Source organism: Panicum virgatum, chromosome 5N (assembly GCF_016808335.1).
Source record: "Panicum virgatum strain AP13 chromosome 5N, P.virgatum_v5, whole genome shotgun sequence".
NCBI lineage: Eukaryota > Viridiplantae > Streptophyta > Magnoliopsida > Poales > Poaceae > Panicum > Panicum virgatum.
In genome coordinates this window covers 15,990,495-16,061,379 of record NC_053149.1, presented here as the reverse complement: position 1 = coordinate 16,061,379, position 70,885 = coordinate 15,990,495, and the positions used below count along the sequence as shown (strand labels likewise).

At 46.7% G+C, this 70,885-nt stretch overlaps 3 protein-coding genes and 3 long non-coding RNA genes across 8 annotated transcripts; 4 read left to right on the top strand and 2 right to left on the bottom strand.

Annotated features, from left to right (window-relative positions):
* Positions 1 to 21,999: 21,999 nt before the first annotated feature.
* On the top strand, positions 22,000 to 22,828 carry LOC120672009. Its single transcript, XM_039952288.1, has 2 exons — positions 22,000 to 22,356; positions 22,451 to 22,828. The coding sequence occupies exons 1-2, from the start codon at positions 22,132 to 22,134 to the stop codon at positions 22,550 to 22,552; spliced, it is 327 nt and encodes a 108-aa protein (XP_039808222.1). The 5' UTR covers positions 22,000 to 22,131; the 3' UTR covers positions 22,553 to 22,828.
* Positions 22,829 to 23,513: 685 nt separating this feature from the next.
* Positions 23,514 to 23,978, bottom strand: LOC120672008. The gene is made up of 3 exons (XR_005673936.1): positions 23,923 to 23,978; positions 23,676 to 23,849; positions 23,514 to 23,568 (listed from the first exon to the last, which is right to left on the bottom strand). It is a non-coding gene; the product is annotated as an uncharacterized LOC120672008 (long non-coding RNA).
* Positions 23,979 to 35,060: 11,082 nt separating this feature from the next.
* LOC120672005 lies at positions 35,061 to 38,259 on the top strand. Its single transcript, XM_039952286.1, has 8 exons — positions 35,061 to 35,370; positions 35,465 to 35,527; positions 35,615 to 35,776; positions 35,862 to 36,044; positions 36,130 to 36,260; positions 36,922 to 37,090; positions 37,200 to 37,329; positions 37,860 to 38,259. Exons 1-8 carry the CDS (start codon positions 35,146 to 35,148, stop codon positions 38,054 to 38,056), a joined length of 1,260 nt encoding a protein of 419 aa, XP_039808220.1. The 5' UTR covers positions 35,061 to 35,145; the 3' UTR covers positions 38,057 to 38,259.
* Positions 38,260 to 38,813: 554 nt separating this feature from the next.
* LOC120672007 lies at positions 38,814 to 41,266 on the top strand. Of its 2 annotated transcripts, XR_005673935.1 has the most exons (3): positions 38,814 to 38,950; positions 39,896 to 40,689; positions 41,145 to 41,266. It is a non-coding gene; the product is annotated as an uncharacterized LOC120672007 (long non-coding RNA). The 2 variants fall into 2 exon arrangements; XR_005673934.1 differs by lacking the exon at positions 38,814 to 38,950 and having other exon boundaries at positions 38,977 to 40,689.
* Positions 41,158 to 44,376, bottom strand: LOC120672004 (transcription factor PHYTOCHROME INTERACTING FACTOR-LIKE 15-like). 2 transcript variants are annotated; one of them, XM_039952285.1, is made up of 7 exons: positions 44,033 to 44,376; positions 42,913 to 43,939; positions 42,736 to 42,828; positions 42,556 to 42,621; positions 42,404 to 42,469; positions 41,840 to 42,319; positions 41,158 to 41,739 (listed from the first exon to the last, which is right to left on the bottom strand). In XM_039952285.1, coding segments are annotated over exons 1-7 (1,848 nt in total). In that variant the 5' UTR covers positions 44,035 to 44,376; the 3' UTR covers positions 41,158 to 41,625. The 2 variants fall into 2 exon arrangements, with proteins under 2 accessions (XP_039808219.1, XP_039808218.1); XM_039952284.1 differs by having other exon boundaries at positions 41,158 to 41,532; positions 41,611 to 41,739; positions 42,913 to 44,077.
* On the top strand, positions 42,464 to 45,484 carry LOC120672006. Its single transcript, XR_005673933.1, has 4 exons — positions 42,464 to 42,864; positions 42,968 to 43,445; positions 43,533 to 44,484; positions 45,018 to 45,484. It is a non-coding gene; the product is annotated as an uncharacterized LOC120672006 (long non-coding RNA).
* Positions 45,485 to 70,885: the final 25,401 nt, after the last annotated feature.

Below are 70,885 nucleotides of genomic sequence, written 5' to 3'. Positions count from 1 at the left end.
TGATCCGAATCACTCGAGGGGCCCAGAGATATCTCTCTCTTGTAGAGAGGGGCAAATCCCATCTTGACCGACTATGTCTCACAGCATGCTTCTTGACAGACCCGAAAGCCACCTTTATGACTATCCTGTTACGGTGCAGCGTTTGATGGCTCATAAGTAAGTCGGTTCACATCTTAAGTACATACAACGATCTCAGGTCTTAGGACACAGCGTACATATTGTGTAATGAGAAATCATCATCTCGTGTTGGGTCAGTTCAATCTCATGTCTCACATGAGCCCACATTATTAGTTTGACACCACCATGTCCATGACTTGTGAAACGTAGTCAATCAACTAATACATGTGCTAGTCTAATATTCATGTGTGTCCTCACATGAACTCCGACTAGGAACACTTTAGAATATTCATACAAGTAAAAAGTTTCACAAATACTTCACATAAGCATTAATCAATGCAAGTTGTCATCCATGAATATTCAAGGAACACTTTATTAACCATGAATACAAGGCCACTGACCCCCCGCTGGCCCGGCTAGCCGTTGGACCCGGGACAAAAGCCACCTATTGTCTCGGGCCCAAAGGCAGCCGGGACAAATGACCTAGAACAAAGGTCTATTCTGTAGTCGTGAAGATGCATATGATGATGAAGCTGTACACACTTAAGATGCAGGAGGGTGATTCGGTGTTGGGTCACCTATCTGTTTTCAAGGAGATCGTTGCTGACCTCGGGTCGATGGAGGTTAAGTATGAAGATGAGGACTTAGATCTTCTCTTATTATGCTCTTTGCCAAGTTCTTATGCAAGTTTTCGTGACACCATACTATTAAGCCGTGATGAACTAATCCTTGCGGAAGTTTGTGAGGCACTCCAGTCCAAGGAGAAGATAAAAGGCATGGTGCAGTCTGATGGGTCGTCCTCAAGGGGCGACGCCTTGCATGTTAGAGGCAGATCAGAGCAAAGATCATCCAACGACAACAACGATCGTAACAAGAGTAATGACGGTAGAGGCCGCTCCCAGTCCAAAGGTCCCAAGAAGAAATTCTGTAAGTACTGCAAGAAGAAATCTCATATGATTGAAGATTGTTGGAAATTGCAGAATAAGGAGAAGAAGAAAAATAAATCTGATGGTAAGGCTTGTGTTGCTTCCGCTGGTGATAACTCTGAGTCAGATTGTTTGTCTTTGCTGGTTGTGTTGCTGGTCATGATGAGTGGATACTTAATTCTGTATGTTCCTTTCATATCTGCACTAACAGAGATTGTTGGCATCGGCTCTGTTCAGATCAAGACCCATGATGGCATGATTCGCACACTAAAGAATGTGAGGCACATACCAGGGATGAAAAAAAATCTGATCTCGTTGAGCACACTTGATAAAGAAGGACTCAAATACAACGGTTCAGGTGGAGTTGTGAAGGTATCTAAAGGTTCTCTTGTGTGTTTGCTGGGTGATCTCAATCCTTCAAATTTATATGTTCTCAGATGTTGTACTTTGCATGGTTCTGTTTCTGCTGCTGCTATTACTAATGTTGAACCTAATAAGACTGACATTTGGCATATGCGTCTTGGACACATGAGTAAACTCGGTATGGCAGAATTGATGAAGAGAAACCTGCTAGATGGCTGCATTCTGAGTGGCAAGAAGTTCTATGAGCATTGTGTATTTGGTAAGCACAAAAGGGTCAAATTCAATACCTCTGTTCATACCACAAAAGGTACACTAGATTATGTTCATGCTGATTTATGGGGTTCTTCTCGTAAGCCTTCATATGATGGTGCTCGTTATATGCTTGCCATTATTGATGATTACTCTAGAAGAGTCTGGCCTTATTTTCTAAAAAATAAAGATGATACTTTTGCTGCTTTTATAGAGTGGAAAGTCATGATAGAAAGGCAAACTGAGAAGAAGATCAAAGTGCTTCGAATTGATAATGGTGGAGAGTTTTGTTCGCATGCTTTTGATGATTACTGTAGAAAAGAAGGCATTGTTAGGCATCACACCATCCTATACACTCCGCAACAGAATGGTGTGGCCGAGCGCATGAACAGGACCATCATCTCGAAGGCTCGTTGCATGCTGTCCAAAGCCCGTATGAACAAGCGTTTTTGGGCTGAGGCTGCTAATACTGCATACTATTTGATCAACATGTCGCCTTCTAATCCACTCAACAAGAAGACTCCTATTGAGGTATGGTCTGGTACACCTACAGATTATTCACACTTGAGAGTTTTTGGCTGCACTGCTTATGCTCATATTGATAATGGGAAATTAGAGCCTAGAGCTATTAAATGTCTGTTTCTTGGTTATGGTTCAGGAGTCAAAGGATATAAATTGTGGAATCCTGAAACTATAAAGACTTTCATGAGCAGAAGTGTTGTTTTCAATGAGTCTGTGATGTTTACTGATAGTTTGTCCACAAATGATGTTTTAGTTGAGAAATTGCAGCCACAAGTTAGTGTGCAGGTGGAGCTTATGGATGACCAGGAAAATGAAGTTGGTGGTAATGATGTTCCAGATAATATTTCTGATACTGTTCAGCACTCACTTCCAGATTCACAGCCTGTTTTGCAACATGAGGAGGATTTAGATATACCTATTGCTCTTCGCAGATCAAAGAGGAGTTGTGGACCTCCAAACCGTTTAATAGAGGAGTATAATATGACTTATTATGCTTTGAGTTGTGCTGAACAGGTGGAGGATGCTAGTGAGCCGGCAACATATTCTGAAGCCGTTGATTCTGTTGATAAGGAGAAGTGGATCTCAGCTATGCAGGAGGAGATGCAGTCTCTTGAGAAGAATGGCATATGAGAAATTGTGAGCTTGCCTAAGCAAAAGAAGTCTGTTCGCTGCAAATGGGTCCTCAAAAGAAAGGAGGATTTATCTCCTAGTGAGTCTCCAAAATTTAAGGTAAAGTTAGTTGCAAAGGGTTTCAGTCAGATTTCTGGTGTTGATTATAATGATGTGTTCTCTCCGGTTGTAAAGCATAGTTCAATTCGGACATTCTTTAGTATTGTTGCTATACATGGTCTTGTGCTTGAGAAGTTAGATGTGAAGACTGCATTTTTGCATGGAGGTCTTGAGGAGGAAATATATATGGATCAGCCAGAAAGATTTATAGTGCCAGGCAAGGAGAATTATGTTTGCAAATTGAAGAAGTCCTTGTATGGTTTGAAATAGTCTCATCGTCAGTGGTATAAAAGGTTTGATTCATTTATGTTGTTACATGGCTTTAAAAGATTTGAATATGTTAGCTGTGTTTACATTAAGATTGTTGATGGATCACCTATATACTTGCTGTTATATGTTGATGACATGCTTATTGCTGCCAAGAGCAGAAAAGAAATCACTACAGTAAAGAAATTGTTGAGTAGTGACTTTGATATAAAGGATCTTGGTGCTGCTAAGAAAATTCTAGGTATGAAGATTACTAGAGACAGAAAATTTGGTTTATTATTTCTTAGTCAGCACAATTACATTAACAAAGTTCTTCATCGTTTCAATATGCATGATTCAAAGCCAGTTAGTACTCCTATTGCACCTCACTTTAAATTGTCAGTCGCTCAATGTCCTAGTTCTGATGAGGATGTTGAATACATGTCAAAGTCCCATATTCTAGTGCTGTTGGTTCTTTTATGTATGCCATGGTTTGCTCTCGTCCAGATTTATCATATGCTATGAGTTTGGTTAGCAGATACATGTCTAATCCTAGTAAAGAACACTGGAAGGTAGTTCAGTGGATTTTCAGGTACCTCAGAGGGACAGCAGATTCTTGCTTGAAGTTTGGGAGAACTGATCAGGGACTTATTGATTATGTGGATTCATATTCTGCTGCTGATTTAAATAAGCGCAGGTCACTCACAGGATATGTGTTCACTATTGACAGTTGTGCTGTGAGTCGGAAGACTACTTTGCAGCTTGTTGTTGCTATATCTACCACAGAAGCAGAATATATGGCTATTGCTGAAGCGTGCAAGGAGTCAGTTTGGCTAAAAGGTTTGTTTGTTGAGCTGTGTGGAGTTGATAAGCATTGATCTATTCTGTGACAGTCAAAGTGCTATATGGCTCACCAAAGATCAGATGTTTCATGAGAGGACAAAGCGTATTGATGTCAAGTACCATTATGTTCGTGATGTTATTTCACAAGATAAACTGAATGTATGCAAGATCAGTACTCATGATAATCCAGCTGATATGATGACTAAACCAGTTCCTGTAGCTAAGTTCGAGCTTTGCTCAAGCTTAGTTGGTTTGACAGGTTAGCCCAAGAGGCTATTTGGCGCCAGAAGTTCTGTTCTTTGTTGTGTTCGGGTGATGATTTGATATATGCTACAAGAAGGAATTTGTCTTAAGATAGAGTATGTTATATTGTGATCCAAATTCTGTACAAGAAAAAGACCAACTTCCGACGGAGCGGAGCGAAGGCCCGTCGCCGGGAGGCATCCCTCCGCGGTACGGTACATATACTTTTGATTAGGGTTTGCTCCACAGTTCATTATTCCTCTTGTAAGCTGCCGCTAGGCGTTGTACACAAACACCCGATATAGTGAAGTTTTTGCTGGCTTACGCCCGTGGTTTTTATCCTTCGTATTGGAGGAGTTTTCCACGTTAAATCCTCGTGTCTCCTGCGGTTTGATCTTTGTTGTTCTTTGTCGTTTTATCGCCATCGCTTCTAACAGGAAGAGGAGGAGGTTGTCGGAGTTGGTTTCCGATTTGTTACTTTTCTTGAACTTGTGAAGTCGTTACTTCCTCTTTGGTTTTCCTTTTGTTCAACAAAGTACAGAGAGAGCTCTTGATTTATCCTAAATTGAGAGGCCTCTCCGTAGCTTATAGGATAATATAGACTTGGACGCTGATATACACGTACGCGCTCTCGCCTCCGTCAATCCACGCTCGCATACTCTATAAAAGCATCTCCTAAGGGACTTGCCAAAAGATCATGGGGTTGACGAATGACTAGCTTCTCGCCGTTGATAGCCACGTCATTGTAAGGAAAATGGTCCTATTTTGCACTAGCTACTAGAAGATCGTTGATCAGTAACTACAGGTTGGTACGTACGGTCTTGCATGCCTTGTCCGTTGGACACAGGACAGTAGGACACCGTGGCTGCCCCTTAATGCTGACACACGCCCATCTGCGGTAGCCAGCAGCTAGAGCTTGTTGGTGCACAGACGACAAGCTGCACGGCGACAAACAACGACCACTACTTGTCACCCGGTCTCGTCGACGCCGCAGAACGGCGCTCGCCAAGCTCGCCGACAGTCAGCGTCGTCGCCAGGTCCACCGGTCGGGTGAGCTTGAGCCTTCACTACTGGCTACGTACTTCGTGCTCTGGATCAGCCGCTGGCTTCCATCGCCCACATACTATACCCCGTGACACTAGCTACTATACTTAGCTACTACTAGTCATATATATAGCGGCATGGGGATGGATCGACGACGTTCGTGTACCGGCCGGCCTTTCCCTGTCGTCATCGTCGCTGATGTTTGGCCCGGCCCGTCCGCTAGCACGCGCGTGCACACTACAGTTTAAGTCGAGATGCTTACGCTCGACCCAACCTACGACAGGACGTCGCCTTAACACAGGCAGCAGAGAGAGGTACGGTCTCTGTCAGCACGTACGTACACGTACGAGTACGTTGCAAGTATTCTCGTACGTGTCGAGGTCACGAGCGCGTACGATCATCAGTCTTAACTTTGGGAAATGCACAAAATTAAGCGATCACGTATACGTACGTCGTCAATAATTAGTCGTGCATTGTAATTTGTACTCCAGAGATCGATCGGGTCATCTCCACGTCAGCAATGCGTTGTACGTTCAAAAAACCTCTCTGCGCGGCCGGAGCGCAGGCGGCGACGAGGACGTGCCGCCGTGCACCGACAGTGGTGGAGCACGCACGCGCATCTGCATGGGGGCCATTCGAAAACGTCCCACGCGCCGGCTCGCGCGCAACCGTCCATCGGTCGGCGCGGCCGCTGTCGCCGCACACAACGCCCGCGAGCGAGCGAGCGAGCGCAACCGGCCGGGAAGAAAGAAAGAGAGCGACCAGTGTGGGGCCGGGGGAAGAAAAAGAAAAGGCAGCGGCGGTGGGCTCCGGCAACCGATCTAGCAACGGCAGGGCGCGGCCGGCCGGGACGCGTCGTCACGCGCCGCCGACGCCGCGCGGAGTGTGACGTAATAACGCATGGCTCCGGCTCCGATCGAGCTAGTAGCTCGAGACAGCCCCCGGCCCCGGCGATCCGGCCCGCCGTCAGCGACGTCCCACCGCACGTAAGGCCGGCGTTGGTCCGACGACGGCCGGCGGCGTCGCTGCCACGCGCGGGGCCGCAGGCAGCCGGCCCGGAGAAAGCGGGGGGCGCGCGGTCCTGTTGCCCGTCGTCGTCCTCGATGGATTCCTAGGCAGGTCCCGAGGAGCCCCATCCCCTTTGTCGTCCGTTGGCCGTTACACCTTGATTGCTGTCCGGATTTGAGGGTTCACCGATCCTGCTGTCAGCTGTCATCAACTTGCCATGGAATTGAACCGCAATCAAGAGGAGGGAGCCACATGATTATTACTCCAATTGGGGTTTTATTTACATTAATTAAGTGCGTGCACACTGCACAGCGCGTTGTGGGAAATGGTGAGGGCGCCCGCTATAAGTACGGCGACAGGGACTACTTGAGGCGCTTGATGGATGGCAATTTTTAAGCAATTGTATGTGAGAGGTTAGAAATGTTGGTAGTTGAAACCTTAGCTCAGTCTCAGTGAAGAGTGTCATCGTACGGTTACTAAGACTGTGAACTAGGTAACTTAGCCAAATAAGTGTCATGGTGATAACACTCCCTAACATACCACGAACTCTACCTCCTCTCTCTTCAGAATAAGGCTGCCATGTTATCAAATATAATATCCATGATACTCAGATGATATTTTCATTGAGACTGGCCTTAGGGGAAATGTAGTGGCACTCGGCTTGTTGTCTTGCTGACGAGTTGGTGATAGAGGGTGTCAATCGTGCCAACATAGAAGAGAAAAGTCCATTTGAAAAGTTGATACAGAGGGAGAGGGCTCTCCCAATAAGAAGAGACAAGGCCCTCTTGCCCCTATATTATAAAAAAAATGCCGCATCCTCTTCCTCCTTGTGTGCCTTCCATCTCCCCGCCACCTTTCTTGTCCTCACCCCGCGCCCACTTCACCCAGCCCTACCCCCACCCCTCCCCTCCCTTCCCCCTTTCCATCCAAAGATGCGTGCGAATACCCCCCCCCCCCCCCGCGCCGACATGCACCTCACCGGCATCTACTCCAATGCTAGCGAGGACCGCCCTCTCCTCCCGCTCCCGCTCCCCTCCCCCATCCCATCTGCCTCCACTTGATTCCCTCACCACTCGGTGGTGCCATCACCATCGGCCTCGCCATCCACAACCTGTTGGAATTGATCTCGGATTGGACTTTTGCCCAACGGCAAAGCCAAGCTCGGATTCCCCCTCGCGCCCTGATCGGGGGCGCCTAGTCTTCCTCTGGATGGTGTGCCCCCGTTGCACAATGCCACAATAAATAGGAGTGAGGGGCCGGGGCACTCGATACGAGGTTCACCGCGCCGCCAACACCCTCACCCACACAAACCCTAAGCCAATCTACTAGGGGGCACTGGAGCAGCGGGAAGTTCCACCGACGCTGTCGTTGTTGCTTATGCGCCGCCGTTGCTGCCACCATCCGCAATTCTGGCGACACGTCCGTGACGACTCTGCACCGCTCATCGCTTCCCTAGAGCGGGTCTTCATCACCGAACCAGAGATTGCCGGATCCAGTTCAAGCTCCTCTGGAGCCGGCGAAGGTCCTCTCTACCCTATCTCTCTGTGTATTTGTCGTAGATCTAGGACTCTTGTACTCATAACAAAGGAAAGATGAAAGAAATCCTCTCGATCTATGCACTGTGTCGATCCTAGAATCTAACAATGGTATCAGTCGCCTACACTAATGGCTTGAGGCTATGAAAGATGAGATGAAATCGATGAGTTCCAACAGTGTTTGGGACTTAGAGGAAATTCCGAAAGGAGCCAAAACAGTAGGCTGTAAATGGGTCTACAAGATTAAACGTGACTCCAGAGGGAATGTAGAAAGGTTTAAAGTATGACTCGTGGCAAAGGGCTTTATGCAAAGAGAAGGGATTGGTTACAATGAGACATTCTCTCCAGTCTCATGTAAAGATTCCTTCAGAATTATAATGGCACTGGTGGCACATTATGATTTAGAGTTACATCAGATGGATGTAAAGACGACATTCCTTAATGGGGATCTAATTGAAAATGTTTACATGGCACAACCGAAAGGTTTTTTCGTGGAAGGAAAAAAACGTATGGGATGCCGCCTAAAGAAATCTATTTATGGATTAAAGCAAACCTTTAGGTAGTGGTTTTTGAAGTTTGATGAAACCATAAGAAAATTTGGATTTAAAGAGAATGATGAGGACAATTGCATTTATGCAAAGTTTAAAGTGGGAAATTTATTTTCCTTATCCTGTGTGTGGAAGACATTTTACTTGCAAGTAAAGATGTCGGTCTGCTACTGGAGACAAAGAAATTTTTGTCCTCAAAATTTCAAAGATCTTGGTGAAACTTCATTTGTTTTGGGAATTGAAATTCACCGAGATAGAAGAAAAAGGGTATTAGGATTGTCACAGAAGGCTTACTTGGTAAAAGTTCTAAAGAAAAATATAGTATGCATGCCTGTAAGCCTTCACCTGCTCCTATAGTCAAGGGCGATAGATTTGGGAAATTTCAATGTCCCAGGAACCAATATGAGATCGGTCAAATGAAAGCGAATCCATATGCTTCAACTGTCGGAAGCATAGTATGCTCAAGTGTGTACACGCCCTGACTTGGCATTTATTACCGGGATACTTGGCAGATATCAAAGTTATCCAGGACAGACACACTGGATAATGGTAAAGAAAGCTTTTGCGCTATGTGCAAGGCACAAAATGCCTCATGTTAACGTATAGAAGATCTGACACCCTAGAGATAGAAGGGTACTCAGATGCAGACTTTGCGGGAGACATAGATGATCGGAAGTCCAAGTTCGGCTATGTTTTTACTCTTGCAGGGGGAGCTATATCGTGAAAAAGCTCCAAACAAAGTGTCACTGCATCATCAACGATGTATGCAGAATTTGTTGCATGTTATGAGGCCTCGGGGCAAATTAAATGGTTAAAGAAATTCATACCCGGTTTAAGAGTGGTAGACAACATTCAAAGACCACTCAGAATGTACTGCGACAATGAACCCACAGTGTTTTATGCTCACAACAATAAGTCAAATGGTGCTGCCAAACACATTGACATAAAATGTTATGTTGTAAAAGAGAAAATCCAGGATCACGTCAACAGTCTTGATCATATAAGCACAACGAAAATTCTTGCGGATCCACTCACAAAAGGCTTACCACCCAGCGTGTTCAGTGAACACGTAGCCGGCATGGGTTTAAGGGAAAGCTTGTTATTCCTGGACAATATAGGGCCCAACAGTTAAAGAGTTGTTTCAAAACAGTGAAGTGTATGGTAGCTGTTGAATCTATTGGCAATTGACTGTGACGATGAAGCATGCCCTATGCGCTAATTCGTGATGGAATGAGTAAAGTTAAAAGTGTTAAAGATAAAGTATAAAGTTGAAAAGTATAAAGTGAAATCAAGGGGGAGAATGTTGAAATTGATCTCGGATTGGGCTTTTGCCCAACGGCAAAGCCTAGCTCGGACTCCCCCTCGCGCCTTGATCGGGGGCACCCAGCCTTCCTTTGGCTGGTGGGCCCCCATTGCACAGTGCCACAATAAATAGGGGTGAGGGGTTGGGTGGCTCGGTACGAGGTTCACCGCGCCGCCAACACCCTCACCCACAGAAACCCTAAGCTGATCTACTAGGGGGCGCTGGAGCAGCGGGAAGTTCCGCCGCCACCGCCGTCGCTTCTGCATCGCCGTCACTGCCACCGTCTACAACTCCGGTGACACGTCCACGACGACTCTTCACCGCTCATCGCCGCCCTAGAGTGGGTCTTCATCACCGAACCAGAGATGGCCGGATCCAGTTCAAGCTCCTCTGGAGGCGGCGAAGGTCTTCTCTACCCTATCTCTCTGTGTATTTGTTGTAGATCTAGGACTCTTGTACTCAGAACAAAGGAAAGAAGAAAGAAATCCTCTCGATCTATGCGCTGTGTCGATCCTAGAGTCTAACACAACCCACCACCACCGCCAGTCTAGCGGCCTCCTTGGCGTTACCCTAGACTCTGCAAGCATAGACGTACACCCCTCTCCTCCAGCCCCCTCCTCCCCCCAAACCATGAACCGTATCCCGAAATATTGGAGCTCACTGGAGTTGGTGTCCTCACTGGAGAAGATGAGGTCCTCATCACAGGTGGAAGAGATCATGTTGAAGGTGTTTCAACTTGTTACTTCTCGTTTCTGGGAGTTACTTCGTGCTATGTACTCAAGAAAGTAATAAAGGGAATCTCAAGACATCCTTATATGGAGAGCCCTCTCCATGTAGCTTGTAGGTTTCTATTTTGTTATAAGCGCTTTTAGGAAAGTACTTAAACAATGGATTGCATGCAGTGACATGGCGCACCTTGAGGGTAGGTACATTGCTACATGTTAGCGGTCTCAATAGGTCGTCTCATGCAATGCCACATAGGATTTTTGGTGATGTGGAGGAGAGAAAGAGAGTGAGGTGAGAGAAAGAGGTGGTTGCTGTCAGTGTTTACCGCCAAGCCTGCTCAGGGATACCCTTAGCAGTAAGGTTCGTAGGTAAGGATCGACTGCTCTGGAACTCGATGGTACAAGGAACACTCGATGGTACAAGGAACACAAAGATTTAGACAGATTCGGGACGCGAGTTGCGTAATACCCTACGTTCTATATGGTTGTTTGTATTGCCTTAGGTGTTGATGATGTTTTGAGGGGATCACTGTCCGCCCTTATATATCCGGGGGGACAGGGTTACATGGAATGTCCTAGCCGAGTACATTTGGAGTCCTACTACAACACAATCGGGTAGTTTCCTTTGTACTGCAGCTAGTTCTACACCTATTCGGGTAGTTACAATAGAAGTAAGGTACATCCATGTGCTATCCCTTATTCTAGAACGTTCTATGCCTATAAGAAGTCCTGCTGCCCCGGGTCTGACAGTTGTCACGCGAAACAACCGCCTCATAGGCTAAAATTTAGGAGTATGAGACTACTTTCTACCATTATATGAGTTGTTGTTGCCATGCAACTTAAAATATTTATTTATTTCGTCCATAAATCAAGGGATGTGGTACGTATAACTATGAGACAACTAAAAAGATAAGTCATTGTAAAAGTTGTCTGGTAGGTCGTCTCAATATTATGTGTCATTGCATAAGAGCGTCTTTAAGATGACACTAATGTACTTGCCCTAATTACATTTATATAGGGCTCCTGTTTCTGCAAGAATGGGAAACTGGGTTGGTCCTAGAGAAGCACATCCTACAGAGTGTACTAAAAAGTAATCTGGAAAGTTTGTGCACCTCCAAAGTGCTTCATCGTATATTCGTATTTGCAGTCCAATCTGCCTCTGAATTGCTGTAACATGGTCCGCGCCCCCTCTGTCCAGTGGCATTGGAGAAGCATCTCCTTGTAAAGTGCAGCACCCAGATATGCATCCGCAACAATGGCCACCATGCGACACAATACATTAGTCGTTATCTACATGTTACTAAAACTTAGAACTTTAGTCCCTACAAGAAAGGCATTATACAGTCCCTCGTCATCGTGCCATGCTAGGAGGTATGGATGGCATAAAATGCCCACATATTTTACCATAAGCACGCAACCGGCAAACCCCTCCACCCCGCTCTTCACCTCGTCTGTCGTCTCCACCACCTCGCTGCGCCGCCCACCATCCACCACCACTCCTCAACCCCACATTGCCCTAAAAATCTTTAGATGAGACACCCGTATGCCCTGCACCCACAACTCTCCGACCGCTCGCAGCGCTGGTAGCGATATAGCTGCTTCGCTGCACCGCCGTGCCACGGTCCACACTCTGTATTGACCGTCTCAAAGCTTCTTGTAGGACCATCGATGATCTCTTACTCCAGCAACCCCGATTCCCTAATCTAGTGGCATTTCGCAGTGGCAGCACGACGATAATGAGCCACGCACTGTACAAGCACGAGATGGATCGCACGATAGACTTAACGCATGGAAAAGCGAGTGTATTTGTAAGATCCAAGAGGAGGTGTGGACATGGATTACCATGGGAGCGAAGCACCTAGGGCGCTTTATATACATGGGAGTAGCAGGGCCGGCTCATAGTTTTGAAGGGCCCCAGAGCGAGCACATACTATGGCCCTTTAGCCCAACTATTTTTTAATTATGATGGTAATTAAAAATAAAATAAAAATTAATAAATAATAATATCAATATTAGAAATTAAAATAGCAGAATATAAAACTAGAAATACCTACAACCTGCTAGAGCGTTATTGATAGCGGTGCCGCAACATTAGCAGGTCTGTGCGTGAGTGCGTTGGGCTCCGGTCTCCATTGTCGGTGTCTGGTGGAGAAGGAGAACACCTGGTGCCGGCCCCGAGCAAAAGCAGATGAAAACGAAATGGCCAACTTCGAGTTGCGATCGCGGTGCGGAAGGGCGGAAGTTCGGAAGACCGAGTGCTACTCGGACCCCGAGTGGATGTTAGGCAAGATGAGCCGAAAGTAAGAAGTTAGGTTGGTCTAATATATCAATTCATGGTAAATATAAAAAATTGAAATATATTTTTTTAACATGGAACAATTTTTATATTGCAAGAACAACAAATTATTACAGCATAAAAAATTGTTCTGTTATGTGTGATAGTTTGACTGCCAGTCACATGTGTGACTCCTAATATTTACTAGAAAATCCACATGCCTAGCTACGTTCCTGGATGCTTGCTCGTATATTTCGAGTTGGACTAAATAATACTATCTACGATATACTAGATGTTAGGCCCCCCTTCTCCGTGGGCCCGGTCGTCGCCCCGGCTGCCCTCCCCCTTGAGCCGGCCCTGCGGAGTAGCTAGCCTTGTATCTCACAGAGAACACATATTTGTTTGTTTTTTTGAGAAATTTTCCTTTGCCCATAAAACTTTTTATTCTGTATTTTGTCTCATTAGGATATTTGATATTATTATATTGATAGTGTTGTTTCCAAACCAAACATGGATAAGAGGATTAAAGAAAAGAGGAAATAACTCAGTACAATGTTCCTTTTTTTGTCTCGATCAATCAAAATCAAATGAACAGGAATGTCCCTCTGCTATTTGTCCTTTGCACGAAAGAATATATATGTACAAAATGATTTTGTCATCCGCACTCACTTGCAGTGATACCTTCGGATCCCAAAGCGTCCTTCGATGACCTCTATCCTCTTTCGTCCCGAATCCATCCCTCCGAAAGTCCCGTCGCACTACCTGCATATGGAATATATCATTTTCAAATACTCTCGAGTTATCATTCGTAACCATTGCTAACCAAGCGGAACTGAATTCACCGCCATGACTTTTGATTCGAAACTTTTCGGCTCGTTGCATTGCTTTTGTCGAAAGGCATCCCCAAGAGACAACTTTCTTTCCAGTTCGTTGTTTTCTGAAAAAGAAAAAACAATGTAATGTAAGTTTTCCTAATTAGAAGAACCGCGAGCGATGCTTGTTTCGTTCAAGTTTAATTTTGAAGACCATACATAATGCGAAGTAACATCATGTCCTGTAAAATTAATGCGCCAACAACTAGCCATCATATACGATGCGATATGCGCTGGGCATGTATCTTCCTGTGTGCGTATATAAAGCATTCACTATATCACAACCCAAAAATAGCGACTGCATTGTGATCAATATAAGTTATTATAGAGATCAATCATCAGTTGGCATAAAGTTATGTTGACCCGGTAAAAGTGGCGTCAATATAAATCTATTTATAATTTCAGATGTCTGACACTAATATTATGTTGTGGTATAGTGATTATAGTAGCTACTTATGCATCAAAATGTGCCCACGATCAACTTTTTTCGCAAACATGCCTGAGCACGTATTTCATTAAGATGAAGAGATTTACGCCGATGCAACTATTGAAGATTTCCAAAGTGCAAATTACAACCTGCCACACAAACACAGTGCAGCAAAAGTAGAAACACAAGAATGGAAACCCCCAACGCACAACCACCAACCAAACAACTAGAGATAGCGGGTGCCCTCCAAAAAAAGAGATATTTCAAGCCTACACCTGAGATACCCAAATTGACCGACCGAATGATGAGAGGCCAACCAAGGTTACGAAAGGTAAAAACAAAGATGACGCCTCCAAAAAAGTAGCAAGAGCAAGTATACTGATGGGCAACATATCGGTGAAATCCGACATGGAAGGGAGAGAAACGGAGAGAGAGAGAGAGGGAGCCGGGCGGGCGACTTGCGTCTATTAGTTTACACAATCTCACTATCCGTCTATTTAGTTCATACAATCATAAGAAAATGAGACATAAAATTTGTGAATGATATATATAAGTTCACTAGATTATTTTTTGTATTTCGGGTACCCGATGGGTACCCGTAGGTAAAAATTTCATACCCATACCCTCACCCGTTGGGTCGGGTGTACCTGCGGGTACCCACACCCGCGGGTAAAATTGCCATCCCTAGTCGCGCCCACTCTCAGCCGGTGGAGATGCTTGCGCGCGCTGCTATTGGCTAGCTGAGCAGTGTTGCATTAAATAACATCAGGCCCATCCCACGGTGCGCTGGCACTCTCCCAGCTGGCTGGGACTATTATCCTTGCTCTAACACCATGAATACCACTGTCATCTATCCGACAAAGTGGACCGAGCTTTCACTATGCTAAAATAGAGGTCTAGTATACGTGGCTGTAACAACACCTCCAACAAGGTAAACTACGCCAGTGGATGTAGCTATTGTTAGCGTCGGCAAACACCGCCGCATAGCTTTCGCTCAAGCCATCGCAGACCTCAACTCCCATGTGTTGGCGCTAATCTAGGGCAAACATACGAATGCGCTTGATCGCGCGGTGAACGACGGCACAATTGCAGCGCCGATGCTCAGACCGGTCAGACCGGTCGGGGTAACCGGTCAGACCGGTTCGCCGGTGCAGAACGGCGAAGTCTGACGAACGCTCGCCCGGGAGGGACCCCGTCTGGGCAGGCGCGCATAGGGTCAGTGGCGGATGTACACCCCGGGCCACCCGTGCCATGGCCCGGGGTTCGGCCCAAAAAATTGTTGAAAAAGCCCAAAAAATTGCTGAAGAAGAATAAATATACTATTTCGCGATGACACTTGTTGTATGTTTTCTATCTTTCCATTATGATTTCGTGTATCTTTTGAACTTCCATTATGTTCTTGTGTATCTTTTGAACTATGAGTTTGTCGACGTCTGGTTTTTGTCACAACTATATTTAAAACTCGGCCCGGGGTTCAACTCAATCCTGGTTCCGCCACTGCATAGGGTTGCTCTAGGATCGGCAAGCCACTTAGAACGCCTTCAGACGTCGCGGAGACGCAAAAAGAACAACAGATGGAGATTGGAAGAGCTAGGATTTGAGGAAGACAAAAAGTAATGCAAAATAATGAAAAGTAATGTATTGATATGTTTTTGATCAATTGGATATCTCAATCGTCCGTAGCACTTTATATTTATAGGGCGGGTGGACTTGTCCCACAAGGAATCCTTTTTACACATCTGAATCTATAAAAAAACCTAATTCTACTCGGACTCCTCTTGGACTGGTCAGACCCACCGGTCAGACCGGTCGGTCTCCTGCCGGACAGGCTACAGCGCCGACCGGTCAGACCGGTCGATGCCAATTTTGGCTGTCAACACCATGCTACACCACGACGACCTAGCACGCAACCCAGAGACAAGGAGGCATTGACGTCAGGCGAGCCCTCCCACGAGTAGCACACAAAGAAGATGATGGGTTAATGACATTCCAAAGAGCAGCGATAGGACGACCGGTGCATCGGCGGCTCCCAGGCAGCAGGCAATCTTGTTTGTGCGGCGGGGGCAACCCAGGCAACCGACAGAGCAGGCCTAGATCCCGGCCAGCAGGGGCAGCTGGAGGTGACCGAAGCGATGGTGCGGCTGGTAACAAGGCACAGCGGCCCAAATGGGCGGCAGCGGGCAGCCGCAAGCAACAACAAGAGATGGCGCAAACCCCGGTATCCGGCCAGGAGAGTAGATCTAGGCCTCGGGTGGGCAAATTTAATCGAAAACCGAGAACCGAATCGAAATAATCGAGAACCGAAACCGAAAGAACCAAAACCGAGAAGTTCGGTTCCCTGTTCGGTTCTTGTTTCTTAGAAACCGAATTTACTCGGTTAATTCGGTTCAGTTCCCCGGTTAACCGAAGAACCGAGTCGTTCATCCCAATAGCCCATTAAAGGCCCGGCTGACCCACAAAGTCACAAACCCTAGATCATCCTCCATCCTCCCACTCCCGCTCCCAGCTCCAACTTGCCAGCCGCCAGCCCCCCAGCCCCTGCCCCCCTCTAGCCGCCGGCTGTCCTGGCTTGCCCAGGCGCCCGCCGCGCCGTGCCCGCCTCCCCAGGCCTCGCCGCCATGCGCGCCCACCCACAGTGCCCGCTGCCGCCGCCGCCACCATCCCCACCTCCCCGGCCGCCGCCGCACGCCCACACCCGCCCCCCTCGGCAGCGGTCAGTGCCTCCCTCCCGGCGTGGCAGCGCCTCTGGCCTCCCTACCTCCCTCCCTTCCTCCCCGGCGGAGCGGCGACGGCAACGCGCGACCGCAGGAGGGCGCGGCGGCAGTGGATTGACGGTGCACGGCGGCGGCAGGTCGACGGTGCGTGAGCTAGCAGCAGCGAGCTAGCGAGGCGCGGAGGCAGCCCCTCCTCTCGCGCCTCCATTTTTTTCATTCTTTCTCTTTTTTAGTGGCTTGGTAAAAGTTTGGTTATTTCGGTTATAACCGGAACCGAACCGAATTTCTTTGGTTCCTATTTCTGAGAAGAACCGATCAGTCCCTAATTTTTTAGAACCAAATTTGTGCAAGAACCGAACCGATCGGTTTGGTTAGAACCGAATGCCCAATGCCCAGGCCTATCTAGGCCCGCGGAGGGCGGATCCGGCAGTGAGCACTGAGCAGGCACGAGTAGCTCCCGCCAGCAAAGGTAGACGAGAAGACGACCGAGGGGAGAGCCGGGGAGGTCGGGATGTAACAGCCCAGCCCGTGCCCCCCCCCGGATCAAAGAACCTGCCAACAAGAAACGTGTGAACGGTCCTGGGAATAAGATGATGAACCAACCAACGAGAAGTTCGTCGCAGTACTTAGGTCGACTGTCGTCGGTCGAAACGAAGGAAACCTCACGGCCCAATAAACAGGTAAAGCAGGAACGAAACGATGTGTGCCGTCGGTCGCCTAGGCCCTACGTACGCGCGCCATTCCTGAGAAGAATCATCGGGAGGAAGCGCTCAAACACAAGCTAACACCGGCAAAAGTACGTAGTAGTTGTAGTACACGGCTACACGCACCCTTCCGCTCGATGTCGATGTTGGCATGCAGCCACCGTCGCGCGTCGTCGTGTTCTGCTCATCACGTACGTACACTCCCCACGACATGCACCTTTCCAGCTCACTCGCTTGTCCATATTCGTTCTGTTCACATAGGCACATAGCCATCATCGATCGTCTGATATCTGTGACAATAGAAGAATAATCTAGCTACAAGAGTTGAGTTAGTTGCTGCATGCATGTACAGTGCGCTATGCGTGTGTATAGGTGTGGTAATAGACCAAAGCTCTAATGCTCTCTTCATGGTCCTATTTGGCCTTTAATTTTTTAAGCTCAAAATTGTATAAGATTGGAGCCCGACCCTTTTAGAATCCAGCTCTTAAATTACCTAGGCTAAAAATTAAAGCCATTTACCATCCCTACAAGTGTGCTACTCCAGCTATCCTTTATCAGCCTAAGATAGATTCGTATGCGATCTGTAATAAGGCTCCGTTTGGATTCGAGAGTTAAACATTAGGCATGTTATTTGGAGATCGAAACGAAAGAATTATACGTGAACTAATTGCTAGACTAATTGTACAAATAATGGCTGATTGTAGCTAGCTAATTGATAGTTTTTTCACATAAAGGATAGAACGGGCTACTATATATCCACATGCATGCAGGGGCGGATACAGGAGGGGGGCTAGGGGGGCTCAAGCCCTCCCCTAAGCTCCCCTAATTACACATAAAACACTGTAGCAAGACCTCCAAATCACCATTAAATCTTCACACAAATCAACATCTCTATTGTTTCAGCCCTCCTTGCCTCCAATCATGCATCCGCCACTGCATGCATGGTGGATATATATTGAGCCAAGAAGTATAAGATTTCGTACACTTGAAACCTCAAATGAGGAGCTCAAAAACACAAGAAAGAAATCTCTAAAATAAAGAAAGAAAACTAAAAGACTAAGTTTTATTCTTCTTCTTCATTCACATTTTAAACTCGCAAAGTCTTCACGCAGCACTAATACATCACATCTCTTGTCTGTTTAAAATATGATGTTCAAATCGTGTGATGCCGCCGGGGTAACAATGCTAGATCGTAGAGCCTCCAAGGCAACTTTACAAGAAGAACATGGCAACGAAGATGCGGTCACCATCCCCCATCTGGCAAGATATAATTGGGTTTTCACCCGGAGTTCTACCGACACTTATAGGAGACACCATGACAACGCCTCAAATAGGGGCAAACAACTCTAAAAAAAACACCATCGTTGTCAATGCTGACACAAAGTTGGGTAGAGCTTTCACTCGGAGCACCTGCCTACCAGAACCACCGCCTCAGCGTGAAGAACAACCACAATGGAGGAAGTGGAGGCGCAGTTAGGATAAGCCGCGACGACATGGCTTATGCCACCCCATTAAGAGCCGTTGCCCCAAAAGACCTGCCCGGAAGAGCATGAGTTTCCCAAGGCACCCGTGACCGCAGCCCCCACCACCGGCACCTACGATGCGAGGAGATACCATCAGCCAGTTACTGGCCGCCGTGGCCAGGCCTCTTTTGGCAACCACCAGAACTGGATGAACCTCTTGCCGAAGCCATCATCTTTCGTGCGGATGTGAAGCACGCTACCAACAACAACTCCAGAGATGAGCGTGTAGCATCAGGTCGCCGACAGATCACACACTCACACAGTACTAAACCTCGAGCGGCGAGCTCCCGCTTAAATCCGGCTATGTAGATACCAAGGCCCTGTTTAGTTCGTTTTACATGTTTTTGCAAAAAAAAATTTGCGTGGGAATTTTGCCAATTTGAAGTACTAAATGAAGTCTATTTACAAATTTTTTTGCATAGATGGGTTGTAAATCGCGAGACGAATCTAATGATGCTAATTAATCCATGATTAATCAATAATTAGCGGATGGTTACTGTAGCATCACTGTTGCAAATCATGAATTAAGTATGCTCATTAGATTCGTCTCGCGATTTACAGCCCAACCATGCAAAAAGTTTTGTAAATAGACTTCATTTAGTACTTCAAATTAGCAAGATTCCTTTACACTTTTTTGCGTTTACGGCTTTTTTGCATTTACAGGGTAGAAACTAAACATGGCCCAAATCTGGCCACGGAGAAGACTACGGCTGCCACCGGCCCGCCACCAAGAAAGCCTGCAGTAGCAGCCGGAAATGGAGAAGACGAAGAAAGGAGGCCTGGCCGTCGCCATCCCTGTAGCCGAGCGGGCTTCTGCCGGTCTTCTTTTGCTGAGTTGGACTCAAGAACTGCTTGTCTACTGCTTTGATTGTGAAATGTTTATGTTTAGACTAATTGATAGTTAGAACCCATTAGCCCCTTGATATATCACCGATTCTCTTATGTTTAGACTATTAACACAAGTTGGGCTAAACTTTATTAGCCCTCCTGTTTTATCCCATCCAAACGGGACCGCGGCTATTAACATGACACGGTAGTCCTCGTTACGGAGTAAGCGGCATATGCGTGGATTATTGATGGATATCTACGTACGTGCAGAAGGTCTGGCAGCAAAGTACGCACGTTTCACGCGTGCTCCATTACCTGTCGACGTCACACGTGACGCGCGACGCGGTGTCGCGGTCGGTACTGCCCCACGTCTCTCGTTGTGCGCTGCGCTCCGAAGCGGCCGCGCCGCACGCCAACAAACACTCAGCTGGAGCCGGTGGTTGGTGCTAGAGTGATATGAGAGAAAAACACTGTTGGCTGGCTGGTGGCTAGAGACTAGTGTTGGAGCGGTGTCAGAGAAAAATACTATTGAGCTGGAGGCTGGTGGAGCTGCCGAACATAGTGAAATTAGAACCAGTTGTTAGCGGCCGGCAGCAGAGCCTTTAGCAGCGACGTCGCGGCCGCTGGCCGGGCCAGACGTGGCGAGATGATGATGGACCGTCGCTGCTGGCCGCCCGGCCCCGGCGCGAGGGATCAACTGACGGCCGCCATGCGCCGACGCCGCCGAGCACGTACGGCCGCTTGGAAAACGTTCCTTCACAAAGGTCAGAAATCTTTTTAGGAGGCCAGAGAGATTCTCGCTGATAAACCGGTTGGGAAAAGGGTGATTCTTTGATCGTTAGTTGGGCGTTCACTGTTGCCTGGGTGTCATCAGCCATCACTACTCGACTACTCGTCGGACAAACGATAGAGGGCTGTGGGCTACTGCCCCAGCGGGCCGCCAGTGCCGTCCCCAGGACGTCGTCGTTGTCGTCCATCCGGACAGCGACGGCTCCAGGCTGCCGCACTAGCGCAGCAGCCGCGATTGGTGCCGTGCTGCTTGCTGGCGATGACGACCAGACGGTCCTGCCCGTCCCTCCCGACTATACATCACGCGTGCAGCGTGCTGCAAATTATGATTCCATTATCTGAAGTGGTACGTGGTCCGTTGAATTTTCTAACTGGGCCGTTTCTATTTCTCGCTCCAGACGGCAGACGCAAGCCCATGCGCTAGGGACTAGGGTGCATGTGATCTGTGCTCCTTTTCTTATTTCCTCTATATGTTATTTTGCATGTGCTTTGTGGTTCGTGCTCCTGCAGCATGCGCATGCATAGTTAATGCAGCACTACGGTTGGCACATGCAGTCACTCCTCTCATGTTTTGTTTCCTTTTTCTTCCTTTAGCTGCTTCTCTTTTATTTATTTTCCTTCTTATTCATATTTATATCTATTTATCTGTGTATAATTAATTTGTTCGCAATGTTAAATTATTTGTTCGCTTTTGTAGATTAAATTGTTTCATGATGTTAACTTATTTATTTGTGATATTCATTTTTCATTATTTATCCTATACAATTAAATGTTCGCGATATGTAATATTTTGTTAATTGTACATTATTATTTATTCGATATGTTAAATTTTTTTGTTTGTGAAAATAATCATTTTTCGTGTTGTTAAAATATTTGTTCCTAGTAGCCAAAATTAATTACTGAAAAATTATAAAAAATATGTTTTCAAAATATCGTGCAAACATAGGCAAGTGTGATCTTATTTTGAAGATCTTGTCCTAAAAAAATAATGATATAATCCAAATTTAATTTTGAAGCATGTCCGGTTTAATGCTTATGCCTTTTTAATTTGGAAATCTGCATGCATGTGTCACGTCACCCTCCTTTATTCTTATTTGCATGCACAAAACCTTTTAGAAATAGTTCGTCTAGATAATTAGGTCTAATTACAGCCCAAATTGCTGTATGCACGAACAATTGTATGCCTCAGTTGATGGTTCACGTAACCATACCCTTTTTTTTTTTGAAGCCTCTCATCTGGGTATAACTGTAGAGAGTTCAAAAAAAAAATGGCGCCCATGCCCGTCTCTCCTCCAGAGTCTGTTGCCCTGCGTGCTCTCAAAGCTTGTCCACGCCACGAGCCCACGAGTACAGACCTGGTCAGAGGTTTCATAGGCCTGGTGGCCTGATTGAAACTGGACCGAAAGTGGCCTAGCTCTCTAACGCAAACGAACCAAACCGACCGCCACAGGCCTCGACCCAATTCCCCATTTCCCTACTCTCTTCTCTTCTCCCTGTCTCCTCAACGCGGTTCTCGAACGAACGAAACCCACCCGCTGCCGCAATTCGTATCTCGCTTCCAGGCGAGCCCGCCGCCGCGGCAGCAGCGTGCCCCGCCTATGGTTCCCGGCGAGGGGGAACGGGAGGAGTGGGAGGCGGCGGTGCGGGCGGAGGTGGGCGCGGCCGGCTGGTGGGACGACCCCGACAGTGCCGACCTCCGCGCCAGGTTCAAGGCCTTCACGGGGCAGCGCCGCGACTGGCCCCACCCCACGCTCCTCTTCTGGAAGGACCTCCTGCTTCGCGTCGCGCGCCGGCTCCGCCGCTGCTCCGCCCCCGCCCACCTCGTAAGCAACCCGATTCCTCCCTAACTCACTTGGGTTCGCTCCCTCCCTCCCTCCCTCCATCCCACTCTGACGCGACGACGGCGACAAATTGCAGGTGACGAATGCTTGGTTCGCGCGTCCCGGGGCGCTCACACCGCTCTGCTTATTAGTGCCGGTCACAGGACGTGTTAGTGCCGGTTCCTGTGGCCAGCACTAAATGGCCGGCACTAACGTGACAGACGTTAGTGCCGGCTACTCTGACCGGCACTAATGTGCGTATGTTAGTGCCGGTCCGTAATACTAGCCGGCACTAACGTGCCCGAACCCACCTGAGTCCTGACAGCAAGTTAGTGCCGGCTGGTATAACTAGCCGGCACTAAATGTTTTTTCTTCTTTATGTTTCTTTTCTTTTCGTTTTTATACGTATGGCTATGCGTATTTCTACCGTATGTGACTACATAGTCGTACTATTTGCATTGCACAGTATTATTAGAACAACATATTACACTAATATTATATATATATATATATTTGTCATGTATGGAACACTTAGGAGTTCAAAAGTACATGAGATATTACAAATTATTGCGCACATCAACTATAATAACGTATCAGCTTCCTCGTCGTCGGATCTTCTTGGGCGACGCTTAGACGGAGATCGCCATGAAATTCGCCCTTAGGATTTATGACTTCATCGAGTAGAAATCCGCATATAGCTTCTTGAATTGCCCTGATCCGAGCGATTTCAATGAGTTCTTCTTTCATCCGCCAACGCTGTCACATTTTTCGATAAAAACATGAGAATAAAAAATAATGAATTAAAATAATGAGCAGATGTGATTGTGCTCACGTACATTGAATGCCTCCACTGTCATTTGCCCTTTTTCACTTGCAAAAGAGTTGATCCACTCGCATACGTAGTATCCACATAAGTTGTTTCCTTGGCCCTGTCTCCAACACTATGGACAAATGTAAGTTACGATATAGAATTTCTCTGATGTTTATTGCGAATGACATTAGTAGCGAGAGTATATTCATACCGGAAAATCAGTCACCCAATGAAGAGGTTCGATTTCACCTATGGGCAAGCCTATGTGTTTGTGGAGGTAACGACTCCATGCAGTATTTATCACCTCGATGATATCTTGGTACTTTGATTTATCTTGCCTTAACGAGTCATACACCAAGACCTTGTGCTCCTCAATCCGAATACAAAGCAATATCCAATGAAAGCTGTGCATATACATACGCATAACCAATTAATGTTGATTATAATAGTTATTAAACAGTATTATTAATACGAAGGGATTGAAAAAAAAGGCTAACAAAGAACGACTCACTGATGGTTGTATGGCAAGAGAATGAAGGGACACATGCTATTCTTACGCAACCCCCTGTATATAACATTGACTATGTCTCCAGGATTTAGCGCTAGCGATTTCTCGTGTATAATATCGGGGTCGAAGAACCCGACGTTATGGAAGTTCTTCTTTCGGCAAATTTGAATTTTTGACCTACGGGACACAAGAAAAACGGGGATCAGTCAACACACAAGGCTAAAATAATGAAACGAGAGACAATACTTACATGCACCATACACTGACGAGGGACTTGTGAAGGGCATCTTGATGGTATAAATCGTAGAGTGATGCAAACTCGATATATACATCATCTGCCCCCCGCCAGAAATGCTCATCTTTAATCCGAGCCGGGAACATCTCTAATTTACTAGCTTTAGATTGCACGGCATACCATTTGTGTGACTCGGCCATTCTCGTTGGTAGGAATGGTAGCAACTCTGGCCATATCAAAGGTTCACCAAGTACAAACTTTTTCCTGCCGCGGGCATTCTGTAGGGCCTCCCCAAGCAATTGAGCCCTTGTTAGATCAGTTTGCAATATCATCCCAGCCATAGTCAACGGATCTCTTGATTCATCGGGACAGTCTTCATGTGGCACTATCAACGGAGGGATCGATTGTTTGGACTGCTCTCCGAGCTGGGGAACGGTCTTTGCATTAATCAGCCGATTCTTGGGGTTGCTGTAGCACTTTCTGATCTGCCGATCATAATCCGACTCTCTTTCTTTCTCCTTGGTGGGATCTTTAATGAAGTGTTTAACAAAGTGTGCCTTTGCAACCGGATCTATTTCTGGCTTCTTGTTCGCAGCCTCCCTCAGTAGCTTGCGCTTCAACAAGAAGGTTTGAAACGATTCTTCTGCCTCTTCCTCTTCTGGAGCCTTCTTTTTCTTCTTTCTTTGCTGCTTTTGAGATGGCTGGACCGAAGGTACCGTGTAAGCCTTCTGTCGCTGACTCTGATTCTGTTGTGCGGCTGGTGATGATGCCGGAATTGGCTCGCTTTGTGCGGCTGATGATGGCGGATCCATGCTGGGGTCCCGTGCAGGCGGTGGAGAAGGTGGGCCAACACTAGGATTCCTGTCAGCTGGCGTTGGTGATCTTTGCCTTGAGCACCGAGCGGAATCTGTGTCTGCTTGCACCAATCTTATATCGCACTTTGGCCACGCGATCCATGTGTGTACGGCATGTTGTAGTTCTGTTTCTTCAGAACTTATAGGGATCGGGAGGTCCATGTCTTCCCAGCGTTCTTCAGTAATTCGGTCAACAAAGACTCTGGCGAATCCTTCAGGAATCGGCTGGCAATGTATTGTCCCGCCCTCTTTTTGGACTTCCGCATAACCCTCAGCACAAACTTTGAGCTTTTTCCCATAAAGAACCAGAAGCTCACATTGGGTCCTAACGGTGATGTTGTCAATGGGGTCCCTCGGCCTGTCGGCACCCAAATTAGGGTGCTCCGTGGAAGCAACACTGCTACGACGCTGAGAAGGGGGGCTGATCTCCACATTGGCAGCTGGTTGGTCCGAGCGTTGCCCAACTGCTGCCTCAAGTGACATTATCCGGTTTTCTAGGCTATGGATCTTCTCAGCCACTACTGCCTTGCTTCTGCATCGGCTTCGGTAGGTTTCGAGATCTCCGGAAAAGCCATATTTCCATGGAACTACGCCCACGCCTCGGGTCCGTCCAGTGTGTTCCGCATTCCCAAGAGCGTAAGTCAGCTCGTCATTCTCTCTATTGGGCTGGAAGGTTCCTTCTTCGGTACGCCTCATTGCGTCCTCGAGTCTTTGGGCAGCCTCTCTTAGTACGTCGCTAGTCACAAACATTCCAGTGTCGGGGTCTAGTGTGCCTCCATGAGCATAGAAGTAATACCTTGCTCGTTTGGGCCAACTCAAGGTTTGCGATACGATTCCTTTTACAATTAAATCATTTTCCATCTTTTCCCATTTCGGAATGGCAACCTTATAACCTCCGGGCCCAAGTCTATGGAAGTTTTTCTTTTTGCTAGCATTCATTTTGCCTTGAATCGAGGCTGCCATGCTGTCAGCATTGTGCTTGTAATTCACGAATTCATTCCACCACTCTCGTTGCTTCTTCCAGACTTTATCAAAATCTGGTGTGAGGCCCTTGTTGACAAAGTTTGCCACCAATTTTTTCTTGAACGAGGCGAACTGAATTGCCATCTTCTTAAATGCCCATCCCTTTATTTTGTCAGCTTTGCCTGGGGGAAAGTTGAAGTGCAACGACACCTCTTTCCATAATAAATCTTTCTCTGAATCTGGCACGATATCTTCAGGTCGATCAGAGACTTTATTTCTCTTCCAAAGCTTATACTTTATGGGGACGGATTCCCTAACAAGATATCCCAATTGATTTACAAATGTCGTCTTAATTTGACCAGGGGCTAGTGGCTCGCCGGTTGCTTCGTTGATCTCCGTGATGGTCGTACATCCTACCATCTTCCTCTTGGAGCCACGTTTCCGTTTAGGCTTCGTCGATCCTGATGCCTGAAAGAATCGCAAATTTATCAAGCGGGTTGCTAGCAACTAGTGGACGTCGCGGCAGGTATGCGTAACCTTCATAACCCGCAAGCAAGGGTTCCAGATCGAAAATTATCATGATATTAGGTAACTTATTGACTGAAACATTCATAAGAATTTTTAGCTGGAGCACGACTCCTTACACAAGGACTGAAATCATCAACAAAGCTAGCAACATAACACAAATAGTTCGCAGCTGGGCCGCATGTGTCACAAATAATATCTTGCTCCTAACATATATATTGACAAAACATTTATCCTGATGCCTGAAAGAATCACTAAACTTTTATACCTCGGCTTCCTCGACATTTCCTTCTTCCTCCCCACTAATATCTTGCTCCTCGTCGCCATGATAATGCAAGTTTAAAAATTGGCTGCCATCGTTCTCGTCCTCATCAAACTCTGGAGCTTCGTACGCAGTACTATCACGAATGAGGTCGTGCATTAACTCGTCTTGGTTGTCCGTAGGATCCATTTCCAGTAACTGAAACAATAAAAAAACAGCAAGTAAATAATATAATGAATCAAAGGTTATCCTGTTTCTTCCTTTTGATTCCTATTTTAGTAAACTAAGCATAAAGCAAGTAAATAATATAATGAATAGTCGTGTTGTATTATAGAAGAGATAAGAGAGAAAACACTCAGATAGTTAGATTCAATTCAGTCAAGCAGTATTTGTATATTTGCACATCTTAATTTTCAAGGTTCAGGTCATGAATTTTTCCTCTTGTTTTTTTTGTCCTTTAGGTTTGCAAATGTGAAAGCATCTTATTCCATACCGTACAAAGCTACCAACAGATCTGAGCTTCATTTCAAGTTTAAATTAAAATAACAACTAGAAATAGGTATGTTTTTTTCGACAGACGTCGCACACCATGTAATCAACTAATAATAGTTTAGGTGATTTTGAATAACTAGTGCCTGCAAGCCAGTGCTAGCGTGGAGCATATATAGCAGCCAGGCCACGTTTGTCGATTGGTCGGACTCAACTAGTACTAGTACTCTTTGATACCTGTGATAAATATTATTTTGCACATAGCTATAAGCCATAAACTAAAATGACAGAGTCTGTAATTTCGGAGAAAAAAATATCACAAGGCCTCCTGCACAATTAAACTACCATTCTTTAATGTTATAGTGTGGCTTATGTGCAAGATATTGTTTGCTGACCAGAAAAAAAATCATCTAAAACATTTCTCAGTCCTTCAGTAAAACACTGACCATAGTTTCTCAGCAACACTTGCAAGATATTGTCAAGGAGCTACTATAGAGTACTACATAAACACAGAACCTCTAATCAAAGCCCATGGCTGCCTAAAACATTGGTAATGTGGTCTCCCTGTGCCAATTGATGGGCACCACACCAACAAATTTCCATACTGCTATGACTTGCAAGCACCGCTGCTAAAGAAGTTTCTCTACACAAATCAATGAGTAGGCGTCATCATGACATTGTGCTAAGAAAATATCAGCTTATGCTCATACATTTAGCAATTGTTGACAATATGTTTGCAAACTGGTTTTGGACCGAACCATTCCCAGGTTGAAGTCTGAGTGAGCTGATATGCACCATAGTTTCCACAATCAGTGAGTGTACTTCAATAACAAAGACAGCATTCCGGTACACAGCAGTAAGGTAGATACTTTGAACTATTGGAAAGAGAGAAGTACAGCTCTGCATACCTCTGCTAGAAGATGCTAAATTGAACATATGGATTTAATTTCACACAAGTTTCAGTTAAAACTACACGTGTGATCATGCAAGTATAAATATGTGAATTGACTATTTTCCCTAAATATTTAGTGGACACAATAGTTATGCTCCCCAACCACAAACCCGGTAAGAAGAAAGGATCAGTACCAGGGCAAAAATTTAACTTGTGTTAGCGTTAATTGTTCAGTGCTTTGGGATCGAAAGGATCAGAATTTAGGATCGGACTATTATTCAGATGAGGAGGGGACCTTGGCCGGGACGTCGATGGGGACGAGGAGGGGCAGCAGCGCGGACTGGACGAGGTCGAGGAGGCGCGTAGCCGCAGGGCCTGGACGACGACGAGGTGCGCGGCGGCACGGGGGCAGCTGGGCTGCCGGGCACGGTGGCGACGAGGCCGGGGTGCCGGCGCGGAGGGGGGGCGCGAGGACGACCTCGCGGAGCCGGGGCGGCGGGGGCAGGCGTCGGGTCGGGGAGGCCGCCGGGGATGAGGTGCCGGGGCGGCGCAGGCGCGCAAGGACGACGGCACGCGAGGTCGGGGAAGCGGCCGGGGCGGCGGCGAGGACGAGCCGAGGGCGGCGGCGGCGCTCCACGTCGATCTGAAGAAATAACTAAGTGTGGGTGGCGGACCTCTGTTTTGGGGGCAGAGCAGCACGTTAGTGCCGGCTGACATTTCCAGCCGGCACTAACCTGACCCCGTGACGTCAGATGGTGTAGTTTAGTGCCGGCTGGAAATATCAGCCGGCACTAACGTGCTGAAGTTAGTGCCGGCTAGATTTACCAGCCGGCACTAACATGTTCCAATCTGCCGCCAAACCAAAATTGCCTGCGCCGATTCCATTTTACCCTAATTTTTTAATATTTACAATAATATAACAAAAACCTATTCATAATAGGCTTAATAATTACAATAATATAACAAAAATTGATATCTTTAATTTTTTTAGCATATTGTTAATTATATCTACACACTAATAATAGTAATCGAAGTAATTTAACGAATATGCAACCATTATCAATTATGTGTAGCTTATAGGTTTATATGTGAATATGTTTCTTTAATTCGTAATAAATCGAAAAAATTTCATTTTGATCCATGCAAAAATATTCAAAAAGCTTTTCAATAGTACCCTATACAATGATTTAATCAATTCGCATATTACTTGATTATTTGTTTGTAATTTAATGTTTCAATTTTTCTAGTAATGCAAAATTAGGTAGCGTAAAAAATATTTCTACCATGCAAAAATATAATATTATATGAACATGATATTGTGTCATAATTGGACAAATAGTATCGAGAATTGAGATAAATACGATGCGGTGCGTTACATTACATCACTGATTCAGAGAATTCAATTAATATATAACTTATATAAAACTACTACTCATTATCATTATCTACTGGTACATTGATAATCTTCTTTTTGACGAAAGTGCCTTGAGCGTGATCACGGCGTAAATAAGGTGTGTCCTCTTTGGATAAGAGGATGCTAGGGTCAATGTCAACTGAGAATGGAGGAAGGTCATCAATCTGGTCATAATCTTCCGAATTGTCCGAAATATCATCAACTCCAACAACTTTTCTTTTTCCTGGAAGAACTATGTGCCGTTTCGGCTCATTTCCAGCCTTGTCTGCTTCAGGTGTCTTATCCGACTTCTTCTTCGGTTTGCTCGACATGTCCTTGACATAGAATACTTGTGTAACATCTTTGGCTAGAACGAATGGTTCATCTTTATATCCAATCTTTTTAAAATCGACTGTGGTCATCCCATATCGGTCCTTCGTTACGCTTCCTCCAGCCACCCATTCGCAACGAAACAGAGGGACAACTATGGGTCCATATTCAAGTTCACATATCTCCTCTATGACACCATAGTAGTTGTTCTTTTCTCCATTACTGTTTACTATACACATACGGACACCACTGTTTTGGTTGGTGCTTTTTTTGTCTTGAGCTCTCGTGTAAAATGTATACCCATTGATTTCGTAACCTTGGTATTGCTGGACGGTGATTGATGGTCCCCTAGCCAGCCATTGAAGTTCCTGATCAACTGTGTTGTTGCCCAATAATTTTCGTCTGAACCAGCCGTCAAAATTTTTTATATGTTGGCGTGTAATCCAAGCAAGATTCTTCTGTGGATTTTCGGACCGTATAATATTCATGTGCTCGTCAATATATGGAGCCACCTTGGATGAATTCTGAAGAACCGTGAAGTTCGCTTGGCTGAATTCACTACAAGAGATGTTCACATTACATTTCTTTCCTAGTGTGCCTTTTCCCTTTAGTCGCCCCTCATGGTGTGACACGGGGAGCCCAATCGGATTGAGATCAGGAAGATAGTTAACGCAAAACTCAATGACCTCCTCTGTTCCATAGCCCTTAGCAATGCATCCTTTTGGACGAGAACATTTACGCACGTACTTCTTCAATACTGCCATGAACCTCTCGAAAGGGAACATATTGTGTAGAAAAACAGGACCCAGGATAGTTATTTCTGTCACAATATGAACTAGAAGGTGTGTCATAATGTTGAAGAAGGAAGGTGGGAAGACCATCTCGAAGCTGACAAGACATTCGACAATATCTTTCTGCAGCTTTATTAGATTATTTGGGTTAATTGCTTTCTGCGAAATTTCATTCATGAACGCACAAAGTTTTACAACTGCTAATCTCACATTTTCTGGTAGAACACCCCTCAGTATAACCGGAAGTAATTGTGTCATCAGGACGTGGCAGTCATGGGACTTCAAGTTTTGGATTTTCTTTTCTTTCACATTTATTATGCCCTGTATATTTGAGGAGTACCCAGACGGGACCTTGATACTGTTCAAGCAATCGAATATACTTTCCTTCTCCTCTTTGCTCAGATTATAGCTGGCAGGTTTTAAATAGTGGCCTCCTTTGTCTCTCTTCTCAGGTTGCAAGCCTTGTCGCCCAGCTAGCTGCTGCATGTCGCGCCTTGCTTCCAATGTGTCTTTTGACTTACCATACACTCCCAGAAAGCCTAGTAGGTTCACGCAAAGATTCTTCGACAGATGCATCACATCAATTGCATTGCGAACTTGTAAGACTTGCCAATAAGGTAGGTTCCACAATATAGACTTCTTCTTCCACATTGGAACATGTCCCTGGTCATCCTTGGGAACAGGTTGGCTACCGGGACCCTTTCCAAATACTACCTTCACATTCTTGATCATCGAGAACACACGCTTTCCGTTACGGAACAGAGGCTTAGGACGAGTTTCGGGTTCTCCTTTGAAATGCTTCCCTTCGGTTCTTAGGGGGTGATCGGTAGGAAAGAATCGGCGATGGCCCATGTATACGCACTTCTTACAGTGTTTCAAATAAATGCTATCGGTCTCATCATAACAGTGGGTGCAGGCCATGTATCCCATGTTCGACTGTCCCGAAAGTTTTGCAAGTGCAGGCCAATCATTGATGCATACAAAAAGCAAAGCTCGGAGGTTGAAAGACTCCTGTTTATACTCATCCCACACATGTACACCTTCTTCTTTCCAAAGCAGTAAGAGATCATCCATCAAGGGTTGCAGGAACACATCAATATCGTTGCCAGGTTCTTTTGGCCCTTCTATAAGCACCGGCATCATGATGAACTTACGCTTCAGGCACAACCAAGGAGGAAGGTTGAACATACATAGGGTCACGGGCCATGTACTATGAGCGCTGCCAAACTCACCGTACGGATTCATTCCATCCGCACTTAGAGCAAATCTTATATTCCTTGGGTCGTTGTCAAATTGAGGATACTCTCGGTTAAGGTTTCTCCACTGGGACCCATCTGCTGGGTGTCTGATCATGTGATCCTCCTTACGGTCTTCTTTGTGCCACCGTATCAACTTAGAGTTATCCTTGTTTTTGAAAAAGCGCTTCAGACGTGGTATTATAGGGAAGTACCACACCAACTTTGCGGGAACTCTCTTCTTTACCGGCTGCCCATCAACATCACCTGGATCATCTCGCCTGATCTTATACCGCAATGCGCTACAAACAGGACAAGCTTCCAAGTTCTCGTATTCGCCGCGATACAGGATGCAGTCGTTAGGACATGCGTGAATCTTCTGCACGTCCAATCCAAGAGGGCAAACCATCTTTTTAGCTTCGTATGTTGTTAACGGCAGTTCATTACCCTCAGGAAGCATGTTCTTTACAATCTTTAATAGCTCACCAAATCCCTTATCGGTGACACCATTAGTTGCCTTCCATTTCAGCATTTCTAGCGTGGTACCCAACTTCTTCTGCTCCGGTTTGCAACTAGGGAACAACGGCCTTTTGTGATCCTCCAACATCTTCTCGAACTTTAATGCCTCCTTCACAGTTTCACTGTCTTTCTGTGCATCAAGCAACGCCTGACCTAGCTCGTCAGGTGGCTCCTCTTGTGCAACATTTGCTTCACCCTCGTCAATTGGTTCATCTTGAAAGCCACCTGCTTCATGAACCCATGCCCAATCTGGAAGGTTGTTATCATCATCGCCATTTTCTTCATTATCTTCCATCATAACTCCAACTTCGCCGTGCTTGGTCCAAAGGGTATAGTTACTCATGAATCCATTCAAGGCCAGGTGATTCCATAGAGTATCTCTTTTCCGGAATTCCTTTTTATTTTCGCAAATACTGCATGGACAACACATTAAACCCTTTGGCGACCTATTTGCCATTGCCGCTTTGAGAAAAGAATCTAAACCCTGAATCCACGCCGAGGTGCTCCGGCTGCCGTGCATCCATTGCCGGTCCATCTGTAATTAATTACCGTATAAAAATAAAAATCAATTCTACATATATCAAAACAAGTTACTATGAAGTATTTCGAAAACAAATTGTAAATGTGTCATAGGCCACCTATCTAGTAAACCTAAAGTAAATAGCAAAATAAATTGACACAATAACATATACACATGTCACCATGAAATAATTCGAAAAAATCATTCTAAATATGTGATAGTCAAACTATATAGTTAACTTTCTCTAAAAAACAACAAATAATTCTACCTTGCTCAAATTAATGAATAAATTGATAAATCATGTTCATTTTCCCTCATCCTTAAAATTTTGCATAATAACATATAGACATGTCCCCATGAAATAATTCAAAAAAAAATCTAAATGTGTCATACTCAAACTATATAGTAATCCTTCTCTAAAACACAATAAATCAATTCTATTTTGTTCAAATTAATGAACAAATTGAAAAATTATGCTCATTGTTCCTCAACCTTAAAATCACTATTTTCTTTACCTAGAAAGCATGAAACAAAAGAATAAACACTGTGAAAGAAGAGTGGAAGAAGCTGCTAACCTTTAATGCACTTGGATGGACGAAATCCTCATAAATTTTGGAGAAAATGGGCAGCACCTCCCCTCTAACACGCCATGGTTGAGAGGAGAAGCTCGGCCAAATGGATGGGTCGGGCTGGGGAAGAAAGGAGGGGTCAGTATATACGGGGCAACTTAGTGCCGGCCAGTGAATTCAGCCGGCACAAACTGTAGACAGTTAGTGCCGGCTGGACCCTTCAGCCGGCACTAACCTGCACCGTGCCAAGTTAGTGCCGGCTGGAGGCTCCAGCCGGCACTAAATTGGCTCTGACCGTTAGGGCGCAGGCTGCTGACCGTTGGGGGTGACACTTTAGTGCCGGCTGTAGAGAATAGCCGGTACTAAAGTGACTGTGGTGTACTGTAGATACACGTTAGTGCCGGCTCCCATGTGACCGGCACTAACGTGCTGGTACCGATAAGCGTTTCTTCAACAGTGAGGCTGGTGGAGCTGCCAAACATAGTGAAATTAGAACCAGTTGTTAGCGGCCGGCAGCAGAGCCTTTAGCAGCGACGTCGCGGCCGCTGGCCGGGCCAGACGTGGCGAGATGATGATGGACCGTCGCTGCTGGCCGCCCGGCCCCGGCGCGAGGGATCAACTGACGGCCGCCATGCGCCGACGCCGCCGAGCACGTACGGCCGCTTGGAAAACGTTCCTTCACAAAGGTCAGAAATCTTTTTAGGAGGCCAGAGAGATTCTCGCTGATAAACCGGTTGGGAAAAGGGTGATTCTTTGATCGTTAGTTGGGCGTTCACTGTTGCCTGGGTGTCATCAGCCATCACTACTCGACTACTCGTCGGACAAACGATAGAGGGCTGTGGGCTACTGCCCCAGCGGGCCGCCAGTGCCGTCCCCAGGACGTCGTCGTTGTCGTCCATCCGGACAGCGACGGCTCCAGGCTGCCGCACTAGCGCAGCAGCCGCGATTGGTGCCGTGCTGCTTGCTGGCGATGACGACCAGACGGTCCTGCCCGTCCCTCCCGACTATACATCACGCGTGCAGCGTGCTGCAAATTATGATTCCATTATCTGAAGTGGTACGTGGTCCGTTGAATTTTCTAACTGGGCCGTTTCTATTTCTCGCTCCAGACGGCAGACGCAAGCCCATGCGCTAGGGACTAGGGTGCATGTGATCTGTGCTCCTTTTCTTATTTCCTCTATATGTTATTTTGCATGTGCTTTGTGGTTCGTGCTCCTGCAGCATAAAAAAAATAATGATATAATCCAAATTTAATTTTGAAGCATGTCCGGTTTAATGCTTATGCCTTTTTAATTTTGAAATCTGCATGCATGTGTCACGTCACCCTCCTTTATTCTTATCTGCATGCACAAAACCTTTTAGAAATAGTTCGTCTAGATAATTAGGTCTAATTACAACCCAAATTGCTGTATGCACGAACAATTGTATGCCTCAGTTGATGGTTCGCGTAACCATACTTTTTTTTTTGAAGCCTCTCATCTAGGTAGAGCTGTAGAGGCTTCAAAAAAAAAAAATGGCGCCCATGCCCGTCTCCTCCAGAGTCTGTTGCCCTGCGTGCTGTCAAAGCTTGTCCACGCCACGAGCCCACGAGTGAACCGTGTGGGCTCGGCTCGCCGGCCCTGAAAATGGCCTGAAAGTGCTTGGGCTGTGTACAGACCTGGTCAGAGGCTTCATAGGCCTGGTGGCCTGATTGAAACTGGGCCGAAAGTGGCCTAGCTCTCTAACGCAAACGAACCAAACCGACCGCCACAGGCCTCGACCCAATTCCCCATTTCCCTACTCTCTTCTCTTCTCCCTGTCTTCTCAACGCGGTTCTCGAACGAAACCCACCCGCTGCCGCAATTCGTATCTCGCTTCCAGGCGAGCCCGCCGCCGCGGCAGCAGCGTACCCCGCCTATGGTTCCCGGCGAGGGGGAACGGGAGGAGTGGGAGGCGGCGGTGCGGGCGGAGGTGGGCGCGGCCGGCTGGTGGGACGACCCCGACAGTGCCGACCTCCGCGCCAGGTTCAAGGCCTTCACGGGGCAGCGCCGCGACTGGCCCCACCCCACGCTCCTCTTCTGGAAGGACCTCCTGCTTCGCGTCGCGCGCCGGCTCCGCCGCTGCTCCGCCCCCGCCCACCTCGTAAGCAACCCGATTCCTCCCTAACTCACTTGGGTTCGCTCCCTCCCTCCCTCCCTCCATCCCACTCTGACGCGACGACGGCGACAAATTGCAGGTGACGAATGCTTGGTTCGCGCGTCCCGGGGGGCTCACACCGCTCTGCTTGCCGCAAGTTCTGGTCTGTCCTTCCCACCTCAATTTCAGATTATGTTGTTACTACGGTGATCGGGGAAACTGGATTTTAAATTTACTGCTCATTTTGCAGGAAGAGATGCGTGCAGATGGGGACATACTGCTCAAATCCGAGCTGATCGATCCGTCCACAGGGAGCCTGTACCAGCTGGTCAGGAGGGTGAGCCAGATGGCCATCAGCTCGAGGCGGCCTGTTTCGCAGGAGGACATCCTCGTGTTCAAATCGTTGGTCGAGGTATGTCAAAATGATGGACCCAAGTGTAGTTGTTGCTAGGTAGAATGCTGGAATTCTTATTTGTTTCTCTGCTAGTCCACTGCAGGAAAGGGCTGCAGATATTGCTAGGCAATTGAGTGACTCTCACTGGACATCGGCATGTGTTGTTACGATTAGCAGATTCAATAGCTTCTTCTGCGATCAGGAGGATGCACATGCCGCGTTATGCATTTTGACGCAATCTGGGAAAGCTCGGTACCTTGTAGCCAGGAAGCAGGATCCTATTGAGGTATGCTCCTTTTTGTTCTGCATTCTATTGTTTCTGCTGAAGCAAGTAACTTGCTGTATTTATTCAGTTGGATGCATGCCTGCAGGGTGTCAAGTTTGCACTCAACTCGGCACAAGTTCCTGCTGTATCCAAGTTTGACCATGACACCTTGCACTTAGTTTGGACAGAAGAGAGGCTGCAGCAGCAGCTTGATGTGCTTCATCGCAGATGCGAGATGTTAGTATATTTCACAATTTGAGTCTACGATTTGCATGTAGCAGTCAAGTGTTTCGACTTCCGAAAGGACATCCTTGCAATTGTTGCTTTCTATAGATTGCTGACTTGGACTACTCATTCTAGCATATGACACTTCTTTGGCCAGTTTTATACATAGAAGTTCAACACAAGATTAATTATTTCTGGTTGCTTAACATGATCCATCTAGTTTCAACACAATAACACGAGCACATAAGTAGCTGGCTATTATGATTTTCCCTGTCTGACATTGTGCATTGCGAAGGGGCCAGACCATTGCTTCCTGCTACCGGATTTGACAAGTTTATGCTTTTGTGTTTTCCATCACGTTCTCATCCCTTTGTCAAGCATTTCACATTTTCATGACAAGTTCATCATTTGACAAGTTATTTCTCTTAGGGTTTCAACTTCCTATGTTTGGCTGCTGGATGAATAGTTTGTTACATTCGCAATGTTGAAAATTAGGTCATACAATCATGGGTATGTTAACATAACATTAGGCGGCTCTAGATTAAATGATGAACTGAAGAATGCTGTGCACTATGGATTAATTCTGAATTCCATAGACTTAGTGTGATTATAGTGGATTTTGAAAAATGCTGATGCTGAAATTGTTCTTTGCAAAAAAAATATCTTATCATAGTTCAAGAAGAAGGGCATTGGCATCCTTCAAGTCTGGGGACAAACAGGGTGCTTATCATTATGTGAGGCAGTCTAAGGTATTCTCACAAAGCCGGAACAGATGCACGCAGTTGTTAGAAAGAGTTGAAGAAGTTATCAGCCTGATTGCTAGTGCTGAATCAACTAAGAAGGTGCGATTTTTTACAAATGTATATATTCTAGTAGTTAAATTATTTGTTTGTATATATATTACAATGGACACTTTGTTGCATAAAAAATTAACTCTGTACATGCTACTAGGTCTATGAGGCAATAGAAATTGGTATCCAGGCAATGAAGGAGAACAATGTCAGCATTGAGGAGGTTAATGTCCATCTGAAGGAGGTTGATGAGCTTGTTGCTGCACAAAGAGAAGTTGATGCTGCCCTGGGTAAGTTGTTTGTGGTTCTTTTACTCGGAATTCAAGAGTTTATAATCAAGTTAATTCATCTAAAACTAGTGTTACTTGCATACAAAGTTCTCTCTAATTACTGAAATACAGTAACATGATCGTGATGTTACCATTGCAAACTTACACACGTATGTTTTCGGCTAATCTTTATGCGCCCCATTTACTTCTATATATTGGCCCTCGTTTACACTTATACTCCCTCCATCCAGTTTTGATTGATATATTTCCATATGGCACAATGACCAATGGCACCAAGTGTGCTTATCAATCTAATAAATGTAACATAGACTTTTTGTTGGTCCTCCAATGTTTTAACTGGGAACTCCTCGTTTCTAGTGCTATTTATTGCCACAACCCATGCCAATAGCAAATATAGCTATCATTTTTGAACATTTGAGATTTTGAAATATAGCTATCAAAAGTGGATGGAGGGAGTATCTTGAAAGGACTAATGAATTTTCTATGTAGTTTATGTTTTTCTGTTACATTCTGACCAAGTTATTTTGCAGAATCAGTACCACTCCATTCGATAGATGATGAAGGCGATATTGAGGAAGAGTTCAGGAAGCTTGAAGCAGAATTGCAGGATGAGATCCCTCATATTCAAGTTCAAGAACCAATGCCACATCCAAACGAGGAATCACCTGATGAAGTCGTTGAATCATTGAGCAATAACTTGTCAAGCATTAAACTCGAGGCCATCTAAATGCTCGTTTTTTCACTTAAATCAATTTGATCTGTACATAGTGTGACCTAGTTGAATCATCTTGTCCCCGCAGTATGTGTTGTGTTTGTTCTGAAACATCCTTATAAAAGGTTAACACTGTTGCAAATATATTACTGACAAGGGCGTGCAACTATGCTTGCTATTTTATTGATCCTCAACAGTTTGCCTCTTACTTTTTGAAACTTGTGGTTTCAATACCTTAATTCATATACCATTCAGTTTTACTCGCATTTACTTTCCTATGCTGACATTCCCTGCTCTCTCTTATGCCGCCTACATTTTTGGTTGCTTTCTGTGCATTGAACCTATGGTTCACATTTTTATTTGGCATCTATAAAAAAAATCAAAGATCACATCTCACTATAGGATAATGCTGTGTGGGTGGTATTGGACTTGTCGGAAATAAATCATATGTATCACTATATTTGTGATGCTGCTTTATGATGTGTCAGGCTGTAAGTTCATCCTTTCATAAAGTTAACTTCTTATTATACCAACTATCTTTGTTGAATTGTGAGCCCTTTTTATCATTGCTGCCTGAAGGATGACGGAGAATGGATGGATCATCTACAGGTGGATCTTAAATATTAGCAATGGAAGTGATTGATCTGCTCTGTTCTTTCTTCATGATGCTGACATTTTGAGACCAGTCTTACTCCTTATGAGAAAGGTCGGCAATACTAAATGTAGAAGTACTGAAGAATCTGTTTAATTGGTGAGTCTATGGGGTTTCCAAATTAAGAAGTTTTCTTATTATAAAGCTTTTTCGTCTCCTTACAGATGATGCTAGTGCTAACAGTTTATCAAAGGCTCATAACAGGAACATAAAGCCTGGAACTGACACATGCTTATCTGAGCCTCTTTTTTAATGATGTGAGTACTAAAAGAGACTAGCAGTTGTAAACTATTGTGCTGGGCCATAACCTTACCTTTCTCACCAATTAGCTAGTTAGCTAGGCACCGTGTGCTTAACCTAATATCACGCTAGGAGATTATAGCTAACAGTAGTGGGGTTCTTAGAACTGTTTAAGCATCGCCATTATTTTGCAGCTTCTAGGCAGTGCCTGTGGCTAAACTGCTAGTAGATTATACTTTATTGAAAGGGGCAAATTTCTGCTGGCCTCACTTGATTTGTATGCAAAGTTTAACTCCTACTGGGGTTGAGTGTGACAAAAAGATAATATAGTTTGCCTACCTTGCTTAAACAAATTTTAATTATCTATTAAACCACCGACATGCTACTATTGCATCTATTAATTCTAGTAAAAAAATATCAGATGTCAAGTACCAGAGTTTGAAATGTTATCAGTCACAACATATCAACATGTGGGAAGATACAGCTATTGAATAATTGCAATTATGGACAGCTCCAAAAGAAATTAGGGCAGATCCAATATGAGTGCTTATTTCAACATATCAAGAACATTTGAAGGACATGCTGAGTTGGTATAGTAGCAAACAGAAATGATCCATTGGCTTTAGTCATTGTTATGAACCTAGTTGACACTGACACTATTTGGTTGGAAACCAGTCCTTGCTTTGATTTCTGTGGTGCAAAATGAGAATCTCAGCAGCATCTCAGTAAGATTAACTGGGTGACTTGATTGTGATTGTTGAGACTATCATAGTACAAATCCGGGTTCGCTGGAATAATATATGTAGAATAAAGACAATAGAGTTACCTTGTCATGTCCATGTTCGTGGCCAACTAACACCACATGTAATGTTTTCATTGCTGTACCCACTTCAGTCCTTGAATATATAAACATCAGTGTTTCCTTTCTCAGATATCGTTGTCTGTGATTTTCCTTACTGTAGATGATCAGGGCATGGATAGGTGCTGACCAAAAGTTACAGCTCGGGATGGAGCTAGTAAAATATTGGTAATGAAAAAGGAGAGGAGGAAAAGAAAAGAAAAGAAAAGAGAAGAGAAGCATAGGATAAGCTGGCAAAGGTCTATCTTGCAAGGCGCACAGTATTTCCTCGTTTTGAGGGGAGCAAGGTCCATCAATGGACGATCTGAGGATAGGCCTGAAAACTGACGACACCACCTAGGCCAGAATGATAAGACCTGAATTATTGGAGAGGACTTCGCTTGTGCTTGCTCCACATGCATAGATGCATGAATCCATCCGATGCCTGTCCACACCAGTCTTCAAAGTTATGTCAAATCAGGAATAAAATAGGTAGGGAAAAGCAATCCTGTACCTCCATTAAGTAGTACAATAATGCTAGATACCATAACTAGCTTATCCTCTTACACAGTTTACTGTAGACTGATGTTGCAGGGCAATTAAAAACATAAGATTGAAAATACCAGGGCAAATGAGCTAGTAGTAAACTGAGGTGCCGGGTGCGCGAAAGCTTCTTCTAGTCGAAAGATGTACATACTTTAAGACTCTTCATTCATGAGCAGCATTTCTGATTAAATTTTGCGCCATCTTTTCGTTCTTACATTGTACCTGCCTACATGCTGGGTCCGGAACTTATTTTATTATTGTTAATAGCATAACAATTATATTGTCACTAATAATTTAATGTCTGCTTCCTGATGGGCAAACAAAGGTGACACTTGAAGTCGACATGCTGAGCTATCATGAGATCAAGTGTAGGTAAAATATATTCATGATTGAGCATTTTGCATGCTCCTCAGAAGCTTCCTTTTTTATGGACATCTCTCCCATAGCTTGTGTCCTTATATCCGAACAATATACCTTTTAAAGAAATAAATGGATCAAGCAGCATGTAGATTGCATCTTTTGCTCCTTTTTTTTTTCTTTTGGGGCAAAATAAGTAGTCAAGAACATGTGGCACAAGATATATTGAAATGTACACATCATCTGCGTGATAAACATGCTCAATAGTTCGTACCATTTAGAATCAAGTAAATTGCTTCTATCTGCTTCTTGATGTTCAAATGATATTTAGCTGTAGGGTCATTAATGGCTACTGCTAGAACTTTCATAATAGTTATCTTTGGGCCTCACGTACATAGTTGCGGAAGAATGTTGTTACATATATACGAATATGGCTCAGAATAGTTGTTAGCTCATTGTTATCTGCGCAGGAAGAGATATACATAAAGCAGACCCAGTATATGGAGACCGAGATCCTTTGCATATGATCGCAGAATATGTTTGGAAAATAAGACATATTGGTCCAAGAAGACTTTAGTGAAGCAAGAAAAAATACTCAAGGAAAACTGCACTGGCTGTCAAGACTTGCAGCTTGTAACTAGTTTGCACCTACCATCTATATTTTACACAAAACTTTTGAGCATCTTAGCTCACTAAAGCTTGACTCGTGCCAACAATTCATTCCATCTCGATTGATTGGGCTCTCTTGTCAAGTCATAGATCAGCTTTCGTGGATCTTGAAACACGGTAAGTTGTTCCAGGATGACTTGCTAATTTTCACATCTGGAGCTTGTTAGTTGGGACCTGAAAAATCATGAGCTGTGTACTTTCCGATATGAGTTTTGTGCAAAATCCAGTAATTTCTCTCAACTTTAGCACTGGAGTCAAATCACACACACTTCCATGCCGGTGTTATGTTTCAGGCCCATTTCTCTCTGCAGTATCAGTCCTGTTGCTGCCACTATCCAAGAACTGACCGCTTTCTGTTTGTGCTGAAGAGGGTACACTAAAATGCCGGTTCTCAACCTGGAAGAATTGTGCAGATCGGATGTATATATGAGAGATCCAGATAAAAATTGGAGAAATTCTTTTCAAACTATTTTTGTATTATTTGTGGAAGTGCTACCTGCAGGATGGTCTGTAATTCTGGATCTCCTGTATTTGCTCCCCGTCGAGCTTCATTATTCATGTTCTGCTGTTGTTGAGTTGCTACGTCTTGCTGCTGCACCATGTTAGCCATGGCTGCTGAGACTTGAGGGGGCAGGTTTGGCCTAACAGGAAGCCCAGCCAAATATGGAAATGGTTGTACACTAGATGCTGGTGGATGTATTGCTTGACCGGGAAGTCCAAACATTGGTACCGTGTTTCTGCCAGGCATTCCAAGACCTTGTGGTGGTGGGCCTGGGATCATTGGGCAAGGAAAGTGAGCACCAGGCATAGACGGAAATGGAACCGCTGGGGTGCTGTTCATGTCGAAGACACCCATCCTATACCCCAAACCCATGCCAAGATGAGGGAAATGAGCCATTGGGGGGATTTGCAAGTGCTGCATGGTTGGTGGCAGCAGCATTGGAGGAATGCACAGCCCACTTCCCATGGACATCATCTGTGTGCCAAACAGAACCACACAACTTGTCAGTGCTTCTGTATTTGCATTTATCTGAAAGAATCATGTTACATTTGGAATTACCTGAACTTGAAGCTGAAGGGTTTTGAGGTACTCAATCGCTTCGTCGAGCATTGAAGCTTTGTCAATCTGCAAAACACGATACATCTGTTGCTACCAAATGCCTCGGGACCAAGAGATGGATGAGGAAACAATGATAGATTGGCTAGCTGTACCTTGTTGCAGTTGGGGATGAGTTCTTGCAAGGCGCGCATTTTCTCGTTGATCCGGTCTCTTCTCCTCTGCAGGTTTGTTGCATTGCAATGCGATCAGCTCAATTGTAGCGCGCGTTTTGAAGGCCAGGAAATTAGCCTGTATCTTGATGAATGCGTTATATTGTGAAGTGGCCTGCTTACCCTTTCTGACAAATTGTGCACCTCGGCGGTGCGACTGCGCTTCGTGCCTCTGCTGCCAGATCTTCTCATGCCACCGGACTCATCTTCAAGGTCCTGAAGAGAACCAATCCTTTTAATTAGCACTGCAAGGTATGTTGTTAGATCAAAGACATTGCATATACCATAGTATCTACTCACATCATCTTGGCTAGCAGAGCACTCGGCTTGACTCTTCCTCTTGTGTTGGCGCCAGGACTCGTCATTTCCTGTTCCAGCGCCATTGCCGGAGCAGACCGACGAAGTTGCGACTGCGGCCTCGGGCGCCTTCCTGGTCTCAACCTTTTTCTGCAGAGCCATGCTGGCAAGTCTGTCCGGGGGCATCTCTTGCTGCAGGTTACCAGCTGTCGGTGCTGCCGTGCAGGAGAACCGCACCTCCTTGGGCTGTTGTGGCCACGCCGTCCTCTGCTCCGTGAACCCAGGGGCAGCTCTTGCCCCCCTGGCCGACTGGAGGACCGTCGACTCCACACGGGTGCTCGTGGTGACATTGGAAGCCTTGTCCGTGCCTGTTTGTGGCGGCCTCTGCGCGTTCTGCAGGCTTGCTCGCGCCATGGCGGCCGGCCTAGAGAAGAGGGAGAAGTTCATCAAGCCCTCTCCGCTGCCGCCCAGCCGAGGCTGCTTGGTGGCCGCGAACTCGGCTTGTGGTTCAGGCCAGGTGGCTGGACCTGGAATCGGTAAGCGGTGGCTTTCCTTTGAGGGTTCTGGTTCTCTGCTGGTGGTGACGACCGGGTTACTCCTGTTGGTGTTGGTGTGCTGGACAGGTGGTGGCAGGGAGCCGAGGTTCGTCGCCGCCGCCGCCGCTGCATGGAGCTCCGAGAAGAAATCCGGGCTGTAGCTGCCCGCAAGGGCAGGCTCGGCGGTGTCTTCCTCGATGATGGGGTAGTGGATCCAGGGCACGGTGTCATCAAGATCACCGTTATCACGGGTGGCGTCTAGGCCGGAGGAGAAGTCGTGAAGCGACGGGGCCAAGCCGCCGGCACCGAAGACACCTCCTGTCTTCAACAGCGCCACGGGGTCACCGCCCGGCTGCTTTTCTTGAGCCCGGCTGCTGCTGGCAGCGCCGCAGGTGAAGGGCGGGAACGAGGTCTGGGGCGGCTGCTTCCTCCGCCCGTGCACCACTGCATGCCCGTTCTCCCACAGAAGCTCTGCAAACTCGTTGCCGTCGGACCTGCATCCCACGTACATGCACGAGGACCGTAAGCAAGCAAGAACCGATTGGAACAGAAGCATGGTCAGCTGGGAGGGAAAAAGGATCGCTCACATCTGGGCCTGGAGCTCGGTGGACGACACAGGGGCTCGCGGCGAGCAGGCGCAGGGGGAGGGGACAGCAGGCAAGGCACGCTTGGTGGAGGTGAGCGCACTGGGAACAGAGATCGCGGCGGCGGCGCAACAGCGGACTGGCTGTTGATCGAACGCGACGGCTAACCGGTTGGTTCTGCCTCTGCTGCTGCTGGTGCTGCTTGCTTCTTGTTGCTCAGGAGCCGAGCTTGGCTACAGGAGGGGGGCTGGGAGCTCTCGGCCTCAGCTCGGTGGGAAATGGCAGTTAACAGCGAGCGGGAGGGCAAGCTGCGGGCACTGTTGCCCTGCGGGAGATAAGACGTGGGGACCCCGGCAGGCGGTGGATGGAAATGGACAAGCAGATAAGATGGGCAAAAATGTGCAAGGCAACGCCGTCGGCCTAGGCGGTGCTCTGTACCCGCCCGCCCCCCCAAGGTATGGGTGTGTGTATCCGCCCACTGTGCTAGCCACAGTATCTTCCTTGTACTCTTCCTCTCTTTGGATTGATGCTCCGCTCCGCTCCTCTCCTCCTAGTTAGGAGTTGGGTACAGCGGCAATTATTTTCTAGGCGCAGTTGGCTGCCTGCCGTACTATTACAATACTAGGTGCTGATCCCATGCTCCGTAGCTACTACCTACTAACAATAATCCTTTGTTACTTGCATGTTAATCAGGGCCTGGCCTACCATAAGAATCAGATCACACACGCGTATATACTACTAGTAGTAGTAACCTTGACATGCATGGATCCTATAACTTCAGTACAATATTAGTTAGCTTGCATTGGTTATCTACTCCAGATGATTACTGTCGCATAGGCTGTATTGTAAGAAAGATCTACTACCTGGTGTAGCATGAAGCCACTTATTTATACAGATACAAACCTGCAATCGTTCTCTACAGTCCACCTTGGTAAGTGGAATTGCTGCTGCTGCTACTACTAACTCGCTAGCACTATTTCTTGCACAGCTAGATCTAAATGATTGGGTGATCGCCGGGTCGGGGGACCGAAATCCCCATCGCATGAATGATGAGCAGCGGGGAACACTGCTGCGCCTCGTGCAGTGCAGCAGTTAGACAGCCTGCCGCGAGCAGCTGCGCCACCAAGTGTACATGTACTTGCGACCGATCGATCTATGGGCAGGGCATCCACCTCAACAACTGCAGCAGAGTCCGTCGTCCCAGCGAGGACGACTCCGTCCGGCCGGCCTCTGGCATCTGCAAAGCCAAAAAGCGGCATCGCTGGCTGCCAAAGCAGAAAAGAAAAAGGGAGCTGAAGGAGAAGGGTGGAAGGCAAAGCCACTTTGGCTGTGTTCACTTCCTTCAAAATTTTCAAACTTTTCGTCACATTGAAATCACATCGAAATATTAAATATAACAAATGACTCATATATGGAGTATTAAATGTAGATAAATAAAAAAACTAATTGCATAGTTTTGATGTATGTTGCGAGACGAATCTTTTGAGTCTAGTTAGCCTATGGTAGAATAATATTTACCACAAATAAACGAAAAGTGCTACAATATACTACAGTATCCGATGCAATCCTTTTTACCAGCTTTTCGCAAATCTAAACGCACTCTTTGGGCAGCGCGGCGGATCCAGGCATCCAGCCCAGACGTGTGCGCTGCCCGTGCGGGGGGGCGTATGGGGCGAGTCGGTGGCCGCCGCAGCGGCTCATGATGACGAGGTCGAGGTGTACTCGCCGAGGACACTCCGGAGAGCCTGCCTCCACCTCCGCCGCTAAAGAAAAGGCGCGGGGTGGGCGACGGTGGCGCGTGCGCGAAGGCTGCCCCCCTCGCGTCACACAAGTACCACTACTAATCATTTTTTTTGCGGGTACCACTACTAATCATTGATCCAGCTGCTGAGACTGAGGCAGAAAGAGGAGAAGCGCGCGCGCGCGTGGTTTGACTTGCTCTAGCCTTAATTAGTGGCGCTAACGACGACTAGTGAGGCTAACTAATATCCTAGTACTACCTCCTTTTGGAGGTCGTCGCGGGGAGCTAGCGGCCATCCCCTCGGGGGGCCGTGGAGTGTTTGGCGCATTAAAAACATCCGGCATGTTGAGCTACGGGGAGTATGGGCGTGCCCTGTCGGCTAGCCCGTTTCCAAGTTGGGGACGGAACCAACGGCGCGTCAGAACTCGGGCAATCAGGTACGCGTGACGCATGAGAGAGCGTATGTTATGGGCTATGGCTTTATAATATTGGGGGAGAGCTAGTACTATGTACTACGCGGCCGCAGTATTTAACTGAGACAGTTGTAGGCATCTGCTGATGAGTCGGTAGCTGTAGGCGTCAGAGAAGATTTTTCACACGACTGCACCAATTATTTTGAGAAAATTCTCTATCTAGCATCAGTAGAACTTGCTCTTCCCTCTATAGCATCCAAACTTCAAATCTTCCCTATCTAGCCTATCTTGGAATTTTTGTTTCCAGAATAGCACTTCCGTTAGATTGGGCAGATAACGGTGTTAACTCAATCGCAAAAGGTCGATTTTGCCCCTACTTCACTTTCGTGTGGCGTGTCTTTGTTGCTGGTACATATCTGTTTCGGCGCCAATATTTTTTTTTGTATCATAGCTGTTTTGGCGCCAATATTTTGTTGTATCACGTATCAAAATTGATTCTAGTTTTACTGTAGATTTTTGAATTAAATTTGTTGGTAGCTGTGGCTGCCGAACAGGTATGTTGTGTTATCGCCATAAATTAACAGGATTAATTTATAGACCGAAAGCAAGATGGGCTTGAAGCAGGAGATTGAAGAAGGCTTGTAAATCGGCTCCTGCGTGAGCGTTTGGGCCACATGGGCCATGTATCTTTAGATTTAGTTTAAGATTAGAGATAGAGTCCGATCGGGACAAGATTAGTTTAGATTGTTTCCCAAGTCTCCGGACTATAAATATATACCCTATATTATTCATAAAAAAAAACGTCATCACGTCTCGCAAACAACAACTCTCGGCGCATCGCCACCCCTAATTCTAGGGTTTCATCCAAGTAAGCGTCATGCTGCCCTGATCGCTTCTTGCGATCAGGGCAGCGTTGTACTTGCTTTTACCTTGGTGTTACTCGTACTGAAGGGTTTTTTATGGCGAGTAATGCTAGTTATCTTGATGGTCGTAGCATGGCTTTTAATAGATCTGTTGTGCTTCGTTGCTTATCATCTACGAATATCATGTTGTTTCCGTGCAGTCATGTTTCAATCTTATGCTAGTTCTTGTTGCATAGAATTAGTTACACGGAGACAACACCCTGCTTTTTTCCGTCTAGTAGATCTAATCTGTTATGGTTTGCTCTTATTCTTAAGAGTTGTCGTAATATCTGCTAGGTTAGGCCTTACAAACGGATTGAATGATCCAGTGATGTATTAGATGCTTTGCTCTAGTCTTAACAGGGAATTGATCCGGGAATCGGCTCTTGCTTGTTCTTAGGCCTCTGTTTTGGGTTATGATTTAGTTATCTGTTACGTTTATTAGGCCCAATCACGTGTAGGATGTTCCGATTTAGCGGTGAAGCTTTTACCATCGTGTATTAGATTAGTTAGGTTTAATTGAAGCAGCTTTACAGTCATTTGCTTTATTTATCAATATCCGGATAGGTACAGATCCAATCTGACACCGGGACTCGATCGGCTCTTTAAAGCCGATGCAAGAGTCATCCTAGGGAGCCGACCACGGCTCAGACTTATGTTTCCACGTGTTTGTGTATGCAGGCAAATCATTGCAAGCACGTTCGCACCTTCCTGATCGGGTATAGGTCAGGTGGCACGCCCGACATTCTCCGGAAACTCCGGGCGCGTGACGGAATTGCGGGCCGTCGACGAGGGAGCAGTGCCTGCCAGCGCTCCGGTGACTTCCTGGCTCTTCGTGTTGCCTGTCGCTGCTCGCCGGTGGGTTTCGACCGACAACACATTCTGGCACGCCCAGTGGGACCTTCATCAACAATAACGCCCACCGCAGAGATGACAGGAGCTCAGGACCAAGCATCGGTTCTGCCGGTCACCAAACCTGTCACGTATGAAGAGCTGACTCCAGAACACAAGCTCAGTTCGAAGCCGATCTCATCGGCTCTTTTGAGAGGACCCGCAACCATGGCATCAGGTGGAAGGGGTTCTCACCAGAGGGCGCCCTCGACAACGTTGATCTGTCCGTGCCTTTAGAGGAACGTACCAGGGCCCTACGCCAGGAGATGAACTACATGGTGGCTCACACGCTCCATCGGCACTCAGAAAGCCTGGTGAACGAGCTTGAGCGCGTGGCACATCGCGTTGTCCAGGAGGTAATCAAGAGCCAGTACTCCCCGTCGGGACCAACTCTGGGGAGTCACAGGGGGAAGCTGCATTGCAAACCAAGCCGCCAGTGTCCTACTCGCATTATTCGCCGATCTACGTCGTCCACAAGATCGGCGGTGATCTTGGAGAAGGCCAGTTCCTCACCGAGCCACCCAAGGAAATCCCGCACGGCTACACGTGCACATACATTCCTGACAGCGTCAGTCCAACACGCTCGGTGCAGTTGGTAAACCCAGGAGCTTCTGGAGCAGACGCGGAGAAACAAGCGTGGTTGGCAAAGTACGCTACTGGGCCGACTGCTGAGCCATCGGCCCCAGGAGTTCTTAGTGTGGAGCAGGTCAGTGCAATACTGAGAGACCAGTTCGGCATCCTGCCCAAGAGAAAAGCGATCGGCTATTCCAAGCCGTATCCGAGTGACTACGACTTGATCCCATTGCCACCCAAGTATCGGCTCCCTGAGTTCACCAAGTTCAACGGGTCAGAAGGAGCCAGCTCCATTGAGCATGTGAGCCGATACTTAATGTAGCTTGGGATGATCTCAGTATCGGATCCGCTGAGGGTCCGGTTCTTCGGTCAATCCCTCACAGGCCCAGCTTTTGGATGGTACGTGTCATTGGCTCCAGATTCTATTCGAACTTGGAGGCAGCTGGAGGATCAGTTCCATACTCAGTATCACTCAGAGGCTGCTGAAGCTGGGATTGCCGACCTCGCCCAAGTCAGGCAGAAGCGAGGAGAGACTGTCTCAGAGTACGTACAACGCTTCAGAGAAGTCAAGAATCGGTGCTACTCATCACGCATTACGGAGAAGGAGGCAATCGATCTGGCGGTTCTGGGACTCGCTAAGCCGATCAAGGATATGGCTTTCCAGTTGGAGTTCACATCTCTGGCGCACCTGGTGCAGAAGCTTACGGCATATGAGCTCTACCATCCTGAGCTGTACCAGGACAAGTTCAAGCGCCATGTGAACATGGCCCAAGCAGATGAATCTGATGACTCTGGCGAGGAACAAGAAGTGGCCGTGGCAAAGTGGACTCGGGGGCAAACCCCGTCCCATGCAAATGGATCAAACAGTAGGGGCTTGTGAAGGGCTTCGACTTCGACGTAGCCAAAGCAGAGCAGATATTTGATCTGCTGCTCAAAGAAAAACAGCTGAAGCTCCCAAAGAATCACAAGCTGCCAACCGCACAAGAGCTGCAGGGGAGGCTATACTGTAAATGGCATCATTCGTTCACTCATGCCACGGGTGAATGCAAGAAGCTCCGTCGTCAGATCCAATCGGCTATCGAGCAAGGCCGATTAATTCTGGCTCAACACACGATGAAGGTTGACACGAAGCCCTTCCCGCAAGCTAACGTGGTAGAGTTGTCGGACTTCACTCCTACGGGCTAGAATTTTTCATTCCAGATCAACATGGCGGGGTCTGTACGTCGTTGTGACGAGCAAAGGAGAGAGGCCGTTTCTGGCAAACGGCCCCAGGATCAAAATGAGCCAGGGCGACAGCATATTACTGAAGAGCAAGTGCGTCACATCCGTAATCAGCTTTCTGCTTCCGATCGGCTTCTGGAAAAGTATGAATATCAGCACAAGCTGTGTCGCCGATATCAATCGGAAGAAGAGGAATTTGAGTATCGCACAGGGAGGACGCTGGGAAGGCGCTAGGCTGTACGTGACCACTGGCATTGCCCGTTCTTCAGGTACTGCTGGAATTCCGGCATGAGCCGATTGCCCACTATAGATGATTGTCTGGAGTGCAGGCCTTGGACACGCCAGCCAGGCGAGACATCGGTGTTCCGGTGCTTGGGTCCCAAAGTGCGTCACGACGATCATGTTGAGCGGCCGACCAAGGGTGATTCCGAGCCAGAAGAAGAAGACAGGTACCATCGCCCACGGTGGTGCCCTGACGGGCTTAATCGCTCGCAGAAGCGCAGAGTGCAGCGCTTGCGCAATCTAGAAGAGGCAGAAGCAAGGTATCTCGACGTGCTGAGGAAGGCACGTCCGGATCTCACGGAATAGGTCAGGCACCCGCGAAGGGTGGAAAGGCGCCCTCCAAGGAAAGAGTGGTGCCTCAAGCAAGCAAAAGCCGATGAGAAGCCATCGGCTAATGTGAACATGGTGTTCGTGCTCCCATCAGAGTTCCGGGCACCCCAGCCGGAGGATTTGCCTATTGCACAGTTGGATCTTGGCCCCCAGCCGATCATCTTTGAGAAGCCAAAGGAAAAAAGCTACAAACATTTGAAGGGGCTGTATCTCAAGGGCTTCATCAACGGTAAACCCGTCAACAGGATGTTGGTTGACGCCGGTGCTGCAGTCAACCTGATGCCATATTCAGTGCTGCGCCGGTTGGGGCGTTCTTCTGCCGACCTCATTAAGACCAACGTGACGCTCAATGACTTCAATGGGCAGCCATCAGAAGCAATGGGGGTTCTTAATGTGGAGTTGACAGTGGGCCGCAAGACGATTCCGACTTCATTCTTCATCGTCAACAGCAAGAGCACGTACACGGTGTTGCTTGGGAGAGATTGGATTCACACCAACTGTTGTATCCCTTCCACAATGCATCAGTATCTGGTCCAATGGGATGGCGATGAAGTAGAAGTGGTCCCTGTAGATGATTCCAGCGAAGTCTCGCTTGCAGATATGAATGCCTGGGATGCAGAAGGTGTAACATCCCAAAATCCGCTAAGTCAAATCGTAAGCTAATTAGTTTCAAAATCGAGTTTCCGTCGTTGAGCTCAAGTTTTTCCCTAAAACCCTAACCCTAATTTTTCGGGAACTTTCACTGTTCTGCCCGATCTCCCGATACCCCGAGGAACCGAACCTGATATCTAAATCTCCCGCTGCTCCCACCCTTGCAGGCCCCTTCTCTGAAATTGGAAAAGGGAATCGAGCCTCCAGGGCCCCATTACCCTTTCCCCCATGGTCCCGGCCGCCCTCGAGCCCTCGGACCGCCGACCCAGGGCCGCCGATGGCGTACCCCGCCTCCCCTGCTTTCCAGCACGAGGGGGAGGATGAAGACATGGTGTTTTTGCCCTTAACCCCCTCCATTCCTTTCTATTTATTTAAGAGCCCTCCCACCCTTGGTTTTCTTTCAAATAAAACCCTGTCCTTTATGGTAATCACAAACAAAGCCTCCACTACATAAATTTGATTAGAAATAAGACCCTATCCTTTTCCCAAATAACCCAAACCTTTCCAAAAATTCTAATTAAGCTCTTTCATTAATTACAACTAAGTCCCTGGACCCTGATTTAACCCCTAACCCTTTATGTAACCTATCATTTCATGCGCCAAACGACCTCGGATCAACCTAAAACTTTACCACGCCTCTCATAACATAGTTTTGACCATGACATTAGGAATCCACCCAAAAATATTACTCCATACCCCATATCTTATGTGTTCCCGATTCGAGCTCAACGATAGATCTTTCTTTTTCTGTGTATTGATTGTGTGCTTGTTTGTGTGCGATGTAGACCACGGAGTGAACGAAGAAGAGCCCGTCAGTGAGCAGTACTGTGAGCAAGTGAACGAGGACCCGTTCCGCGACCCCGAGCCCGAAGGACAGGACCTCCCCGAAGGCTACGAAGACGGCAAGTTCAATCCCGCCCTTTGATGCATGTTTCAGTCCTAGTTTTTATAAACATAGCCCATGGCCTGCTTTATAAAATTGCATATGTTTTGCTTGCATAAAAACACGGTTGGATAGCCACCCCTTGATTTGTGATGACCATTCCTTGACCACCTAGATTAATGTCTGATTTTGCTTGGATGTTAATCGATATTAGATTGCTTAGGACTTTACTCATAATACGGTTTATTCTTATAAAGAAAAATGTGTGTGTACGTGGGATGGGATAAATGTGGTGTTTTTGTAAAGAAAGTTTAGAACGGATGTATGGCATTCCTACGGATTTGTCATTTGGTGTGCTCGTGCCTGTGTGGCAGGGCAAGAAAGGGAGATATCCATCTTGTCACAACTAAGGACCGAGTTGGTGTGTCATCTCACCTAACTCCACTATCGTGCAAACCACTCGACCGTTGAATGGGCAACGGCTTAGCATAAACCCCACTAGTTGATGTGATAGCCATCAGGAGGGCTGAGAGCAACGGGTGACCAAGGAGAAGGGATAGGCTCAGTGTGACTTATACCCCGGTTATACCTCAGAGTTGGGTCGATGACCCCTTGGTAAATCCCTTGATGGCGAATCAGGTCTAGCTAAGGTGGGTAATGGCTATGTCGGGATCTACACCGACACTTCGGTGCTCGTGTTGTGGTACCCGCTTGTGGGTAAAGTTGCACACCTCTGCAGAGTTAAGAATCTATTCGAATAGTTCGTGCCCACGGTACTGGGTGAGTTACGGTGTGGTCACATAACTAGTGTTTACCTTGGGTTGGGCTAGCGTGAGTTGTTTTGGATTTGTGTCCGGCAGTTGTTCCATGTGCTACGACGGACGGGGAGTCCGGTAGCAGTTTAAAACTTAAACCCCGTGTTATTCATTACAAAAACTGTTTTCCGAAATGTTTTTGGTTAAACGAACCCTTGCATAAAATTTAGCTTTCCGCATATTAAAGCCATAACCTTATCCTTGTTTTACCTGTGCATGTTATTCTGATATAACCCCCTCCGTGGGTGTGGTTGGACTTGCTGAGTACGTTTGTACTCACCCCATTCTTACTTTTTACAGAAGAAGACCCAGACTTCGTACCAGACGACGCCGAGTAGGGTTATCGTTCTACACCCAACCTTGCCTGTGGAACCGGCCCTGTTCGAGATGTTTTCGCTGACGCAGTACTCTGAGCCCGAGCTAGACCCCATGTGGGTTGCGGTCTGGTGTTATGTCGTAGCTTGGCTACTTATTATTATTATCTGTATCGAGTGTCCTCCTCGGAGGTTTGTACGATAATGAACCATCTAATATAATAAATGTGGCATCAGCCTCCTGGGACTGATGTTTGTATCACATTTAAGTTCTCTCATATGAGGGGACGCTTCAGGTGGTATCAGAGCCGTAGGTTGGCCGTAGGACGTGACCCTAGGAGCGAAACCCTTTTTCTGACCCTTTTTCACTAGGACTTTTCTTTCCTTAATCCTTCTTTCACCCAAACACTCACCACTGGTTCTTGCCCTGTTCCAGATGGCTGACAATGAATGGATTGGCGGAATCTGTCACGCAGAGCCCAGCCTTCCTAAGTTGCCGATACTCAGCCTGGAACGCATCGGAGTTGTGGACCCACCAGAGTTTCTCTACCGGGAGTACGACTCCAAGGGCACTCTTCGGTGCGACCTGATGATCTTCGTGGCAAGGAGCACCCGCTACCCAGATGTGGACCCTTGGTTCATCTCCACCACTGGTTTTCGCTTCCCGGACACCTATCGAAAAGCCGCCCGCAAAGCCCTGCGACGTCTACGCGTGATCTACAGGCATCACCTTCAGCGAACTCCTATGGTATTTTTTCCGCCGATTGAAGGAAGAGGATGCACATGGATCGCACAGATGAGAGGACTTGGAAGAGAAGAAGAAGACCTAGAAGACACGGTCTCTCACCTATCCATCTATCTCATCGGCCTGGATGAACTCTACCGCGAACAAGCGGCGCAACTGAAGCAACAAGTCCACAGAGCAGAAAAGGCAACCCCAAGAGCTGGACGAACAACGGACAAGAACCGTACACGCCGAATATTCCCTAGCTGCTCTCCAAGTCCAGATGCAAGAAAAAGAGGCAGAACTGGAAGAACAACAGGCAAGAGTCACACGCGCCGAGAATTCCCTAGCCGCCCTCCAAGCCCGTATGCGAGAGTACGAGACCCGCAGAGGAATAGGTGGATGGATAGGGGAAGAAGAAGAAGAGGAAGAACCCATGGAAACCCATTGGGATGTAGGTACTCAGACAGAAGAAGAAGAACCCGAAGAACCCCCCCTGGGATAAAGGTACTCAAACCGAAGATGACGCGATGGATCGGTATCTTCCACTGAAGAAGCCCCATGATAAGAGTAGCCCTTAAGCTAGGACCTCTACTCTAATAATCGTGTATCCATAAAGTCTGTATCCCATCATGTTGCAATAATAAATATCATCTACTCCCTTTGTGTACCTCAAATATTTGTGCAAATTCTTCACCCTATCTTTGTTTTCAGATGGCTGAGGAAGGATGGACCCAGGGCGACTGCCAAGCTGCACCTGGCTTCCCCAGCCTCTTGATCAACGCCCTGGAAAGCCTTGGCATCACGGAACGCCCAAGGTACTACAGCAGAGAGTACGAGCATCATGGCACTCTCCGCTGCAGGGTGATCCTAGTCATCGCCAGAAGTGACTGCTACCCCGACATCCAGTCATGGCGAGTAACCGCTACAGGGTTTAGGCACCAGGACACCTATCCCTTAGCCGTCAGGAAAGCGCTCCGTTACCTGTGCCGGATTTTCGAAAGACACCTCGCCCCCACACCAATGAGGTTCTTTCCGCCGGCCATCAGAACCCCAGTTTGGGAAGCCAGAATGAGAAGCCTACAACGGCGCCGCCATGAAGAAGGCCTCCTGTACCAAGTGGCTACCTACCTAGCCTCCTTGGATCAGCTCTTTGACGAGCAAGCCAACTTGCTGAGGGAACAGACCCATCGAGCCGAGCAAGCAGTGCTCGCGGTAAGACTGCAACAGATCCGAGCAGTCCAAGCCGAGGCAAGAGCCGCAGCCGCGGTCAGCAGTGAAGCAGTTGCTCAGGAGAGCCTTAGGCAAGCACCGGATCGGCGTATGTAGGAATGAACTAGAAGTGGAACCCCAATCCCAGCAATTGGAGAAGACCATGTTCTGCTCGGAACGCCCGTCATAGGATGGGGACCACTCTTTGGACACCCACAAGCCCCACCCGAGAACCCTGGAAGGTCTACGGCCGCCACCGCAAGAGAAGCCACTACACAACCTCGAGAAAATGGAGATCTAGTGGATGGCGAGCAAGGACCGCTCATTCCCCTAGAAGACCTGAGTTCTCTTCCGAGGGAGGAACCCACTCAAGCCGATGAGTTTGCCTAAAAGTGCTAGCGACCGTCAAGGGATGAAGCCGTGTGGTCCGAAGAAGATCTGTGCCCCCTTTTCTTTTGAAGTTGTGTACCTGGACGTGTAGTACGCGTTTGGTCTTGCCCCGTGTTGTACCCTCCCTTGCAGTAATAAAGTTGTTGTGCTTGTTGTTTGGTATGTTGTGTGCTTGTTAGTTGTGTGCTTATCGGCAGTAGATAAATATTGCCTTTTCAAAAATATGAATTAAACAACTTAAACATCACCTAATCTTAGTCCCAATCCACTCGATCTGCATATGGTATCCCGGAGTGTCACGAGAGCCTCCCGCAACCGGATCCCTCCAGTCGCTGATGTGGGAGTACAGCCGAATGGACAGAGCCCTCCTCAGGATGAACAAGAAGTGAGCCAGAACCGAGGAGAAAACCAAGAAATGCCACTGCCACCACCACCACCCCTCGGGGACCTGGCACAAATAATCCACAATCAGACCCTCATCCTCGAAACACTGGCCAATGCCCTTGTCAATAGGCAGCCACGAGGACAAACTATGAATGACAAGCTGACAGCATTCCTGAGGACCAAGCCGCCCACCTATGCTGGATCCAGCAACCCTTTGGATGCAGATGACTGGCTGCGTGTGATCTAGAGGAAGCTCGAGCCGTTCGAGTGACAGGATCGAGATAAAGTTCTGCTGACAGCACATCAACTCACCGGGTCTGCCTTAGCCTAGTGGGAGAATTACTGCGCCGCTGCCAATGATGCCTCCACCATCACTTGGAATGAATTCATGAAGGAGTTCCGCCGTTATCACATCCCCTCGGCCACCATGAAGCACAAGGCAGATGAATTCCGCGCACTTCAGCAGGGGAGTATGTCGGTAGAAGAGTATACTCACCAATTTATGGAGCTGGCTCGCTATGCGCCAGAAGAAGTGAACGACGACGAGAAAAAGCAGGATATGTTCAAGAAGGGACTAAACCCAGAACTCAGGACCCTGCTCACTCCTCAGATCTATCCTGATTTCAACACCTTGATGAACAAGGCAATCCTCACAGAGAAGGCCAAGATTGATGAAAGAAAGGATAACAAGCGCAAGTTTCTGGAGTGCAAGTCACGCCAGCAGGATCGTTTCCAGAAGCCCAGGAGCTTCAGCTACAACGCACCAAGGTCCCAAGCCCAAATGCAGTACAGAACTCAGTCTCAAGTGACAGGACCACGGGCCCCTAACACCCAGCTTAGAAGCCAGAACACCATGAGGACCCCACAAAGTAATGCAAGCCAGGTCACCACCAACAACAGCAATGTGAGGGCCTGCTTCAACTGCCGAGAGACGGGACATTTCATCGCCGACTGCCCCTATGCCAAGAACAAGCCCGCTACGTCAGCCTTCTCCAACACGGTGAACGGACCAAAGCCAGTCCTGACCGGTGCCAACCGGGTGCCCATCCGCAACAACAACAACAACAACGCCAACAACAACAGTCAACAGATGAGGCAGCCTCAGCAGTCGTTTGGACGAGCCCGCGTCAACCACATCGACGCACAGGAAGCTCAGGGAGCTCAGGGCGTAGTACTCGGTGAGTACCTAGTCAGCTCAACCCTCGCAATAGTACTATTTGATTCTGGAGCATCACACTCGTTCATATCCTCAAGTTTTGTGGAGAAACATAAAATACCTATAGTACTACTAAAAACACCCCTAATAACCCGGACGCCTGGAGGTGACATCAAGTGTCAACTGGATTGTCTACGGGTAAGGATCAATTTAAGTGGGGTAGAATTTCTAGCAGACCTAGTAGTACTTAAGTCAGAAGGGATAGACGTGATCCTCGGAATGGATTGGTTAAGCCGACATAATTGTCTCATAGGCTGTACTGACAAAGTGGTACACCTAACAAACCCAGAAGGAATACGAGTGACCTGCCATACCCGGGAAAGTGGATCAAACCCAATGGTATTTAGCATGGAGGCCAAGTCCTTGGAAGAAGTACCAGTAGTGAATGAGTACCCAGATGTCTTCCCTGAAGAACTTCCTGGTATGCCACCGGATAGGGATGTAGAGTTTGTCATTGACCTTGTCCCTGGTACCGCCCCTATAGCCAAGACCCTATAGGATGGCAGCCTCGGAGTTAGCTGAATTGAAGAAACAGCTGGAAGAACTACAACGAATTGGCTTCATCAGGCCAAGTTCGTCTCCTTGGGGAGCCCTAGTTCTATTTGTCAAGAAGAAGGACGGAAGTATGAGGTTGTGTGTAAATTACCGGGCACTAAACGAAGTCACTATCAAGAACAAGTACCCCCTTCCCAGGATCGATGACCTTTTTTATCAGTTAAAAGGGGCAAGTACTTCTCCAAGATCGATTTGAGGTCCAGATATTTTCAGCTCAAGATTAGGGAGAGCGATATCCCGAAGACAGCCTTTGTCACCCGATACGAGCAGTTTGAGTTCACGGTGATGTCTTTTGGTCTGACAAATGCACCTGCTTATTTCATGAACCTTATGAACAAGGTGTTCATGGACGAGTTGGATAAGTTTGTCGTAGTCTTCATCGACGACATACTTATTTACTCGAAGAGCATTCAGGAGCACGAGCAGCACTTGAGGGTAGTTTTGGAAAAGCTGAGAGTGCATAGGCTATATGCCAAATTCAGCAAGTGTGAGTTCTGGCTGGAGAAAGTAGCCTTCCTTGGTCATATTCTGACCGCAGAAGGAGTAGCAATGGATCCCGAGAAGGCCGAAGCAGTCTCCAACTGGCAGCAACCGACCAACGTCAGTGAGATCAGAAGTTTTCTTGGGTTAGCTGGGTATTATCAGAGATTCATTGAAGGATTTTCCAAGATAGACCGACCTATGACAGAGCTGCTCAAGAAGGAGAAGAAATTCACCTGGACAGAGTCATGCGAAAGGAGTTTCCAGGAGCTGAAGCGAAGATTGACTACCACTCCAGTACTGACCCTACCAGATATTCATCGGGATTTTGTCATCTATTGTGATGCATCCCGACAAGGATTGGGTTGTGTACTGATGCAAGACGGGAAAGTCGTTGCATATGCTTCCCGCCAACTCAGGTCTCATGAGCAAAAGTATCCAACCCATGATTTGGAACTCGCAGCCGTAGTGCACGCCCTTAAAATTTGGAGGCATTATTTGATTGGAAATAAGTGCGAGATCTATACCGACCATAAGAGCCAGAAGTATATCTTCACCCAGCCGGATTTGAACTTATGGCAAAGGAGATGGTTGGAGTTGGTTAAGGATTATAACCTGGAAATCTATTACCACCCCGGAAAGGCAAACGTAGTAGCCGATGCCTTAAGTCGGAAATCCTATGGACCCAAAGATGACCATCTGCGCGAGGAGATGGCACGATTAAATGTGCACATTGTCCCTCGAGGTTCCAGCCAAGTACTGAACGTTCAATCCACGCTAGAAGACAGAATCCGAAAGGCACATAGTTCGGATAAGGGGCTGATGGAAATCCGGAAACAAACCGGAGAAAATAAGGCACCAGATTTTAGAGTGGATAATAAGGGAATGTTATGGTATAAAGACAGAATCTGTGTACCCCAGAAAGGAGACTTCAGGCAAATAATCATGGACGAAGCTCACAACTCGACATATTCCATTCACCCAGGATCCACCAAAATGTATATGGACTTAAAACAAAAGTATTGGTGGAACGGGATGAAGGCAGATATTGCACGATTTGTCGCCCGTTGTGATACTTGTCAAAGGATCAAGGCCGAACATCAGAAGCCAGCAGGGTTGTTGCAACCCCTACCTATCCCGGTTTGGAAGTGGGACGAGATAGGAATGGATTTTGTGGTGGGTCTGCCTAGGACCCAGAAAGGACACGACTCCATATGGGTAATAGTGGATCGACTTACTAAATCAGCTCACTTCATACCTGTACGAACCAACTACGGCGGAGAAAAGCTGGCCAAGCTCTATATAGAGAACATAGTGAAGTTGCATGGTGTGCCCAGCCGAATTGTTTCAGATAGAGGGACCCAGTTCACCTCTAGGTTTGGAAAAGTTTGCATAAAACCATGGGCACCAAGTTAGATTTTAGCTCCGCTTATCACCCGCAGACAGATGGCCAGACAGAAAGGGTAAACCAAATTTTGGAAGATATGCTGAGAGCGTGTGTCCTCACTTATGGCAAATATTGGGAGCAGAGTTTACCCTATGCAGAGTTCTCATACAACAACGGGTACCAAGCAAGTTTAGGCATGTCACCATTCGAAGCTCTCTACGGAAGGAAGTGTAGAACACCGCTGATGTGGTCAGAAGTTGGAGAACGTGCCCTAGTCGAGCCCGCACTCATAAAAGAAGCAGAAGAAAGAGTCGCCGAGATTAGAGAAAGCTGAAAGCAGCCCAGTCCAGACAAAAGAGCTACGCTGACAAGAAAAGACGGGAAATAAGTTTCAACCCAGGAGATTTCGTGTATCTCAAGGTGTCACCCATTCGAGGAACCCGAAGATTTCAGGTACAAGGAAAGTTGGCTCCCCGATACATTGGACCATACCAAGATCTGAAGAAAGTCGGAGCAGTAGCGTACCGACTAGAACTACCGGAAGAAATGTCGGATATACACCCAGTGTTCCACGTGTCGCAATTAAGAAGGTGTTTGAGGGTACCCGGGGCAGAACACGTGCCAGTAGAAACAATAGATCTGCAGCCAGACTTGCGATATCAGGAGTTACCGGTCAAGATTCTGGATACTGTAACCAGGAGAACGAGAAATTCTGAAGTACGGATCTGCAGAGTCCAATGGAGCAGACACGGAGTGGAAGAAGCTACGTGGGAGCGCGAAGACGCTCTGAAGAAGGAGTTTCCCCACCTTTTTAGAAACCAGCCGAATCTCGAGGGCGAGATTCATTTTAAGTGGGGTAGGTTTGTAACATCCCAAAATCCGCTAAGTCAAATCGTAAGCTAATTAGTTTCAAAATCGAGTTTCCGTCGTTGAGCTCAAGTTTTTCCCTAAAACCCTAACCCTAATTTTTCGGGAACTTTCACTGTTCTGCCCGATCTCCCGATACCCCGAGGAACCGAACCTGATATCTAAATCTCCCGCTACTCCCACCCTTGCAGGCCCCTTCTCCGAAATTGGAAAAGGGAATCGAGCCTCCAGGGCCCCATTACCCTTTCCCCCATGGTCCCGGCCGCCCTCGACCCCTCGGACCGCCGACCCAGGGCCGCCGACGGCGTACCCCGCCTCCCCTGCTTTCCAGCGCGAGGGGGAGGATGAAGACATGGTGTTTTTGCCCTTAACCCCCTCCATTCCTTTCTATTTATTTAAGAGCCCTCCCACCCTTGGTTTTCTTTCAAATAAAACCCTATCCTTTATGGTAATCACAAACAAAGCCTCCACTACATAAATTTGATTAGAAATAAGACCCTATCCTTTTCCCAAATAACCCAAACCTTTCAAAAAATTCTAATTAAGCTCTTTCATTAATTACAACTAAGTCCCTGGACCCTGATTTAACCCCTAACCCTTTTATGTAACCTAACATTTCATGCGCCAAACGACCTCGGATCAACCTAAAACTTTACCACACCTCTCATAACATAGTTTTGACCATGACATTAGGAATCCACCCAAAAATATTACTCCGTACCCCATATCTTATGTGTTCCCGATTCGAGCTCAACGATAGATCTTTGTTTTTCTATGTATTGATTGTGTGCTTGTTTGTGTGCGATGTAGACCACGGAGTGAACGAAGAAGAGCCCGTTAGCGAGCAGTACTGTGAGTAGGTGAACGAGGACCCGTTCCGCGACCCCGAGCCCGAAGGACAGGACCTCCCCGAAGGCTACGAAGACGGCAAGTTCAATCCCGCCCTTTGATGCATGTTTCAGTCCTAGTTTTTATAAACATAGCCCATGGCCTGCTTTATAAAATTGCATATGTTTTGCTTGCATAAAAACACGATTGGATAGCCACCCCTTGATTTGTGATGACCATTCCTTGACCACCTAGATTAATGTCGGATTTTGCTTGGACGTTAATCGATATTAGATTGCTTAGGACTTTACTCATAATACGATTTATTCTTATAAAGAAAAATGTGTGCGTATGTGGGATGGGATAAATGTGGTGTTTTGTAAAGAAAGTTTAGATGGGATGGATGGCATTCCTACGGTGTGCTCGTGCCTGTGTGGCAGGGCAAGGAAGGGAGATATCCATCTTGTCACAACTAAGGACCGAGTTGGTGTGTCATCTCACCTAACTCCACTATCGTGCAAACCACTCGACTGTTGAATGGGCAACGGCTTAGCATAAACCCCACTAGTTGATGTGATAGCCATCAGGAGGGCTGAGAGCAACGGTGACCAAGGAGAAGGGATAGGCTCAGTGTGACTTATACCCCGGTTATACCTCAGAGTTGGGTCGATGACCCCTTGGTAAATCCCGTGATGGAGAATCAGGTCTAGCTAAGGTGGGTAATGGCTATGTCGGGATCTACACCGACACTTCGGTGCTCGTGTTGTGGTACCCGCTTGTGGGTAAAGTTGCACACCTCTGCAGAGTTAAGAATCTATTCGAATAGTCCGTGCCCACGGAAATGGGCGAGTTACGGTGTGGTCACATAACTAGTGTTTACCTTGGGTTGGGCTAGCATGAGTTGTTTTGGATTTGTGTCCGGCAGTTGTGCCGTGTGCTACGACGGACGGGGAGTCCGGTAGCAGTTTAAAACTTAAACCCCATGTTATTCATTATAAAAACTGTTTTCCGAAATGTTTTTGGTTAAACGAACCCTTGCATAAAATTTAGCTTTCCACAAATTAAAGCCATAACCTTATCCTTGTTTTACCTATGCATGTTATTCTGATATAACCCCCTCCGTGGGTGTGGTTGGACTTGCTGAGTACGTTTGTACTCACCCCATTCTTACTTTTTACAGAAGAAGACCCAGACTTCGTACCAGACGACGCCGAGTAGGGTTATCGTTCTACACCCAACCTTGCCTGTGGAACCGGCCCTGTTCGAGATGTTTTCGCTGACGCAGTACTCTGAGCCCGAGCTAGACCCCATGTGGGTTGCGGTCTGGTGTTATGTCGTAGCTTGGCTACTTATTATTATTATCTGTATCGAGTGTCCTCCTCGGAGGTTTGTACGGTAATGAACCATCTAATGTAATAAATGTGGCATCAGCCTCCTGGGACTGATGTTTGTATCACATTTAAGTTCTCTCATATGAGGGGACGCTTCAGAAGGACAAGAGCCGATCTCAGGGATTTCACTGGAAGACTGTGATCAGATTGAGGCGACAAAAAACAGACTGAGGCTGATCTTATCCACTGGCCTTACAGAGTAAACACATCCTGGCATGCTACGGGGTGTAATAGAGTAGGAGAGGCCGGTCTCAGCGACCGGCCCCAAAAAATAGAAAAATCCTGTTTGGGGTCAGAATTGTTACATCATACGATGGCCTGCTCCAGCAGTTGGACACTCATCGACTATTTAGTTTCGGATGATGATGGGAGTATAGAAGCGGCCAGCCCATGCGGTTGGCCAAATAATTTTTCTTGTCATCTCCCTGTGTTTGCCGCTGATCTTGTGGATAACGAAGACTCGCCTGCATTCGCAGCTGGTTTTTCAAACGACGGCAAGCTGGGATACGGGTTCACGTCAGCTGATGATTTGGAAGAGGTTGACATCGGTCCTGGGGATAAGCCACGGCCGACATTTATCAGCAAGAAGTTGGATCCGGTCTTGCGTGAGGAGATGATTGCACTGCTGAAAGAGTACCGGGATTGTTTTGCATGGGATTACACCGAGATGCCCGGTCTAGACAGAAGCATCGTTGAGCATCGGCTCCCGCTCAAGAAATGGTTTCGGCCGTTTCAGCAACGAGCACGTCAGATGAAGGCCGAAGTCCTAGAAGTAGTCAAGAAAGAGGTGGAGAAGATGTTGGATGCTGGGTTCATCAGGCCGTGCCGGTATGCAGAATGGATCTCTAGCGTGGTACCGGTACAAAAGAAGGATGGCTGATGGCGTGTCTGCGTCGATTTTAGACACCTCAACAGAGCAACGCCAAAAGATGAGTATCCGATGCCTGTTGCAGAAACATTGATCCATGCAGCTGCCGGCCACAAAATGATGAGTTTTATGGACGGTAATGCCGGCTACAACCAGATCTTCATGGCCCTAGAAGACGTAAATAAGACCACGTTCAGAGTTCCAGGCGCGGTCGGCTTGTTCGAGTACTTGGTTATGACCTTTGGATTGAAAAATGCCGGTGCAACGTACCAGCGCGCCATGAATTATATTTTTCATGATCTCATCGGCAAACTGGTAGAAATTTATATTGATGATGTTGTGGTCAAGTCCAAATCAGCTGGGGGCATCTAGGAGATCTGCGTCAAGTTTTGGAGCGGACTCGAAGGTTTGGGCTCAAAATGAACCCAAAGAAGTGTGCTTTTGGCGTATCAGCTGGTCAACTTTTGGGGTTCCTGGTGCATGAACGGGGAATCGAGATCGGCCTGAAGAGTCAAGAAGCTGTGAAGACGATGAAGCCACCTACTACAAAGAAAGAGGTGCAGAAGCTCATTGGTAAAATTAACTTTGTCAGACGATTTATTTCTAATCTGTCTGGGCGCATCGAACCGTTCATGGGTTTAGTGAAGATTAAATCCGATGATGAGTTTCGCTGGGGGGCAGAACAGCAGCAAGCTTTCGATGAAATTAAAGAATATTTATCAATGCCCCCAGTGTTGGTTCCTCCTCAGCAAGATAGGCTGTTCTATGTGTACCTATCCGTGGGTGACACTTCCATTGCTTCGGTGTTAATCCAGAAGCACGACGGCCAGGAGAGGGTGGTTTTCTACCTCAGCAGGTGCATGTTAGACGCCGAGACCAGGTATCCTGAAATCAAGAAGCTTTGCCTTTGCTTATTCTTTACATGTACAAAGCTTCGTCATATTTTGCTCTCGGCGGAAACAATTGTCATATGCAAATCGGATGTCATAAAGCACATGCTGTCGGCTCCTGTTCTGAAAGGCCGGCTTGGAAAATGGATGATTCCATTGTCAGAGTTCGATATCTGATATCAGCCTGCGAAAGCAGTCAAAGGACAGGCACTGGCGGATCTTGTTGCAGAAGGGATCAGCACTGATATTGGTGCACTATTTATTCGTGCTTGGGCTATGTTTTTTGACGGATCGGCTTGTGATGATGGATGCGGTGTGGGAATTCTGTTGGTGTCACCTCGAGGGGCGACTTACTCTTTTTCCATCAGGATGACTGCCCCATGCACCAATAATTTGGTGGAATATGAAGCTGTTCGCAGAGGGATGGAACTACTCCTCGAACCTAGTGCAGAAGCGGTGGAAATATTTGGAGATTCGAAGCTGGTGATTTCTCAGCTCACGGAAGAATATAGGTGTGAGAGCGAGGCTCTTTTTCCAATATGGATGCAATGCCGTGAGTTGATGTCACGATTTAGGTACATTAATTTCCATTGGATACGAAGAACTCTGAACAATGAAGCCAATGGTTTGGCACAGATGGCTTCTGGGTACAAGGAAACAGCCGATGGAGTCGATGTAGAAGTTCAGTTTCTAGAACCCGGAGACTGGGGAGAAGATATCTTCAATTACTTGAAGGATTCAGCTCGGGGGGCACCCAGAAGGATAAGACTCAAGGCCATGAAGTATGTTCTGATAGGGGATGACATGTTCTACAGGACCTTGGAAGGACTACTGCTTAAATGTCTGGGACCTTCAGAGTCAAATCGGCTCTTGCATGAGATTCATGAAGGAGCCTGCGGTACTCATCAATCGGCTCATAAGATGAAGTGGCTGATTAGGCGATCGGGTTATTACTGGCCCACTATGCTTGAAGATTGCTTCAAATATTACAAAGGATGTCAGGCATGTCAGAGGTTTGGCAAAATTCAGATAGTGCCAGCATCAGTAATGAATCCTATCATCAAACCGTGGCCATTCAGAGGTTGGGCCATGGACATGATTGGTCAGATCAACCCATCGTCTAGCAAGGGTCACCAATGGGTCTTAGCTGCTACAGATTATTTCACAAAGTGGGTAGAAGCAGTGCCCATGAGATCAGTAGCGTCAAGAGATGTGATCCGATTTGTCAAAGAGCACATCATTCACAGATTTGGGATTCCTCAAACTACTACAACCGATGGAGGATCGGTCTTTATATCAGAGGAATTCAGAAAGTTTGCCGATGACATGGGGATTAAGCTGATCAGATCATCTCCATATTATGCCCAGGCTAATGGACAAGCTGAAGCATCCAACCAGAGCCTCATCAAGCTCATAAAGAGGAAGATCGATGAATATCCTAGGCGCTGGCATGAGGTGTTGTCAGAAGCTTTGTGGGCGTATCGTATTTCATGTCACGGGTCCACCAAGACATCGTCGTACCATTTAGTCTACGGCCAAGACGCTGTGTTACCATGGGAAATCACGGCCGGATCAAGGCGTGTTGAGTTTCAGAATGATCTATCTGCTGAACAGTATGCAACCTTGATGAACGATAATGTGGAGGATCTGACAGAGCTAAGGCTTTGGTCGCTGGAGAAGATCAAGGAAAATAAGGCTAAAGTTGCTCGTGCGTACAACAAGAAGGTCAAGCCAAAGAATTTCCAGGTTGGAGATTTGGTTTGGGAGGCAGTATTGCCATTGGGAACTAAAGATAAAAAGTATGGCAAGTGGTCTCCAACTTGGCACGGGCCGTACAAGGTTGATCAGGTTTTGCCTAGGAATGCATACATGCTTGAGGAGCTGGATGGTGTCAAGTTTCCTATTGCTGTCAATGGTCAACACCTCAAGAAGTATTTCCCGAGCATGTGGGAAAGCGAGTAGCAAGAACCGATGAGACCCATTTGGCTGTAGCGTAAATGGCCAACACATTGAGTTGGCCGGTAAAAAAAAGAGAAAGGCCAACACGTTGAGTTGGCCGGTAAAAAAAATAAATGAGAAGGCCAACACATTGAGTTGGCTAGTAAAAATACATATGAGAAGCAAGATAGCCGATGTGCGACCATCGACTTAAGATGTTTTAAACAGTTACGAGTTTCAGGATAACGGGCAACACTAATTGTTTCTTGAGCCTATCTATTGGTTTAGGAATTCTTCTATGGCATGGATGGCTTCTGTGCGGACGGCGTCTGCTCATGCTATGATCGCTTCGTCATCCTTGTTATTGCCTGTAACTATCTGCCGTCTCAAGGTGCTTATCTCTGCAAACTCTGCTTGTATCTGCTTGGCTATTTCCTGGGTTTCTTGTTCGGAGTTTGCGATGGAAGTTTCCTCGGCCTGGATGAGTTTCTTGGTGGTACGAACCTTTTCTTCGAGTTCTGCCAGTTCTTTCTTCAGGAGGTCGAGTCGGTTCATGTTGGCAGACACGTCAGTTTTGATATCTAGAGTTGCCTTCTTCTGGTTGAGAGCCTTGCACTTTTGAGCAATGTCAGCTTTCAGAGAAGCTTGAGAGCGACGTGCTTCTATTCTTTGTTGTGCTTTATTCACTTCTACCTAGAAGAATGGAAGATTGCTGGCTGGCCAAAGCTTGATTTGCAATGGCTCCGGGAGTTGGGATTCTATTTGCTCGAAGATGTTCTTTATTTCACTGGAATCGCCAACTAGAGCAGTGAGTGGAGCAGATAGTAGATCCTTGATGAGATGAAGCTGATGTGCCAAATTAGGCGATTGCTGCAAAGATGGTGTTTCTGCTCTAGGGACAGTCAGACCCATTGATGCTGGGTCAAAGGAAAGCAAACCTGAAATATCAAAGCCCTATGGACATATCTGGAGTTAGAACAAGATGTATTTATGAAGCTATAGGCTGGTTCAGAAACGGTTCTCATAAAAGTTATCTGTTCTGAACAAGAAGTGATGATCGGTTCAGGTGTAGCCGATCCGGTTGGATTGGAGGTGACAACAGGGGCTTCGACTGTGTTAGACTGTTCGTCATGTACATCCGTCAGAGCATTTGAAGTGTCAGTTTCAAGGATGTCTTCAGTTGCGTCCTGAAAATAGAATTACAGTCAACCAGAGTATGTGTGTATGAAATAAAGAAGAAGTTTTAGAAAGATGAGTTACCTGGTTGGTGTTGGACTCTGATGGACTCGGGGAAGCTGGTGCTGGTTTCTTGATAACGCGCCTCGTGATCATCTTCCTTTTCTTGGTTAAGACTCGGGGGGCAACAATTGCAGAAGCTTGTCTTCGTTTGGAAGTCGACTGAAGTAAGTCTGGCTGAATGGTCATTATCACTTTCTTCATTGATGGCAATCCTTTGCAGAAGAGTACATCAGGGGCAGTTGGAAGAAAGTGGAATGGCTCCCCGTTGCTGGTCATAGGTTCTGGACCATCTTGTTGCTGCAAACAGGGTGAGAAAGAATTAGACAAGTGGAAGGATAGAGTACTCAGAAGGGATAAAGTGCATAGATTCGGTACCTCTTCCTCGGGGATTACATATTCAGGATCAATTTGCTGCAGTCGAGGACCTAGAGCTTTCCTGAATATATGTGTTTTCCACATTCCCCACCATGTGCTAAAATCGATTGATGAAAGATTAAAGGATAGATCGGCTGGTATTGGAATGTGGAGATCATCGAACATGCTGTAGCATCTTGAACTGGTGAGGCCATCAGGCAGATCGGCTCTACTCTCCACCAAGTGGTGAATATGGAAGTGGGGAGGGACCTGTCCTAGGCCAAATTGCCGAGCTGCTATGACTGGTTGGTAAGTTTCGTAACCTGGCTTGATTATTCTATTAGAGGTACTGATGCCAACGAGAAGGATGCCAGGTCGGATCATTAAGGAGTATAAATGCCGAGTGCTGTTGTCATCGGCAAAGTTATCTAATCTGAAGGCAGTTGGGTTTTCAAAGGATTCAGATTCAGTGAATGGGAAATAGAGTGGATTATCCAGTCCCTTGTAGAAGATTCTGAACCAGTTTGCTGTATCTGCTGAATTCAGTTTACTGCCAGGTAGACTAAATAAAGCTTGGCCGTAGCTAGTACATCTAATTGGTTTGCCACTCTCATCAGGAAAAGAGTTCTTGGTTAGGCTTTGGAAGTTCGGAATCTGGTGCTGAAAGTACAGTTGTGCCCACAACTGAATAAACCACCAAGGGCCTCCAGTTCTCAGTTTCTTTTGGTTAAGCAAGTTAGATGTCATCAAATGGAGATATCTGTAGGTTTCTCCAAGAAAAAGTTTGCCTAGGCTGATGTGATTGCCATGGGCCAGGTGATAGGCCAAGGGAAGATAGTTCTTAGTTGGAGCTAAAGAAGGGCCACAGAAGATGAAGTGCTCTAGCCAAAGATTTAAGAAAGCTGTGTGTTCCTTCTCAGTCACTGGACCTTTTGTTTTCATGTGCTGATTCATGTAAGTGCCCCAGTTTGTGCAGTTAACCTTGGAAGAAAGTTTGAAGGGGACTTCTGCCATTTTGCGGGCAGCTAGATTAGGAGATCCAATGTTTAGGCCAGTGATCATGGTGACATCTAGCAGAGTGGGAGTCATGGGTCCATGACCAAAGAAGAAACAGTTTAGAGGATCGGACCAGAAATAGCCGATGGTTTTCAGAAGGTTTTCATCTTTGTCAAGGGGTGATAATGATAAGCTGAGTGCATCGGCTATGTTCAAATCCTGCCACAAGGGCATATAAGCTTTTGCTACTCTGCTGTACTATGTAATCCAGCTCTCAGGAGGGTTGGGCCAGACTCTTAAGCAGTCGGCCCAGAGGTTCAAATCAATGTTTTGACTCACGAAAGGGATCCTATTTGCTTCACAAGAGATCAAATCTATGGGATTTTCATAAGTTCGTGGGCCAAGACATAAAGATTTTAGATTGGAGGGATGCGGCAGAAGGATGTCTGACACCTGAAGTTCAGAAATTTAGAAGTATGCATATGGTGTCATGTTTCAGAGTTTAGTGTTTCAGAGGCTTAATAAGCTGAGGGAAGCTAAAGGATTAGGCCGAATATTACCTTTAGGCCGCAGATTGCCGCATCACCGATTGCAGAATTTGTTGTATGAGCTGCAGAGTCTGCCATGGTTCAGATCCGTTGACTTGGGGTTTGGTTGCTGTGGGCTTTGATTCAAATTTCGGATGCTTGAAGAGTTCTTGCTCGAATTTGTAGAGCTGGGTTTTCGAATTACGCTCGGATTTGAGAGCTTGTTTCGAGTTCGGTTCAAGGTGGAAGTGATACTCTACTCTTATGCGGGTTGATTCTAGTTTGAATTTCGTCGGCTCTTGGATATTTATAGAAGCCTGATGCGTTGCCATTGGCTTTTTGGAAAGTAAACAAGTATACAGAATTGGAGGAAATTGATTTCATTAATAGAAAGGTCATTACAAGGAAAAGCCGATTGTTATAAAGGATTAATCCTTCGGCTTTGTGATCCTACCCCTACGATGCTACAGTACTACTTCTACTGCTCGTAGGTACCTAGTACCTACGGCGCTTGGGGCTTCGGGCCGGCGTGCCCCCGCTGCCGAAGGCGCTGTAAGCATCTAGGCCCTCAAGGTATGTTTCGGTGATTAATGACAACCATTATTGTGACTAATGAGTTTGTGCAGCTTAATAGATCATTATCGCTCATTTGGTCATATGTCAAAAGAGGCCCCTCAATTTCGGTTATTCTAAAAGGCGATCTCGGTTTTCAACTTATATATGTCAAGGCTAAGGATCTTTCTAGTCCTAAGTGTCACAAGGTTGAGAAGGACACTTAGGTTAGTATAGGTCTTATAGTTTTGTAAGTGATCGCACTATTAAGAGGGGTTAAGACTTAGTAACTTGAGCATGGACATGGTCATTTGAAAATGGATGCACACTATGGTCACTCAGGTTTCTAGAAGTTCAAATAAGTAGTTCTCAAACTATATCTCAAGAATATTTGGATTTCATTCAAGACTCAAATCAGAAAAGACAAAATCAGAAAAAGTCTATACACCGGTTTAACCGACGCTCTCAATTTTCTATACGTCGGTTAAACGAAGTCAGCAGAGTCTGGACAAATTCAATACACCGGTTAAACCGACGTTTTTGAATTTAACGTCGGTGCATTGGTCCAGAGTTGGTTTTTCCAGGGAAATTCAAGTTCTATTCACCGGATTAACCGACGCTGTTTGAATCAAGACGTCGGTGCAATTGACCAGTGAGATGGTTTTTCAGAGGAATTTAAAAGTTGTACTCACCGGTTAAACCGACGATAGGTTTGAGTTAACGTCGGTGCAGTTGTCCAGAGACTTGGTTTTTCAGTGGTTCAGTGGACAACTACACTCACCGGTTAAACCGATGCTACGTCGGTTAATCTGCCCCAGTTGTAACGGCTAGTTTTCAGAAGAGGCAGTTTACATTCACCGGTTAAACCGACGATGACAATGGGGGGTACGTCGGATTAACCGGCGCTACGCAGTTTTCTGGCAGCTTTTCTCCAACGGCTCTATTTGTGTGAGCTGCCTATATATACCCCTCCAATGGGTCATTTCGCCCACTCTTGACACCAGGCAACATCCAAACACTCATACCATAGTCAAGAGCCACC

Coding starts and splice junctions, on each gene's coding strand:
- LOC120672009 (XM_039952288.1), top strand. CDS start 22,132: ATGGTTCCCGGCGAGGGGGAACGGGAGGAGTGGGAGGCGGCGGTGCGG. Junction 22,357..22,450: donor GCTCCGCCCCCGCCCACCTC/GTAAGCAACCCG, acceptor GACAAATTGCAG/GTGACGAATGCTTGGTTCGC.
- LOC120672005 (XM_039952286.1), top strand. CDS start 35,146: ATGGTTCCCGGCGAGGGGGAACGGGAGGAGTGGGAGGCGGCGGTGCGG. Junction 35,528..35,614: donor TCTGCTTGCCGCAAGTTCTG/GTCTGTCCTTCC, acceptor CTCATTTTGCAG/GAAGAGATGCGTGCAGATGG. Junction 35,777..35,861: donor TGTTCAAATCGTTGGTCGAG/GTATGTCAAAAT, acceptor AGTCCACTGCAG/GAAAGGGCTGCAGATATTGC.
- LOC120672004 (XM_039952284.1), bottom strand. CDS start 44,001: ATGCTTCTGTTCCAATCGGTTCTTGCTTGCTTACGGTCCTCGTGCATG. Junction 42,470..42,555: donor TCATCCCCAACTGCAACAAG/GTACAGCTAGCC, acceptor CGTGTTTTGCAG/ATTGACAAAGCTTCAATGCT. Junction 42,320..42,403: donor CCCTTCAGCTTCAAGTTCAG/GTAATTCCAAAT, acceptor TTTGGCACACAG/ATGATGTCCATGGGAAGTGG.